At 57.1% G+C, this 68831-nt stretch overlaps 3 protein-coding genes across 7 annotated transcripts in view; all 3 read right to left on the bottom strand.

The window, feature by feature from the left end:
• Positions 1–27899: 27899 nt before the first annotated feature.
• KCNK17 (potassium two pore domain channel subfamily K member 17) lies at positions 27900–42059 on the bottom strand. Of its 5 annotated transcripts, none has more exons than XM_079781584.1 (5): positions 41659–42059; positions 38638–38773; positions 34450–34610; positions 33819–33993; positions 27900–28745 (listed from the first exon to the last, which is right to left on the bottom strand). In XM_079781584.1, the coding sequence occupies exons 1-5, from the start codon at positions 41929–41931 to the stop codon at positions 28435–28437; spliced, it is 1056 nt and encodes a 351-aa protein (XP_079637710.1). In that variant the 5' UTR covers positions 41932–42059; the 3' UTR covers positions 27900–28434. The 5 variants fall into 5 exon arrangements, with proteins under 5 accessions (XP_079637710.1, XP_079637711.1, XP_079637714.1 ...); XM_079781585.1 differs by having other exon boundaries at positions 38659–38773; XM_079781587.1 differs by lacking the exon at positions 27900–28745 and adding an exon at positions 32404–32839.
• Positions 42060–43713: 1654 nt separating this feature from the next.
• Positions 43714–49623, bottom strand: KCNK16 (potassium two pore domain channel subfamily K member 16; the record flags this gene model as incomplete). The annotated part of the gene is made up of 5 exons (XM_079781377.1): positions 43714–43937; positions 44254–44419; positions 45372–45538; positions 46587–46701; positions 49411–49623. 5 exons carry the CDS (start codon positions 49621–49623, stop codon positions 43714–43716), a joined length of 885 nt encoding a protein of 294 aa, XP_079637503.1.
• A 3848-nt stretch (positions 49624–53471) lies between these two features.
• The window catches only part of KIF6 (kinesin family member 6), a gene marked incomplete at its 3' end in the record, with an annotated part of 382214 nt that continues 366854 nt past the window's right edge, over positions 53472–68831 (bottom strand). The window contains exons 19-23 of the mRNA XM_079781145.1: positions 67500–67628; positions 66051–66157; positions 63287–63470; positions 60876–61053; positions 53472–53654 (exon numbers count right to left, since the gene is read on the bottom strand). Coding sequence (XP_079637271.1) covers positions 53472–53654; positions 60876–61053; positions 63287–63470; positions 66051–66157; positions 67500–67628 — 781 coding nt within the window. The remainder of the gene's footprint in view (positions 53655–60875; positions 61054–63286; positions 63471–66050; positions 66158–67499; positions 67629–68831) is intronic.

Here is a 68831-nt window from a genome sequence, read left to right as displayed (position 1 = left end):
GCTGAGGGGATGAAGGACTGAGTGAGTGAATGGCGTGCCCGGACTCTGCCAGAAGGGTGAGGAGCAGGTAGGCAACTCTCGGCTGCTTACCTGCCTCTGACCCTTCTCCGAGGACCCGGGGGCGAGAGCCACCCGTGCAGCCAGGAGCTGCTGGCTGCCTCCTCCTCCAGCCCAGCTCAGCAGCCACTTCCTCTTGGCTCCAGTTGGAGGTGCAGGTGCCCCTCGGTCACGGGGCGGGGTGGGTGGGGTGGGAGGCGGACCAGGGCCCGGTGTGTTTATTCCCCTGGGCCTGAGTGAGCAGGTGGTGTCCTTGAGTGAGAAGTGTTCTGAGGTCGGGTGTGTGTGTTGGGAGGAAATGTGGGGGATGGTGGATGTTTCTGAGAGGGAAGGAGACGGGAGCAGCGCCCCGCTGTCCACATACACACTCCACCTGCCTCCTCCCACACGCTCTCGGGTGGGGTTTCCCTTCTTCCCTTTCTGTCTGCCTCCCTGCCATCCAACCGGTCCCAACCAACCAGCTGGTCCAGATCCTCTCTGACGAGTGTGGCCCAGACCTCAGTTCTGTGTCCTGGGGTTCGTGGATGGGATTAGCCACTCCTGTGGCCCGTTCCTCATTCTCTCCAAGGCCCTGTAATTCCTGCTCCCACATCCTGCTGGGAGCACCTTCCTGGCGGGATGGTGCCTCCCCCCTCAGACTGGGAGCTCTCTGTTCTCGAACAGCTGCTGCCTTTTAGGAAAAAGCATCCATGCAGAGAGCAGACTGGCAGTGGCCAGAGGGGAGGCGGGTTGGGGGACTGGGCGAAAGGGGTGAAGGAATTCAGAAATGCAAATTGGTAGTTGCAAAATAGTCAGGTATATGTATGGTGCCAGGTGGGGACTGGAAATATTGAGGGGGAACATTGTCAAGTATCTGATTGTCTAACCACTAAGCTGTGGAGGCAGACCAGGGCCCTGTGTGTTTATTGCCCTGGGGGAATAAGATTGAAGGGAAATTGTAATTGAAAAAGAGAAAAAGAGAAGAGGGGTCGGGTGGAGCCTGTCACTCTCAGACAGGGAGCTGGGGTGAGTGGAAGCAGGGGGCTGTTACAAAGACCCCAGAAGGAGTCTGAATCAGCACATGGGTTTTTTTCTCCCCCTTCTTTTTTGTTTCATTGAATTTTTTTTGGGGGGGGGCGGGGGGAGAGAGAGACAGAGAGGGAGAGAGAGAGAAATATCAGTGTGAGAGTGATACATTGATCGGTTGCCTCCCACACTTGTCCTGAATGGGGATCAAACCTGTGACCTTCCCGTGCCTGGGACGATGCTTCAACCAGCTGAGCCACCCGGCCAGGCCCCCCCCCCCTTTTTAAAATGGATAAATTGTTACTAGGTTATACTTTAACATGCTTCAACATTCCAAAGGTGCAGGAGTGCTGAGTGAGATTTAAGTTCCCCAGCCTTGTCCCTCACCACGCGGGGCCCCTCCTTCCCGTGAGCATTCTCACTACCACCCCCTCAGCAGCCGCGCGTGACATGGGGCAGTGGATAGGTTCATGCAGGCTCAGACTTTCCTTTTTATTAGAAAAAAGTGGTGTGCAGCCACTGCAGGAAACCGCCCCATCGTTCACGCTGACAAACCGCATGCCTCCCCCATGACGCAGCGAGCCTTCTGGTCCAAGTTCCTTTCAGCGGCGGCGCACATGTTTGCTCATCCTGAGGCCGCTCGATGCTCAGCGCAGCCTCGAGTACCAGGGTCAACACCGGAAAGATCCAGAATGCCCTGGAAGGCAGGCGGGATGAATCAGTGGTTCACATTCGCACAGTGATGAGAGTGAACACGTGGCTGTGGCCACCGTGAACACAGCCCACACACGTGTCACTGCAGGAAGCCAGGGGAAAAGGGGCATATTTCGCCCCAGTTTTAGCACGGCAACGATGAGTCTACAGTGCTAGGTGTCAGCTAGTGGTTGCCGTTTGGGGGTGAGGAAGGGGCAACAAGGGGGGGAGGTATGCGAAGTGCTGCCGGTCCCCACCTGGGCTTGGACCCTGAAGTCCCCATGCCTGTCCAGGGACTACGCTACCCTAGAGTCGAGGACCCACCAAAAAATGGGGGTGACATCGTAGCAGAGGGAAAGCATCGTGTCTGAGAAGCAAGGTGAGCCCTACAGGGCTGAGGGGTTGGATGATCAGCCCCCAAATGGCCTTCCCAGCACATGGGCCTGAGCCGCGCCAGGGAATCGAAGGAGATGGTGAGTCACACCCAGGATTTGAGTCCACAGCTTTCTGTTCCGTTCAACAGATGCCAAGTGCCCACGGGGGCACGGGTCTCAGTTCTCTAGGGATCCAAGCGGAACAGGACTTGCCTCTGCTCTCAGGAAGCGCACAGCCTGGCGGGAGAAAGAGGTAGCATGTAGAAAAGCAGTCAGCACGCAACAGGATACATGCCAGCAGGGAGGTGCGTGCCCATGCACGGAAGCCCAGAGGAGGAGGCATCCGACGTGAGCTGGGAGATGGCACATGAGAGTCAAGGCCTGAAGGGCCACCAGGAACCACAGGTGAGCAGAGGGGTCCCCACCAGAGGGCCCAGGCCGGGGCCCAGCGTGTGCAGAGGCTCAGCGGGGGCGGGGAGGGGGGGCATGGTACTTCGGAACCGCATTTCCTCTGGAGCATCACACTTGTGCAGGACAGTGGGGAGGCGGAGGCGAGAAACATGGGCAGGGCGGGGCCCGCCCTAAAGAACTTGGTTTACCTCGCTCAGGAATTTAGGCAGCACCAGACTCTTCCTTCCTGCCTCCTTCTCCCCCTTTCTCCCTCCCTACCCTGCCTTCCCTTCCTCCCTTCCTCTTTTTCTCCCACTTTAAAACCTAAAATAACTTTGGAATATGCACAAACCAAGAGGGTAGAGCAGTGAAGACAGGAACTTTGCCGATCCCCATTTCCCCAGGGCTCATCGGGGGACCTGACATTCAGTAGATGCTCAGAACACGTTTGTTGATGACTTGGGTCCTGGGAGGCATGCATCCTGCAGGTACCCTATGGGCAAGGCAGACAGGGGATTGTCTCTCTCAGATTCTCTATAACTAACCACTCACAGTCACCAGGCAACTGTCATGGCCGGGAACTGGTGCAGAAATACCGAACCTTGGACTGAGGGTGAGAATTCAGGGAGGGCTGCCTGGAGTGAGCGGTGCAGCCCTAGACCTGAAAGTCACAGCAGGAATTAGTCCCAGGGAGGGTTTCAGATCAGGGGACAGGATTCAGTGAGGCCCAGAGGCAGGGGTGGGGTTGAATTTGAGGACCGAGAGCTGCAGGAGAGAGGAGGTGGCTGCAGAGCAGAGTAGGGGCATGTCCTGATGGCCGGAGTAAGAATATGGGGCTTTGGCCTGAGGACAGCGGATTTCAGCAAGAGAAAGTGTGCTGTGTTACATTTTGTAGCAAAGAGAATGAATCCAGGGAGGCAGGAAGATGGGAGACACGCAGGGGAGGGTCTGTCACCCCAAGAGACAGGAGGGAGAGGGGTCCAGGCAAGGGCAAAAGGAACAGGGCAAGGAGCAGGGTTCAGGGAGTCCTCAAAGGTAGACTGGTCTCGGGGGCTGCCCTGGCTCGCAGCTGGCTCGTCCCCTTGCCCTCTCCGCCAGCCTGCTCCCTCCCCTCTGCAGGGCTCGCCCCAGCCCTGGTTGCTGGTCTCTGGACTTCCCTCTTGGTCCCTTCTCCTCCCTCCTGGTCCCTTCTCCTCCCTCCACTCCCTAGTTCTTAAGGAAGCCGGCACTTTTCCTGCCTGGCCCTGGGCCCAGCTGCTGGCCCAGGAATGCGCAAGTCCTCCTCCCTGTCACCTGCTCCGGCCATTCCTGCCCGGAAATCCCCAGCAGACCCTGGATCGGCAGCTCGGACTCCATTCCCCTTTCTCTCACCTGGGTCTTCTGCCAAGGCCTGCCAGCCCTTTCCTTCCTCCTCGGTGCTCTCATCTTTCTTCTTATTTAAAAAAATATATATTTTTATTGATTTCAGAGAGGAAGGGAGAGGGAGAGAGAGACAGATACATCAATGATGAGAGAGAATCATTGATCAGCTGCCTCCTGCACGCCGCACACTGGGGATCTAGCCAGAAGCAACCCAGGCATGTGCCCTGACTGGGAATTGAACCATGACCTCCTGGTTCATAGGTCGATGCTCGACCACTGAGCCACACTGGCTGGGCTCATCTTTCTTCTGAAGCCGCAGCTTCTTTGAAAATCTTCCCACCCTTCCAGGCCCCCCTTGAGTGTGCACGAGTGTGTGCCTCCAGCGTGCATCATTCACATGGACACCCCTCAGCTCTGTGACCCAGGCAGGAGGTCCCCTGACCCTGACACGGATGCTGAGGCACACGTCCAGGTGAGTACAGAGCCTGGTCTGATTTGTTCACCCCCAACCCTGGCACCCAGGGCTGCCCAGTGGACATCTGTTGGGTGGAAGAAGGTGGCAGATGCAGGTGCTGCAAGGGCTCTGCAGGAAGGACTCGCTGCCCAGTGGCAAGGAGTGTGGTGAGCCCGTAGTCCCACTGGTTAGCTTCTTTGGGGGCCCCAGGCTGGGACGAGGGTGAGGAGGGTGAGGTGCCTGGCTCTCAGGATCGGGCAAGCACCTCCTTCCATTCTGTGCTCCGTGCATCACTCTCACTGCTCTCTGGCCTGGCCTTGCGGCTGGTGGCCGAGTACAGCAGTGGGTCCGGGGCCTTGCCATTTCGACTTGGCTCAGTCAGGGCTCCCTCCTGGGCAGCCTGTGCTCTGGAGTGCTCCGTTGGGCAGGTAGAGAACTGTCAGATCTGCCCGATCTTGCTCCTGCCTGTTTCCCTGCCGGGAAGTCACTTCCCAGTGGCCCTGTCCGTGCCTAGCCTCAGCTCAGCAGCGGCTTCCCAGGGAACCTGACCTGACAGGCAGGCGCAGCCAGATTACAAAGGAATCCACACCCCTGTGAGCTCCGACGCCCTGTCCTGAGCCCAGTGCAGGCACACAAGGTGCTCAAGAAATCCCCGAGGCCCTGGCTGGTTTGGCTCAGTGGATAGAGCCTCGGCCTGCGGACTGAAGGGTCCCGGGTTTAATTCCGGTCAAGGGCACATGCCCGGGTTGCAGGCTCCATCCCCAGTAGGGAGGCAGCCGATCAATGATTCTCTCGCATTGATGTTTCTCTCTCTCTCTCCCTCTCTGAAACCAATAAAAATATATTTAAAAAAAGGAAAAAGAAATCCCTGAGGATGACTGAGTCCCCGGATGTCTGAGCATCTGCCAGGAGGCCAGGGAGTATCTGTGCGGAACTTGCCAGACGCCCCCAGTTGGAGTTCCCATGGCGCCCTGGAAGGAATATGAGGCGGAAAGAGCTATTTCCACGGTTTAAACAGTCTCAGAGAGTTTATGCTTTTAGGTGAGACGAGGCCACGCAGGTTATTGAAATCCGAGCCTTTGCTTTTGGCAGGGACGATGTCAGAGCAGTGTGGAAACACTGGCTTATCTTGAGGTGAGCAATTGGCAGCTACACAGAAACATGTTTTCGCTGGGCAGAATGAGGCGGAGGAGAGGAGTGGGAAGGTCCATGGCGTTGGACTCTCACACCAGATGCCCTCAGGCAACTCCCCTACATCTCTGAGCCTCAGTTTCCCCAACTGAGGGATCTAGCATGTCCTGTCCTGGGGGCATTTATGAGACAGTAATGTAAAGAGTCCATTATAGATTCTAGCCCTGAGCGGAGTGGCAGCCACTGTTATCATCAACTAATGCCCGTCAAAACCTTTTAAAACATGGAGTCGCTGGGCCAGGAGGTGTCCTTGGTGGCAACTGGCCGATCGGCCTACATGGACCAGGTCGGACAGAGGCGGCTCATTTTGAGGATAAGCGAGGACTCCAATTCTGAGGCTGCAGCAAGCAGGGACGTGAGCTGGGCCAGCGTCCTGGGAGACAGGAACAAGCTGGCAGGGTCAAGGGCACTGAGCATCCTCGGGGTCTCAGCCCAGCAGAGCCTGGCGGGGAGTGTGAAAATCCATCTGCACTTCAGCATTAGGGTTTGGTCAGTGCTCCAGGATACTCGTGTCAGGCAGCCTTAGGGATGACGCATGCAAACGCTCTGCAACCTGGACCCCCCAGGAAGACCCACACACCTGCCTTCTTAAAAAGAAGACTGTTCCCTTCCAGGAGGCGGAGGTGGCATATACAGCCGGTGCACAGTCTCCTGTGCTGTGAAATTCACATCCATGGATGGAAAAAACACTAGAAGGAAACACACCGAAGTATTTCTCACCACCCTTTTGTTGGGGGGGGGGGGGGGCGGCGCAGGGAAGTGGGATAACGAGCAACTTACATTTTCTCGGTGGCTTGATGACATCGGCGGATGGAGGGTGGAGTGGAGGAAGTCGACAAAGATTTAAAAGTGTATTGTCCTCAGAGTCCGTTTAACTTGAGGATGAGGTTCTAGACTCAGCATTTTCCGATGAGCGAGAATCCACCACCAGCACATGATTTCTAGAACACAGTGAAAGGAACCCTTTCAGGTGGGGAGTGGGTGGCCCCGGAAGCCTGAAAGGTCATCTCAGACTCTCACTTATCCTTCTTTCCCACACAAGGAGGGACACATGGAGATGAGGGTCCCATTCCCCCCAGCGCCGTGCTCAGGCGAGTTGGAGGCTTGGAGACGGCCTCTGGAGAGAGGTCTCTGCCCTCTAACACCAGGCCCAGCTCCTCACTCTGGGGAGGAAGGGACTGGACACCAAGGCTTTTGATAATCTGCTAACGTTTGTGGGTGGCACTCTCGTCTCTTTTTTGAGCTTTCTCTCCACTTCCAGACAAACCTTGTTTACCCGTGTCCAGGTGACCTTTAATGACCTTACTGGTCCCAAGCCTTACATATCCCCAAATTGTCTTCTCTCACCTCCTTCCCCACTTGTATGTTTCCTTCACTGCACTGTTCTTTGCAAAGCATGCTGCCTTCTAATTCACACTACAGTGTAAAGGACCCCCGCTCTATATTACCGCTCATAAGAGCAGTTTTACAATGGAATTCACTCTCTGGAGGAGTCAGGGTAGCTAAGCCAGAACCCAGAACTGGAATCAGAAGGTCTGGCTTTAAGTTTTGTCCTTGCCTCTAAATCCCTGGCTAACTTTGGGCAAGCTGCTCTCTCTCTGAGCCTCAGATTCCTCACCTGTGGAAGCATAACAGGCCCTAAAAATTGCCTTTTTTTTTTTTTTTTCCCAAATCAGCTCACAAGATCTTCTTTTCTCTCTATTACCTGATTTTCACACAAATCCCATGGTTCCCTTGGCAGGAAACCCTATTATTCAGTCTGGCCTTTCAAAGCCCAGCTCAGATTATCCCTTCCCCAGGAAACCCCTCCCCCCCTCCCCCCCGCCCCGGGTTAATCAGTCCATCCTGGGGCTGCAGGCCTCTGCACCTGGCGCTGGCTCTTGCCACTCAACCCCCTGCCTGGCATCAAGGGCAGTGACCTCTCATTGTCCCTTTGGTTCCCCAGGGCCTGGCACACAGTAGGCCCCCAGTGGCTGTTCCAGTAACATTGAATGGCACCACCTCATCCGGATTCTGTCTTCCCCCGTGTTCCTTAGCTCCCCCTTGCAGGGCCTCTTCCGGAAACCCAGGAGGTGGGTGGTTGTGTCTTCACGGGTCTCTGATGACAGTGCTGGGCAGGAGAGACCTAAGGGGGAGACCGGGGCCCCCTCTGTAGAGGCTGTCACCCTTACACCCCACAAACACAGCTGGTTCAAACGCCAAAGAACTTTCAAGTGACTTGCCCTGCCCTGGGCCCAATATCATATTACAAATGCCCGGCCCAGGCCTGGCACCCAGGAGGCACGCCTCTGATGTCAAATGCTAGTTCCTTACCCCCTCCCCCCTTCCTTCGAAGGTGAAGGTAAGAAATGGGTTTCCAAGAAGCGCCTCTGTGAGGGCCGAGTGAGGGGTCCCGCCCCACCCAGTACCCCCAGGACCTAGGCCACTTTGCCATGTATCCCGGTCGGTTTCTGGCTCTCAGAGTCTGGGTGCCCTTCTCCTGGAGGAGTTGGAGAGGCTGGGGAGGGGGTGGCAGCAGCTGGGTCACTTGCAGTGCGGGGACAAAGAGCAAGGCCTCGAAGCCGGGCAGTCCCTGGGCCACCTCAGCAGAAGAGCCACCGGGCCTCTCAGGGCGCCCCGTCCTCATCCTGTAAAATGGGGATAATCAGAGTCCTCACGGGGTTGGTGAGCGGCTTAGGCGAGAAAGTATTTGTGAGGTGACAGGCAGAGCGACCTGGAACAGTAATCCCTGTGTTCATCTCCAAACACTGCTGCCATTGTGGGCCGTAGGAAAACCGGGCAGGACCCTCCAGAGCCGCTGGGCCAGGGCCGCCGGCCTGGAGTGAGCCGGGATCCGCCCTGGCAGCGGAAGGGCACCGGGGCAGCCATGCCCTTGTGCTGCCCGCGGCTGGAATGTCCTGGTGCTTGCATAAGGCCGGGATGAAGATCCAGGTGGCTGGGTGTTGTGCAAAGCACAGCTTTCCCCGGGCCTCAGAATTGCAAACCTCGGCCAGGCTTTCCTGGTGACGAATGTGCCCACCCTGGGTGGAGCCGGTCAGCCACAGCCACGGCCGGGGCCCCACCCTGTTCTCTGGAGTGAGAAGAGAACGGCGTGTCTCCTTTGGGTGTTAGCCTGGCCCGGAGCCCAGGGTCCAGGTACAAGGGTGCAGGGTCCAGCAGACCCTGGTGGGAGCCCTGGCTGTGCGCCCGGCGTGCTGTGTGGCCTTGGGCAGTCCCCTCCCCCTTGCGGGGCCTCAGTGTCAGCTCATTTCTAAGGCCCCTTTCAGCTCAGGCAGTGTCTGCTTCCCACCGTCCCAGGAAAGGGCAGTGCGGCTGGCTGACCTCTTGCTTCCACCGAGAAAACCCAGCTTGGGTTCTAGTTTCATCCATTCATTCACTCATTCATTCCCTCACTCGTGTGTGTTTTCCTGAGGGCTGGGCCCACCCATTCTGCTGCAGTTCCAACTCCTGTCCTGGGAGCTTGAGGGTCTAGGTGACAAGGAACAACACATGTCCTCACATACCCCCATCAGATGGTAGCACTTGCCCAGGGAAACCAAACCAGGCGGGGCTGAAGGAGGGCAGGCTGGGTACACTGAAGGGAGAGGGGGGCCTCCCGGGTGGGGGGACATGGTGTGTGCCTGAAAGGGCAAAAGTCAGAAGCCCTGGACGGTGAGTGACCCCCACAGACAGTCCTCCAGAGTTTTGCTTCTGTGCATGGGCTGGGGATCCAGGGTCTGGCTGGGCGGTGGGGGCTCCCCTGCCCCCCACCCCCACCCCGCCAGCTCCGTCAGCGGTTTCAGTGGCTGCGGTGACCTGACCGGCTGGGAGCAGCCACCCGTGTGGACGAGACTGGTCGGCCGCGGGCCTGTGTCAATAGCGGCCTTTCTCTCCGGCTGCTGTCAGCCGGCGCTCACTGGGGAGCAGTGATTTTCCTACGGCTGAGTCACTCGGGGAAGGCAATACAGGAGGCCGATTAGAAGTGTCTCAGTTCCTGAAACTTCCCATTCCGTTTACAGGAAGTGGCAGCACAGCGAGAGTCCTGTGGGGAGCTGGGCGGGAGCCTCGCAGGGCGCAGCAAGGTGCCCAGGCAGCCAGAGGTCTCAGGGCACAGCCACGGCCTCCCAGTCAGGCACGGGCTCCCCGAGGACAGGGTGTGTCTCCCCATCCTATCAGGAATTTCTCCTACTTTTGTGCCAAGCCCCCTGGTGTCAAGCAAGGCCTCTGGGGTAGTGTTCAGAGATGCTATTAAACCCACTGTCGGGCACAGACCAGGTGGCCCGGTGTCCCCTCCTGGGGTTTCTCTTCCATCAGAGGAAGATGGCAGGACATGGAGTCTGTCATTTCCCTGTGGTGCTCTTCGCTCCTCTCTCCCTTTCCTTTCTCCTGGTCAGATCACCAGGGGCTGCAGCCCTTGCTCACCTCGGGCCCTCATCCCTCAGCACGCCCTTCCCACCCAGCCCTGCGGGCCCTGCTTAACCCCGGGCCACTCCGGTACTCATTGACCAGGGAGCAAAGGTGGCAGGACTGGGCACTGTTGGCGAAACCAGAGACCAAACAGACGGAGTGGACGGCTGACCGAAGTCCAGCTGGGCCCGCGCGGCTCCGTCGTCCTCAGTGGGAGCCGAGGCAGGGCTGACAACAGGAAGGACCTGCTGGTAATCGGTCCGGGCTGGGGAAGCGGACATCAACCAGGGAGCGGTCGGCCACCCTTCCCGCCGTCCCTCACCTGTCGATGACTCTGAGGTCACTGCCCTCGGAGCAGCTCCGCAAGGTGACTCCGTGTGGCCCGCAGCCCCGCCCACACACAGCGGTTCCTGGCAGCAGCAGCAGCAGCAACTGTGTGCTGGGCCTGTCCTTCGGGCCTCGGGGTTTAGAGAACGTGGGTCTATCTCAGCCTTCCCCCCCAAGGCGTGCCCACAGGGGCCACACCGCATCCCCCTGAGGGCCTAGGCTCAAAACAGCCAACTAGCAGCCCTAGTAAAATCCATAGTCTTCCCTCTTTTCTTTTTTTAATCCTCACCTGAGGATATTTTTTTCCCCATTGATTTTTAGAGAGAGTGGAAGGGAGAAGGAGAGGCGGAGAGAAACGCCGATGTGAGAGAGACACGTCAATTGGTTGCCTCCCGCATGCCCCTGATCAGGGCCAGGAGCCTGCAACCGAGGCCTGTGCCCTTGACCAGAATTGAACCAGGAACCCTACCGTCCGCAGGCCGATGTTCTATCCACCGAGCAACTGGTTAGGGCTGCAGTCTTCTCTTTACCTAAAGCCCGAATATCAAGTTTGCATTCTAGTTCATCACATGTTTAATGCCGAAATAAGATCATTCCCCTCACATTCTTTGGGTCCAATGGATGTTGCAGGAAGATGGAGCCCATTTATCCTGTGGCTTTGTTGCCCCGGGCACAATGGTGCCAGTGATGGGAGCCCGGAGCAAGTGGCACAGGGGCCTCAGAATTAGTCCTAGTGCAGAATCACCCCCACCCCCAGCTGTACAAGAAGGCTCTCCTTCCTTCCTGTCCCCCCCTTCCCCAGGAATTCCAGGTGAGGGTCAGTGGTCACGGCCACCTGTGGGGTGGGAGAGGGGCCTCCTGTGTGCAGGGCGCTGGGCCTCTTCCTCCCTCGGGAGGGACCGGTGAGGAATCTCAGCCGGGGACCAGCTGGTTAATGAACCCGTGCACACTGGGGGTGTCTGCCACATTCGGTCTCAGCACACCTTGTCATAACCATGGGCCCAGCCATCTGACAGGCGTGTGCATGGAGCCCGATGGCTCTGGCCGAGGCTGCCAGGGTGCCACCCTGGCAGAAGCTGGGCAAACCCAGAGGAGGAGGTGCTGTGAGAGTCTGCGGGCTGCCTCTTCCCTCGTCCCCATGCCAACCAGCCCCAAGACCCAAATATTTCTGACTCCCAAATGCTTCTCAAATCCACTTTATTTCCCACAGTTTTATTGTGGTATAGTTGACACACAGCTCTGTGCACGTTAAAGGTATACCGCATAGCCCTAGCTGGTTTCGCTCAGTGGATAGAGTGTCGACCTGGGGACTGAAGGGTCCCGGGTTTGATTCTGGTCAAGGGCCCGTGCCCTGGTTGTGGGTTTGATCCCCAGTGGGGGGCATGCAGGAGGCAGCCAATCAGTGATTCTCTCTCATCATTGATGTTTCTATCACTCTCTCTCTTGCTCCCTTCCTCTCTGAAATTAATAAAAATATTTAGAAAAAAAAGGTATACAGCATAATGACCTGAATTTCACATACTGTGAAATGATCACCTATCATCTCATATAGATACAATTTTTTAAAGTGTTTTTTTCTTGTGATGAGAACTGTTAGGATCTACTTTTTTTTTTTTTTTAAATCCTCACCTGAGGATAATTTTTCCCATTGATTTTTAGAGAGAGTGGAAGGGAGGGAAGAGGAAGAGAGAGAGAGAGAAAGAGAGAGAAACATTGATGTGAGAGAGACACATTGATCGGTTGCCTCCTGCACACACCCTGATCTGGACAGGGATCAGGCCTGCAACCAGGTACATGCCCTTGATCGGGAATTGAACCTGGACCCTTCGGTCCACAAACTGATGGTCTAACCACTGAACACACTGGCCAGGCAGGATCTACATTCTTAACAACTTTCAAATATACCCCATAGCGGTGTTAGCTGTAGTTATCATGCTGCACATTACATCCCCCGTCTTTATTTAACTCACAACTGGAAGTTTGTACCTTGGATCACCTTTATCCAAACCTCCTGCCTCTGGTCACCACCAATCTGATCTCTTGTTCTATGCCCCCCCCCCCCAAAGATTCCACATATAAGTGGGATCACATAATCTTTGTACTTCTTTCTGACTTCTTCATTCAGCACAATGTTCTCCAGTTCCATTTACTTCTTTTTTATGGCTGGGTAATATTCCATTGCATATATATATATATATATATATATATATATATATATACACACAGTATATGAATATTTCTTTATCCATTTCACCCATTGATGGACACTTAGTTGCTTCCATATCTTAGCTATTGTAAGTAATGCTGCTAGGAAATGGGGTAAGCTTATCTGGTCAGCACAGTGTTTTTGTTTCCTTTGGATGTATTCCCAGAAGTGATTTTGCTGGATCATTTAGTTGTTTTTTTATCATTCTTTGAGGAACCTCCATAATGTTTTCCAGAGTGGCCGAACCATTTTACAACCCTACGGACAGTGCGCGAAGGTTCCCTTTTCTCCACACCCTCGCCAGCATACACCTCTCGTCTTTTGATGACAGCCACTCGAACAGGTGGGAGGTGGTATTTCCCTGTGGCTTTGATTTGCATTTCCCTGATCACTAGTGATGTTGAGCACCTTTTCAGTACCTGTTGGCCATTCACATATCTTGTTTGGAAAAATGTCTATTCAAGTCCTTTGCCCATTTTTAAGATTGGATTGTTTGTGTGGTTTTTTTTTTTTTTTTTTTTTTTTTTTTGCTATTGAGTTGCTTGAGTTTTTTAAAAAATATATTTTGGATAATAATCCCTTATCACATATATGATTTACAAATATATTTTCCTATTTTGTAGGTGGTATTTTTATTACGTTGACTCATTTTTCAAAGTAATCTTTGAATCTTATCTCAAAATCTTATCTTATTCTTTTGCTTAAAACCCTTGGCTGGAGCGTCATCCCATATACCAAAGGGTTATGGGCTCGGTTCCCAGTCAGGGTGAGTACCGGAGGCAACCAGTTGATGTTTCTCTCTTACATCGAGGCTTCTCTCTCTTCTCTTCTTCTCTCTGTAAAACACACACACACACACACAAAGAACACAAACAAACAAACAAAAAAACCCTTGGTGAGGATTAAAAAAGAAAAACTACAGAGAGATACCACTTCATACCCATTAAGAAGGCTACTATAAATAAAGAAACCCAGAAAACAACTATTGGAGAGGATGTGGATAAATTGGAACAATGATGCACCATTAGTGACCGTATAATTGGTACAGTGGTTGTGGAAAACAGTATGATGGTTCCTACAAAAATTTAAAAAAGAGCTACCATATGATCCAGCAATTCCATTCCTGGGTTTTGACCCAAAAGAATTGAAAGCAGGGCCTCGAAAAGGCATCTGTACACCTGTGTTCGTAGCTGCATTATTCACAACAGCTACAGCGTGGAAGCAGCCCAAGTGTCCCTGGAGGGAGAAGCCAACTGCGGCGCATACTCACAATGCAGTACTATTCAGCCTTAAAAAGGAAAGGATTCTGCAGTATGCTACAACAAAGACGAGCCTGGAGGACCTGGTGCTCAGTGAAGTATGCCAGTCACAAACAGACAGACACTGCATGATGCCACGTCTACGAAGTACTTCGCGTCGTCACATTACAGAGACAGAAAGTGGAATGGTGGCTGCCAGGGGCTGTAGGAGGGGTGCAATGGGGTTATTGTTTAGTGGGTACAGAGTTTCAGATCTACAAGGTGAAAAGAGTTATAGGGAGGAATGGTTGCACAGCATTGTAATGTATTTAATGCCACTGAGTTCTACACTTAAAATGATTAAGATGGTAACTTTTATGTTGTGTGTATTTTACCACAGTAAAAAAGTAGAAGCCCTAGCCTGTTTGGCTCAGTGGATAGAGCGTCAGCTTGCAGACAGAAGGGTCCCAGGTTCGATTCCTGCCAAGGGCACGTACCTTGGTTGTAAGTTCCTCCCCAGCCGGGGCCCTGGTTGGAGCGCGTGCAAGAGGCAACCAATCGATGTGTTTCTCTTACATCGATATTTCTCTCTGTCTTTCCCTCTCTCTTCCACTTTCTCTAAAAATCAATGGAAAAACATCCTCTGGTGAGGATTTAAAATAAATAAATAAGTAAAAATCAATAAAGACATATATTTTTTAAAAAGTGAAAAACAAAACAAAACAAAAACAGGACTCTCTCCACTTCCATGAATGGATTGTATTTTCAAAAAATGATCACAATCCTATTTCTTTCCCATACACTCTTCCAGAAGAGATGGGGTCTGTTTCCTCATCCCATTGGAACTGAGTGAGTCTGTGAGTATGGAGGCGTGTGTGTGTGGTGTGTGTCGGGGGGGGGGGGGGGGGGGCTGCATGGCTTCCCAGGCTGGGCTGCAGGGGCAGTACAGTTTCTCCCTCTCTGTGCTCTCCCTCGACAAGCAGCCAGCATGTTGTGAGAAAGCCGAGGCCACGTGAAGGCTTGCTAGGCCTCAGCCAACAGCAAACCTCGGATACTAGACATGAGTGAGTGAGTCTGCAAATGATCCACCCAGCCCTCAAGCCCAGCTGATGCCGTGGAGCAGAGCTGTCCCCACCGAGCCCTGCCTGAATCGTAGCTTTGCGAGCGACATAAATGGGCTCGTTTTAAGCCACTAAGTTTTTTGGAATGTTTTGTTACACAGCCGTAACAACTAGACTCCCAGCCCCCATCCCTTCCTTGACTTAAAAAGCAGGTTCTCTGGGTTAGAAGAAAGGAGGAGAGGTTGAGAGGAGGTAATAGAAGAAGACAGGTTAATGCATATATTATCCTTTCACCTCATTCAAGGAGACACTTAACATAGAGATTGAGTTATAAAGAAATAAGGAACTTTGCAATTCTTGCTGATACAAGATTGTAGGCGGAATCCTCTCCTTCTACACAAACCTAGGATGCCTGTTGACATGTTTGTGTCCTTGACCCCATGTCTGTCATTGTCTGGGTCCCATGTGACTCCTCAGACCCAGGGCCATCCTGTTACAGAACAGATGCCCAATAAATATGAGGCAATGAGTCAATGAATGATGGTGAACAAGTGAAACCTAAAGCCCATTGTGGGGTTTTTATAGAGGTCTTGGCCATTTATTCAGAGACTATTCATGTCAAGGCAGGCTGAGAGACGGACTCTTTTTATAAATGAGGATGCTGAAGTCCAGAGCGGGGCAGTGACTGCCCCGAGGCCTCGTGTCCAGCGGGTGGCAGAGATGATCCAGCACCCAGTCCCTAGGTGGCCAGCCTATGCTCTGCCCACCCATTCACTGGCCCTGACCACTGTCAGGCCATTCCCACCCGGGAAAGGATGGGCTTGGGTAGTGTTCACCCTCCCAGTTATGATCTGTCCCTGAGTTTACTGGCGGGGCTGGTCCTGGCCCCTCAAGGGCAAATGGCAGATGCAGAGGGACCACCAGAAAGGGAGCCCTTGTGGGCTGGTGACGGGGACCAGGAGGAGGTGCTGTGGAGGAGTATCTGACACATAGTAGGTGCTCCATCAACATTTGTTGAGTTGAACTGAATTGAAATAAACATCCACATAAATATATAATGTAGACAAAGAAGAGGCCAGGTAATAAATCTCACAAGTTCAGTGACTGAAAGTCAGGGTGACCCGATCATAAATTCCTAACCGAGGAGGTCATGGAATGGTGGGTGGTCATGCCCCAGGCTTATAAAAAGTTGATCTTTGCCTTAAGCAAGTGCTGTCCGTGTTCTTGTGCATCTAGGTTAGTACACCTTTGAAAAGCCAGGGTAATCCTCGTTCCAGACCCCTCCGAGGCATAACCACCCCAGGAGCACATAGTCATGTCCAAACGTATGGAAAGAACTGAGAAATCCTCAATCTCCAGGGCATCTGAGATCTTGCTTCCTGGCATGTCATCAGTTTGGATCCAATAAACTTTTTTTTAAAAAAAATATTTTTATTGATTTCAGAGAGGAAGGGAGAGGGAGAGAGAGATAGAAACACCAATGATGAGGGAGATTCATTGATCGGCTGCCTCCTGCATGCGCCCCCACTGGGGATTGAGCCCGTAACCCAGGCCTTGCCGAAATCAAACCGTGACCTCCTGGTTCATAGGTAAATGCTCTACCACTGAGCCACACTGGCCGGGCTGGCTCCAATAAGCTCTTATAAACATTCTCTACAGGTTTGGATGCTCTTATATCTACAATAATTACAAACTTGTAGGGTAAGTGCCGATAAAAGGTTTCGGGGAGATGTGAGGGCATTGGGAAGGGTCATGCCTTCCTTCTATGAGGCCTCTGAGGAGATGGCATTTGAGCTGAGCACTGCCAGGTGGGAGGAGTTGAGGTGAAGGGTGGAGTGAGAGAAAGCCTGCATGGTATTCTAGGCAGAGGAAATGGTGGCAGAGAACCAGGCTCAACTGAGGAACCAGGACAAGGTCAATATGGCTGTTGTGACAGAGGAAGGCAGTGGATGACAGTGACAGAGATGACAAGGCTAATGAGGTCAGCAGAGGCCAGACCAGTGTACCTGGCACTTTGCCATCCAGGTAAAAGACTACATTTCCCAGCTCCCCTTGAAGTGCGATGCTGTCATGTGACTAACTTTTAGCCAGTGAAATGTAAGCACGTGTGTTGCCTGCTCTTTAAAATAATCTCTTTACAAGGGCTGAGGAGTGTAGAGCTTTTTTTCTCCCCTAGTCCCTCCAGTGGAATGTAGACCACGTGGCTGGAGTTAGCGGGGCCATCTGGAACCACGAGATGATGCGAAGATGAGTTTTTGCGAAGATGCTTAGCTTTAGGAGCTCAAAGGAGAAATGTGGTTTGGGGATAAAAATTTGAGATAGGTCAAGCTGTCGTTGGCTGTTGAAATCTTGGCAGGCACTTGAGAGCCCCAGGGGAAATGTGGAATGAGAAAGAAGATGGCCTAGGAGGAAGCTCGGGGGAAAACCAGCATTTATAGGAATTGAGCTGCCGGGCGTCTAGGATATGAGTCCAGTCAAGGGCTCCAGTCTCCACTAGCCCTGTCAGAGGAGCTCCAGTATCTTCCCCTGGAACTCCCTTATCCGCAAACGACAGGACAGGACTCGTCGGCGGGGTGGTGGTGGTGGACACTCCAGAAGGGCTAACTGCTGAGGCTAAGCTCTGGCTGAGAGAACTGGAGCCTTTAGCCCCACAAACCTCATGGCCACAGCTCACCACGGTAGATGGTGCAGCACATTCCCCTGCCTGAATATCTCTAAGGATTTGTGCACATCCATCCACCCCCTCCCCAGCTGTCCTACGTTTGAGTAACTGTTCCTCAGAAGTGACCCTTTGCCTGACAAAGACGATCAATTGTCCTCCTCTGTTTCAGAAAGGAAGGAAGAAAAGAAAGAAGGAAGAGGGGAAGGAGGAAGAAAAGAAGGGAAAGAAAGAAGGAAGGAAGAAGGCCCTGGCTGGTGTGGCTCAGTTGGTTGTCCCAGGCACTGGAAGGTGATGGGCTGGATTCTGGACAGGGCACATACAGGAGGCAACCGATCTCTCTCTCTCCCTCTCTCTCTCTCTCTCTCTCTCTCTCTCTCTCTCTCTCTCTCTCTCTCTTTCTCGTCCCATTGCTGTCTCTCTCCCTTCCTCCTTATCTAAAACATCAATTTAAAAAGAAGAAAGGAAGAAGGAGGAAAGAAGGAAAGAAGGAAAAAATTAAAGACAGACAGGCTATCCTGGTACCTCTCAGAGGGCTGGCGAGGTGGGCAGGAAGAAGTCCAGGAGACAGCAGCCCCAGGGATGCCACGGTTCCAAGAGGGACACGAGGGGAGGCTGGGCATGTAGCTGGTGCTCTGATCTCACCATCTGTGTCCCCTCCAAAGCCATGTCCTTCCGCCACGTGATGGCAGTAGGAAGTGAGGGCTTGGGCGTTGGCTGGGCCATGAGGGGAGAGCCTGTGTGAGTGGGGGCCGCTCCCTTAGAGAAGAGGCCCCAGCCAGCTCCCTCCCCCTCCACCACGAGGACACAGCGAGACAACGGCCATCTGTGGCCCAGGAAGCGGGTCTCCCAGACAGCGGCAGCTGGGTGCCAGCCTCCCCGCCTCCAGGACTGAGGAATGAGGTCTGTGGAGTATAAGTCGCCCAGTGGATGGTGTTTGGTTACTGCAGCCCGAGCTAGGACACGTGGACTTCGCAACACGAAGGTCTGTCCTCACTAAGGGACACTTCGGGGTCAGATTGCACACTGGAGTGCATGGGGGCGTGCCCAGGGGAGGGGGCAGCCCCGGCGCGGCCACTCTTCCTCCCGAGGACAGGTGCCAGGGTCCTGGCATGCCTGAGGACAAGTGCTTAGAAGTAGGAAGACTGAGGCCCCAGAGGTTAAGTGACCTGGCCAGGGTCCCAGAGCTCCTAGGAACACAAGGTCTGTCCAGGCTCGTGTTCTGAAACCAGCGGTTCTCAGAGGGCGCTTCCTGGGCCGGCAGCTTCGGCAGAAGCACTTGCTAGAAAAGTAATTGTCCTGCCCGGCTGGTGTGGCTCCAGTGCTTGAGCGTCGGCCTATGAACTGGGACGAAGTCACGGTTTGATTCCTGGTCAGGGCACATGACCAGGTTTCGGGCTTGATCCCCAGTGGGACGAGGGGTGGGAGGGGGGGAAGGCGGGCGGCAGTGTGCAAGAGGCAGCCGATCAGTGAGTCTCTCATTATTGATGTTTCTATCTCTCTCTCCCTCTCCCTTCTTCTCTGAAATCTATATAAAAGTAATTGTCCTAAAATTCACACACTGGGGGTGAGGGGCAGCAATGGTGTCTGGACAAGCACTCTAGGGAATACTAAATGTACAGTCAAAACTGCTGCAAGCCCAACCTGAGAACAGCGCTCATTGGCCCTCACCTCCTCTCTCCTGGACAAGTGCAGCCTTGGAGAGGGATTTGACCCTGACCAGACTCAAGCTTCAGTCCCTCCTCCCCCACCTCCCCGCGCCCCTGGAACTTAGCTTCACTGGTGCAGACGGCTCTCCTTCGGGTGGGGGAAGTCTCTGCCTTCCCCCGGAGACTCCTCAAAGGGGTGGCGGAGAGCGGTGTAGCTGTGGCCTCAGCCTCTGGACGTAGTTTGGGGTGAGAAGCGGGGGAAGTTCACACCATCTTGGAATCAAGTCTTTTGGTCTCTTGACATTTTGTGTTGGATGCATGAGATCTCTCTCTCTTCCCCCCCTCTCTCCCACTTTCAATGCACGCTGGCTTTTTTTAAGAGGGAGTTGGGGGCTGGGAGTCTACGGCAGAGGCTTTGGGGAGTTTAGTCATTTCTGCTTCCCCCCATGGGCTGGGGGTGACGATGATAATGACAATAACTACTGTCACTCGGAGCCAGTCCATGTACTAAGCTCTTTGTATGCACTAGCCATTCAAGCCTCACAACCTTGTGAGGGAGGTACTATCTTTATCCTGTGTTAAATGGAGAACCCGAGGCACAGAGAGGGTGAGCAACTTGCCCACTGTCACACAGCCGGTCAGCAGGAGAGCTGAGCTCTGAACTCAGAAGAAGGGACCAGGTGTCCCTGCTCTTGGCTGCTGAGCTACTTCAGCCTCCAAATAGTAAGGAAGATGGCGGTGGGCTTTTTCTACTCCAGGCGCTGTTGACTGCTCCACGTAGAAAAACGTGGGATGTTCTTACCATTGCGACAAGCGAGCTATTTCCAGCTGACCCGTGACGTTGGTGGATTAAACAGTTGTGGTTTGGGTTATTTTTTATGACTGAGCTTGTGTGTGTGTGTGTGTGTGTGTGTGTGTGTGTGTGTGTATGCGTGCGTCTCACCAGGAGAAGTGGGAAAGGCGAGGCCAGAGATTGTTGCTCTTCCCATGTTCTAAAATGAACCTGCACATTGAACTTGTGGTTCTGGAGAAAAATAAACCAGTCCCCTACCAGTCAAAACAACAATATTTGCCCTGTTCCGGTAATAATCGCTGGGACCCGCCCTTTCTCTGGCTTGCTGGCAGCACCTTGCCCTCAGCTCACTCTCACTCCCAGGGCCCCCACAGCCTTCTGGGCATGAAGCTCATGTTCATGGGCTCGCACCAGTTCCTGGCTGGCTCAGGGCTTGCCTCCTCCGGGAAGCCTTCCCAGGTGGCTCGTGCCTCCACTCGGGGCACGACTCAGCACTTGAGCCCTCTGTGCGACCTCAGTGACGCAGGGCGCCATGGTTCTCTCTACTCCCGTGACCGAGCTTCCTGTCTCTTGTCCTCCTCTTCTGAGTTCAATTTTCCCTTCTCTTCTTCCTTCCTTTCCCTTATTTCTCATTCCTTTTCCTTTCTTTCTCCTTCCTTCTATCTTTTTTTTTTTTAAAAAAAATATATTTTATTGATTTTTTACCGAGAGGAAGGGAGAGGGATAGAGAGTCAGAAACATCGATCAGCTGCCTTCTGCATACCCCCCACTGGGGATGTGCCCGCAACCAAGGTACATGCCCTTGACCGGAATCGAACCTGGGACCTTTCAGTCCGCAGGCTGACGCTCTATCCACTGAGCCAAACCGGTTTCGGCTATCTTTTTTTTTTTTTTTTAATATTTTTATGGATTTCAGAGAGGAAGGGAGAGGGAGAGAGAGATAGAAACATCAATGATAAGAGATAATCATTTATGGGCTGCCTCCTGCATGCCCCACATTGGGGATCGAGCCCACAACCCAGGCATATGCCCTGACCAGGAATCGAACTGTGACCTCCTGGCTCACAGGTCGACGCCCAACCACAGAGCCACGCCAGCCGGGCACCTTCCTTCTCTCCCCTTCACACTCCTTTCTACCCCACCCATTCCTGCCTCTCTGCCTTAGCTCTGAGGTTCTTCCACCCGGTCTGCCCTCCCTCCTCCTCACCCGTCCACCAGGGACCAGCTCAGGTCCTCGGGCCTTGATCCAGCCTTTCCCGATGCCCACAGGTCTGACCGCAGCCCCCCCTCTGTCTGTCCACGGCTCTCCACCATCTAGCCAGCCCCACGAGCTCAAGCTTTTGAATCCCTCTCAATTTACCTGTCACTCACTTAAACATGTAGTGTGCACCCCCAGGTGCAAGGCCTGCCTCCCCATTGCCTGGAAGCTCTCACTCCTGCTTCAAAGCTCACCCAGACAGTATCTTCTCCTGCCTTGACCCCTCTCCCACAGCCAGGCAGGTGTTCCCTGTGTTCCCATGGCGCCTGCACACGGAAGCGAGGCTAGCATGAGGCGGATGCTGGCAGTGCCTGGCCGCTCAGCTCTCAGCATTCCCACTGCTCTGCAGGCTCCGTGCCCCCTGTGCTGGGGGTTAGCGCCTCCCTACTCAGCAAGCAGGCCCTGGGCAGTGAGGAATGGGATTTGGGGATCATATTCCCCAGCTCCTTGCCCCTCGGGGGGTGGGGGGAGCCAGAACTGGGAGGCATGGCCTCACCCCCAGGCTTCCAGAGTTCTGCGGTGAGATGGGGCCCGATTCCCCACAGCAGTCAGCTGTTCCTCACCCCTCTCCGCAGTAGTTGTCTTCCCTTTGCTGGTTTTCTTCTTATTTGGTGCTTCTTGGGGCCACTTTCTAAGTAAACGATGTATAGGCACGTCCCGTCCACGACCTGCTTCTGGGAAGGTGAACAGAGGCGAATGGTATAGGACTTAATCTGTCTCGGGTGCTTTCTCAGTTCTGAATTTTTAAAAAAAATATATATATTTTTATTGATTTCAGAGAGGAAGGGAGAGGGAGAGAGAGATAGAAACATCAATGATGAAAGAGAATCATTGACTGGCTGCTTCCTACACACCCTCCACTGGGGATGGAGCCCACAACCCGGGCATGTGCCCTGACTGGGAATCGAACCGTGACCTCCTGGTTCATAGGTCAGCGCTCAACAACCGAGCCACATCGGCCGGGCTCAGTTCTGAATTTGCAGGAGTTCGTTTCCTCGACACAGCAGCCTCCCTCACGGGGCAGAGATTGCCATGTCATTTCCATGTCTCCCCTGAGGAAACGGAGGCGCAGGAGGGTAAGCAGAGCGGACCGCTGTCCCACTTTCCTGGGACTGAGGGTTTCCTGGACGTGGGACCTGCCCAGGACAGCCTGGGGGACACTGGGACCGGCAGGGTGGGGAGGCGGGAGATGGATGGGCGGGTGCTTGGATCAGTCGGGTCCTCGCAGGGAGCAGATGGGACCTTCCAGGGCTTCATTGCAGAGAATATATGAAGGGCTCGTGTACAGAGTGTGGGCAGGTCTACGCCAGGGTGCCTCCCAGGGACCAGCCATAGTGGGGAGTCGGTACCACCCCGAGGCCTCAGGACAAGGGGGGGCTCTTGCTAAAATGCAGCCAACACTGCTCCCCTGGGAAAGAGGCCGAGGGGACAGGCACTGTGCGCTTAGGCCACTGCCCAAGCCAGGGCTGCAGGGCACGGGGGCGAGCACCCTGGCTTCTCCCCCAGCCTCTGTCCCATCACTTTCCCTCTTGGGCCCAATCAAGCCAGAAGCGAAAGACCCAAGGAGCCTGGGTGACTCAGTCCCTGTCCCCCTCCCGAGGGATCAGAGTAAGTCTGAAAGCGGAGGGAGCAGAGAGATGAATAATCATCGTGAGGCGAAGGCTCACACCCACTCCTCTGCCGCCTCCCCCAGGGCAGCGACCTGACCCCAGAGGCCTGGCCAGTGGGCGGGGGAGAGGCCCCTCCAGCACACACCCTGACCCTCTCCCTTCCCAGGCGGCCCTGGCTTCCCGGAGCTCAGGCACGTTTATTCCTCCCGTCTCCACCTCACTTCCTGTCCCCCCCCCCCACCCCCACCACAAGTCCACTGGAAGCCAAAGAGCAGGCGTGTCCAGGAGGTCTCCTCAGAGGAAGAGGTGCAAAAAGGAGGGAGTGGGGGAGAGCTCAATCCAAGAAGAAGGGTGGGGAACACATCTTTCTGAGCCCGATTTTGTGCCGGATACAACATGGGTGCTTTCTCATCCATTACTCACGCCCCCATATCCACCCAACATTCCTGAGGTTGACTTCAGGGTTTCCAATTTAGGGATGAGGAGACAGGCTCAGAGTGGTTTTGTGGCTTCTTAAATGTTGCACAGCAAGCAAGTGCTCGAGTCAGGAGACAGATGCATGTCTGCCTGAGTCCAGGGAAGAATAAATGAGGTAAAAGTTGGTCTGAGATGTGGAAAAGCTGGAATGTGGGCAGGCGGGGGCGAGGGGGGGTTGGGGGGGGGGGACCTCAGTGGCTGGTGGGAGCCAGTGTGTGCGGTTTCATTTTCCCATTTCTGAAGACTGTGCGGTGGGGTGGGGAGCATCCTTGGCTCCCCACAGGGCCATAACTGGGGTGGGGACACCCAGCTTCAGTTGCCCTTCCTGCCTCCAGGCCTTGGTCTCCCTTGGGTCCAGGAGGGATTGGAGAGATTGGTGATTGGAGTGGAGACGCTGAAGGCCCTAGGGAGGGGCCCAGAGGCCTCAGAGGAGGGAGACTATCTCCTTGGCCCCGGGAAACAATTCTAACGGGAGATGAGTTGCGGGGGCAAAGGGGGGTAGGAGACAGAGGCTCCAGCCCTGTGTATGGGGGGAGGGGAGAGGTCAGTGGGGTCAGGGCCAGGCCCGGCACTGTGTGTGGGGTGGGGTTGGGGGAGGCCCAGGGACCAGCAGAGGGGGTGGTTTAGGGAGGGCGGAGGGGGTGACTTCAGGGCAGTGCTCTCTGGGCCCAGGGCCCAGGGGTGGGGACACGGTGAGGTAAGGGTCCAAGGGAACTGGAGATGGGGTGTCTCAGCAATGCTGTTGCCCCAGACTGAGGAGCCCTCTGGCTCCCAGAGTTCAGTCCTCTGGTCTGGCGCCTAAAATAAATGGCCACCCCTCCCCCAGCTAGGCCTTCAGGATTGGAGGGGCCCTGGGGAAGTCTGCGTGCGTGTGTATGTGCGTGTCTGTGTGTGTGTGCGCGCGCGCGTGTGTGCGTGTATACAAGAGCGTCCTTGGATCCAAGTGCTTGAGGCAGCCCCCAGGAGAGGGGTGGGGCCGGGAACTGCCCTCCCTGAGATGTGGTCAGCAAGGACAATCCAGACGAAAGCCGAGGGAGTAGCAGTAAAGCGCAGACTCTCTGGAACTAGCCTCCTCCTCTGCAGACGAGGAGGCCTAGGACCGGGGAGGCTGGTCCAGGTCACACAGGGCTTAGAGGTGTCTCCTGCCCCCATCAGGGCGCTGGTCTTCCTCCAGAGGCCTGGTGGCAGCCCTTCCTGATGACCCGCAGGGACAGGTGACCTTTGGTCTGAATGCCCACCAAAAACCTCCTTTTCCTCACCTTAAAACAGCATTAAAAATAATGGCTGCTCTCTCACCGCGTTGAGGGGAGAAGTAACTTACTTAGTGGAAGTAAAGAGCTTAGAACAGTGCCTGATACATAACAAGCTCCCAATAAACGGTAGGAAGTGAAGGTGATGGTGGTGAAGATGGTAAAAGATGCCACTGTTTGAAAGGACACCCTCAGGGGACACGGGGTCTGATTTTGCCCTGGCTGCTCTGCAGCCACCGAGCTGGGCAGCCGGTTGGGAGGAGAGACAGAGGTGGCGCTGGTGTGGGGGGCTGCCCGCCCCTCGGTGCCGGTGCCATGGGGGCAGCAGTGGCCCTGGTTTGCCAACTCCACACACACCTCCGGTCTCTGCCGGGAGGGCTCCCTGTGACTCATGTCCGGACCCTCATCCAGTCCTGCATCACCGCTGGCTCAGCCCTATCTGCCAGGTCATCTCAGGCCCCAAGAGGGGCCGGCAGAGATACCGCCTGCCACAGAGCCGCCTGCCCTGCCTGCTCCTGCCTTGCCTGGGGTGGGTGTGAGTCTCCAGCAGCTGAAATGCACACTGCCTCCTCTGGGCTGAGGCCCACTCCTCCGGTACTTTACACACTCACTTCACACACTCGCTCAGTTAAGCCAGGGAGACCAGCCTGCTCCTAGCTCCATTTGGAGAGGAGAAAACGGACCCTAAGTGACTTGCCCAGGGTCACAGAGATGGGGAGCCAGGCAGGCTGGCTCCAAACTCCGCACCCCTAACAGCCACACCCGACTGCCCCGAGGGGACCTCTCTCCTTCCTCCTTAGGCCTTGGGGGCCTGGCCGAGGCTGTGTGAAGGAATGGAATGAACGCCTTGGTTCCTGGCTGCCTTGGTTCCTGGCCGCACCGCTGCAGGACAGCTTCTCAGGCTGCAGGACAGCTTATCATGTCATCATCACTCCCCCCCTTCCCCCCCCCCCCCCATCCCCTTGCCTTTGGGGGAAAGCGCTCACCGCCCACTTTGTTCTATGATTTCTGTCCAGAGGTCTGAGTCTCTGTTCTTGTGCCCTTTCCAAACATGGCTTCTTATGATCTCCCCAACTCCACACCCCTCACTATTCACCTATCCCTCCCCACTTTGTGGGGTTTTAAGACAGTTCCAGCGACTCTTCTCATTGGCTGTGGAGCAGACATCTGCATGGAACTGGCCAATCAGAATCCTTCCTCTGCCCCACCCCCAACACCACAGGTTGGTTCCCCCTGGGGCAGACCTTCTGAACTCGAGTAGGGGTGTGCATAGGGCGAAGGGTTTGATGGGGGAACAGGGACCCAGTCTAGAGAGGCCAGGCCCGAGGAGAGAGTGCTCAGGTGAGCTGGGACCACAGAGGCCAACCCAGCGCACAGGCCTCTCTCTGGCCCAGCCTTGCGTGACGAGGTCCTCTTTCTGGAGTGTGTTAGGTACAAAGGACACCACTCCATACCTTCAGCAATCTCTTCCTCACCCCCGTTTACCTCTGCGCAGCCTGTGGGCCTTAGGAAGTGGGCATGAGCCTTGTTCCTCACTGGTGTTTGTCCTCGGTTCTGGCCTCAGTCCCACTTTGTCCCTGGTTCTGGCCTCAGTCCCAGCTTTGCCCTCAGCCAAAAGGCTGCCCCTGGCCCAGGTCAGGAAGGCCCTGATGCTAAAGGGTCTGCCCACAGGGAGGGGCCACAGGAGCCCCCGGCCCCTGTGATGCTCTGCAGGAAGGTGGACGGGAGCAGAGACCAAGAACCCAGCTGCCCAGGGAACCCGCAGGTGCTGGCTGGGTTTGGGGACCCGGGTGTGGTGCGGAACACACCGTTATGTTCTGATTGGTAGCAATCCTGGGTGAGAGATAGAAGTGCTCCAGTAAGATGCTCTGCAAACAGAAGTGACCTCTGCAAACCCTACCTGGCTTTGCAATCTGTGGTCGGAGCCTTCCCAGGCAGTGGGGCGGGGGAGGCAGGAGGACCCACTGTCTGCCCGGCTTTTCTGTGGTGTGAGTGAACGACAGAGCTTGGAGTTCGCTTGCAGCCAAGCAGGGAGAGCTCTCAGCAAATCTTGAGCGAGTTCCTCTGGACGGTCTCAGGGTGTAGGGCCACACTCCAGCCCTCAGTCCGTTCCCTCCCCCAGTCCTGGGCAGGCTCACCTGGGAGGAGGTGGCTTCCTGTGTATGCTCCCGTCTCAGATGCCGCCTTATCTCTGGGTATGTGTGTGACAATTGAATTAGTTCTGTTTGTGTCAGAGAAACCCCAAATAACAGTGTTTCAAATAAGATAGACATTTATTTCTCTAGCCCGTGGGTGAAGTCTGGTGGTATTTGGTCCAGGCTTGTTATGGTGTCTCTGTAACCATCAGGAACCAGGCTCTTCCTATTCTCTTGGGCCGCCAATATCAAACATGGCCTCCACCTGCTGGTGCAGCAGGCTGCCAGAGCTCCAGCCGCTATATCAGCATGCAGCCAGCTAAAAAAATGAAGTGGGGCCCTGGCCGGTTTGGCTTAGCGGAGAGAGCGTTGGCCCTTGGACTGAAAGGTCTCGGGTTCGATTCCAGTCAAGGGCACATTGCAGGCTCAACTGGCAGGCAACCAATCCCTGTTTCTCCCCACCCCCCCGCCCCCTTTTCACTCTCTCTAAAATATCATTGGAAAAATATCCTTAGGTGAGGATTAACAAACAAAAACAAAACAAAAAACACACAAAGTGGGGCCTTGGCTAGGTGGCTCAGTTGGTTGGAGCATCGTCCATACACCATGAAGATGGTGGGTTTGATTCCTGGTCAGGGCACATACCTAGGTTTTGGATTCAATCCCTGGTCAGGGGACGTGCAGGAGGCAACCAATCAAGGTTTCTCTCTCTCTCTCTCTCTCTCTCTCTCTCTCTCTCTCTCTCTCTCTCTCTCTCCTCAATAAAAACGTATCCTCAGGTGAGGATTAAGATAAAAAAAGGCATATGAAAACATGCTCAAGTCACTAATCATCCGAGAGATGCAAATCAAAATGACAATGAGGAACCATCTCACACCTGTCAGAATGGCTGTCATCAACAAATCAAAAACGACAAGTGCTGATGAGGATGGTGAGAAAAAGAAACCCTCGTGCACTGCTGGTGGGAATGCAGACTGGTGCAGCCACTGTGGAAGACAGTATGGAGTTTCCTCAAAAAACTGAAAATGGAACTCCCATTTGACCCAATCATCCCACTTCTAGGAATATATCCCAAGAAATCAAAAACACCAAATCAGAAAGGATATATGCACCCCTATGTTCATAGCAGCACAATTTACAATAGCTAAGATTTGGAAACATCCTAAGTGCCCATCAGCAGATGAGTGAATTAAAAAAATGTGGTAAATCTACACAATAGAATACTACGCTGCTATAAAAAAGAAGGAACTTTTACCATTTGCAACAGCATGGATAGACATGGAGAGCTTTATGCTAAGTGAAATAAGCCACTCGGAGAAAGATACATATCACATGATCTCACTCATTTGTGGAATATAATGAACATAAACTGATGAACAAAAACAGATCCAGAGACCGAGAAGCATCGAACAGACCGCCAAACCTCAGAGGGAAGGCAGGGGTGGGGGTGGCGGGGGCGGGGCGGAGATCAACCAAAGGACTTGTATGCATGCATATGGGCATGGCCCATGGACACAGACAGTAGGGGTGTGATGGCATGTGCTGGGGGGTGGGAACGGCCGGGGAGAGATCAATGGGGGGAAAGGAGACACATGTAACACTTTAAACAATAAAGAATTTTTTTAAAAAAAGGAACTGGGGAAGAAGAATCCACATTGCACCCCTCCCTCCCCTCAGCACTGAAGCCACACAGGATACTTCTTTATGGACCCTAGTGGGCAGAATATGGTCACAAAGCTGCACCTAGTCTCAAAATGAGACATAAAAAATGTAATCTTTCGTCTGGGTGGCCCTGTATCAAGATGAAAATAAGGGGTCTTGCTACTGAGAAAGAAGGGGGAACAAACCCTGGAGTACAACTAGCTCTGCTTTCCATAGCGTGAGACCTGAGTCGAGGCTTCCGAATGCTGCCTGGCTCCCACAGGCCCCTCCGGATAGCAGCCTGGCCGTGGGGAGTGGGGCTCGGCCTCTCCCTCTGGGCCCTGCCTCCAGCTTCGGGGCTTGAAGTCTCCCCTGGAGCTGTGGTGGCAGCAGGAATATGATCTCCCCCGGGTCTCCATCAGGGAGAGGATCAGTTTGATGATCAGGGCCAGCCACGCCATCCCAAAGAGGATCCACAGGGACACTGTGTTCTTGTACCACAGTGGGTACTGCCGGGAGGGGTCCATCCCTAGGGGAGAGGCAAGGTCAGAGGCTGGAGTCCTGGGAAAGTCAGGGCCACGTTCCCCAAACAGAAATGGGCAGACACGGCTTGACACGGACGAGCAGAATATGGGAAGTCCAAACCGGTCCGAGACCGCTGGCCTGGTGGTCGCCTCTGAGAGCATGCAGGACGCCCCCCTGGGTTGGCACCGTGGGTGTGGGAGCGAGAGTTCCTCTTTGTCTAAGGTGCTCTGTGCTCTATTCCAGCGGCTCTCAGAGCAGCAGCACCACCCGAGAGCTTGTGAGGAATGCAAATGATTGGGCGCCACTCCGGACCCACCGAATCAGGAACGTCTGGGGTGGGCCCGGCATCTGTATTTTCACAAAGCCCTCCAAGAGATCCTGATGCCTGATGGGCTGTTTGCGTGTCTCTGTGTGTGGTTTTCTCATATCTGAAGGGAGGCAGTTTGCCAGGACCTTTAGGAAGAACAGATGGAACCGCTGGAGTTTGTTTCCTGCCTCCGTTCTTACTGGCTGTGTGACCTTCATCTGTCTGACGGCCCCTCACCTGGGACATGGGGAAACATTCTCTCTCCCTGGGCTTTAGGATGAAGTGCTGTTATCCCAAGGCCACTATTTACTTCCCCAGCCTCGATTTGCACACTTCTCCCCTTGGAGTATTGTGCTCCAGTCACTCTGGTCTTCTTCCCAAGTCTTCATCTATCGTCTCTCCTGCCCCAGGACCTTTGCACTTACTTCCCCCTAGGCTCAGAGTGTTCTTCATTTCAAATTCTTCTTGGCCCTAGCTGGTTTGGCTCAGTGGATAGATTGCCGGCCTGCAGACTAAAGTGTCCTGGATTAGATTCCTATCAAGGGCACATGCCTGGGTTGTGGGCTTGATCCCCAGTAGGGGGCATACAGGAGGCGGCCAATCAATGATTCTCTCTCATCATTGATTTTTAAAAAAATATATTTTTATTGATTTCAGAGAGAAAGGGAGAGGGAGAGGGAGATAGAAACATCAATGATGAGAGAGAACCATTGATTGGCCACCTCCTGCACGCCCCCTACTGGGGATCGAGCCCAAAACCCAGGCATGTGCCCTTGACTGGAATCGAACCTGGAACCCTTCAGTCTGCAGGGCAATGTTCTACCCGCCGAGCCAGACCAGCTAGGGCTGATGTTTTTACCTCTTTCCCTCTCTTGTCCTCTCTGAAATCAATAAAAGTATGTTAAAAGAAATTCTTCCCCTCCTCCTTCAGAGAGCAGTTCAGATGTCACTCCCGAAAGACTAGACTGGGCCCCTCTGCTAAGATCTCTCCGTGCTTGTGCTTTTGTCGGGGAAGTTACTTATTACCTCTGGGCCTCAGCTCCTCATCTATAAAGCAGAGGCAATGAGGGTGTCCACCTTCTAAGACCCTTGTGACTACCACCAGATGGGTTCAGGCATCTGAATGCTCAGACGGTGCCTGCAACAGGGTGGCGCATCATTCCCTGTAGCTGGGTGATGGTTTCACTCGCACTGGGTCCCCACCCTGGTGTCCCCAACACAGTCAGGACTGGATACGTAACAGCTGAGGGAGGGGGTGAGTGGGGGCTGCTGTGAGGCTTAGGTAAGTCTTGCCGAGGGTTTGCTCTATAAGGCAGTTCTTCCCGCTGTCTGTTTCCTGGGGTCCGCCGTGCCTCCCTCAATGGACGGGGATCATGCAAAAGATGACCGGTCCTCCTCCTTCCTGGATATCCTTCTGTCTTAGCTCCTGTACCAGCCCTCTGACCCCACCCCGTCCTGTCCTGTTGGCCCAAGACAACCTCTCCGTCCCGTCCCCTCACAGCCAAGCCCCTGGCCCAGGCCCCGCCCGGGGAAGAGCCTGCAGCCCGGGACCGGGACCGAGCTCGCTGCCTGGCAGGAGCCGGGATTGGATTAGGCTGATTGGGTTATGGGCCACGATTCCGCCGGCGGTCCCAAACGAGATCAGCAGTGAGCCAGCTCCGTGCCCCTGCCACCCGCCAGCTCAGCGTGCTCCTGGCAACCGAGGGGAGGAGGTGTTCCTCTCCAGTTTATTTCATTTTTTTTTTTTTTAGCTGAAATCATAAGTGGCAGGACACCTGGCAGCTGGCAAGGCGCTCAACTGAGCTGCAAATGCAATTGTGGGGGCTGCGGGTCCAGAGAGGAGCAGGCAGCTGGGACCGGGGGCCCATCCCACCACAGCCTTCAGAGGAGCAGCTGGGACAGCGCCCCCATGGCTGTGACGCAGGGACCACGGACACCCACAGCCCAGGCGGTGGGCCTCAGCATTCCCACCCGGGACGAGGGTTTGGCCTTGTCCCTGGAGGATAAGGAAGGCTGCGAGGCAGGGGAAAGGGACAGTGGGGTTTGTTCCTTCCCAGCTGTGGAAGATTCTGGAACACATGCATGTGAGGAGCCCTCCTTGGGTGTCTACCCTAGACCTGCCCGAGGCTTGCCTGCTCTATGACCTTAGTCAAGGTCTTTCCCATCTCAGCCTCAGTTTCCCCTTGCAGGCGGGCAGCAAGGGCTCAGTGTGGTCACTCGCCACAGGCACTGAAACGGCTACAGGAGCAAATCTCAGGGGAGGAGGCGAAGGGACGGCTCTGCCCGCCGCCCCTCTAAGCCAGGGTGGCAGCGGCTCTGGGAGGTCTGTGCCCACACCCTGCCCGGCACTCCCCACAGGGGGGCTCACAGGGTAGCAGAAACCCCAGCCCTTCTCAGCCCTGTAGAGGCCGCTGTGCAGATGCCCCTGCCCCTCCCTCGATGGGGGTGAGGCCTTGTCTTCCATTGCCAGGGCGCCCAAGTCTAGAGGGGGCTGCCCCTCCTCCCCACCTGCCTCAGGGGTCTCTGGACTTCCTCAGGGGTTCCCCGCAACCTCACATAGGCTTTCCCTGTTAGCTCCTCCCACAAGGCACCCTAGTTGGGCTCCTCTTCCCACCTTTCTGCCCTCCCCTTGCACTGGGCTCTCTCAGAGGACCAGCCTTCTGGGCTTAGGACAGTGATGGCGAACTATGACACTCGTGTCAGCACTGACACGCGTAGCCATTTCTGATGACATGCGGCTGTTCCTGAGGATGAAACATTTGCTGTTCCTGAGGATGAAACATTTGCGAAATAATGTTTTTTCCTCAAAGTGACACACTACCCGAGTTATGCTCAGTTTTTTGGCGAAGTTTGACACACCAAGCTCAAAAGGTTGCCCATCACTGGCTTAGGACAATCTGGGGACAAATCCTGTTCCATCCTCTGAGCCCTGAGGGGCGGGGCTGCTGCAGGGCCGTCAGGCCACACAGCCCTGGGCTGAGGCTGCTCCTGCCGCTGTCAGAAGAGTGTGTCAGGGAGGCCCAGGGGCAGCGTGAGGGAGAGGCTCAGCGTGGAGAGGGAGGGGAGGGCAGGGCCAGGCCCCGAGAGGCTCCCACAGGCCTGCTCATGGATTCCGTACTCCAGCCTGACTATGGGGAAAAGCGGAGGTTTTCAGAGGAGCTGGGCAGGTGACAGGATAGCACTTGTCGTTTTTATTTTTTCCCTTTTATTTTTAGAAAGCGTGGAAGGGAGGGAGGGGGAGAGAAAGAGCGATACGTCAATGTGAGATAGACACACTGATTGGTTGCCTCCCGCACGAGCCTCGAACAGGGCCGGGGATTGAACCTACAACCCAGATACGTGCCCTTGAACGGGAATCAAACCCATGACCCTTCGGTCTGAGGGCCGATGCTCTAACCACTGAGCACACCACCCAGGGCGCCACTTGTCATTTTTAGAAATCATAAGGGCCAAGCCGGGGGGGGGGGGGGGCAAGACAGAGACGTTCGAGTCCACCTGCCATAGTCACTGTGCTCTGTGCGGGCAACACCTTAGGAGCACCGAGGCCCAGAGGGGCTGTGTGAGGTGGTCTGGACAGAGTCTGAGTTCTGGAGTTAAACAGATCAGAACTGGTATCTCACTAGCTGTGCAACCTCAGGCAAGTGGCTTGGTCTCTCTGAGCTTCAGCTTCCTCCTTAGTAAAGTGGGTGCTATGTCCTGGCCGGTGTTGCTCAGTTGATTGGAGCGTTGCCCCATACACCAAAAGGTGGAGGGTTCGATTCCGGTCGGGGCGCATACCCAGGTTGTGGCACCTGCAGGAGTCCACTGATTGATGTCTCCTCTCTCTCTCTCTCTCTCTCTCTCTCTCTCTCTCTCTCTCTCTGTCAAATCAATAAAAAAATCAATAGATAAAATGGTGGCACTCATGGCTCTGGACTGCCTGATGAACTGTTACTCGGTAAAACCTCATTTCAGTGTTCCAGGCTGGGTTCTGTCTCCAAAGGAGTGACGAGGGCAGGGCCTCCTCCCCAGTTTAGGTCCAGGGATCCGAGCGGGTACACAGAGCCCCCGAGCCCAGTGTGCTGGTGGTGCCAGTGGCCACTGCTCAGCGGGTGAACCTTCAGCTGCGAGAGCCACTCAGCCCGCCTGCCCCACAGGCTGTCCTCTACTGCCACCTGCTGGGCGTCTGCCTCAGCTTTATTAGGCAAGGCTTTCCGGGACCCACGTGGGGCTAAATCACAGATTGAACCCCACCTTGGGCCCTTGGGACCACGCAGCCCACCCTTGCTGGCGCTCAGAGTGCGGCTGCCAATTGTTTTCCTGTGGGGGCCAGGGCTTTCCGAGTCTCCCGACTCTTCAGCCTGACCCTCCCGGGCCCACCCCAGGGGACTATGGGAAGCCTGGCGTCTCAGAGGGTGGGTGCGGTGGGGAGGAGAGACCTGGGACAAGGACAGATGGGGAGCGGTTCAGGGACTCCCCTATCTGGTGAGCTCCAAGAATGAGAGTGGGTCCCGAGGACACACGAAGCCCTCCCAGTGCTTATCAGATGGCCAGGAGGGCGCCCCACAGCCTGAGGCTAGTTCAGACTCCAGTTGTCACCTGCTGGCTGGGTGACCTTGGCCTCCTCACACAGCGAAGGTGGGTTTAACCTGCCAAGGTCTTGGGGCGTCAGGCCCCCACCGGGCCTGGTATGCGGCAGGTACCCAGGGGAGGCGGCCAAGGGGGCAGGCGAGGGGAGGGCCAGGCCGCGGAGTCTCAGCCCCCTCTCCCGCTGGCCGCTGGGGCTCTCACCGATCACGTAGTCGCCGAAGCCCACGGTGCTGAGGGTGATGAAGGCGAAGTAGAAGCCTTCCACGTAGCTCCAGCCCTCCATGTGGGAGAAGAGCAGGGGCGGCAGCAGCAGGAAGAGCAGGAGGCCCGAGAGGAGGGCGCCCGAGCCCGTCAGCCAGCGGGCCTTGGCCGGGTCCTGGGGATGCACACAGCGCTCAGCCCCCACGTGGCTCAGCCCCCCCCATGCTGTCCAGCCGGGAGCAGACAGCCTGGGGCCCCTGAGCTGCAGGCAGTGAGAGGGGGCTGCCCTCGGGGCCGCCCCACCTGGCTGTGTTCCCCAGGTTTCCAGCCAGGGCCTTGGTCCTGGGACCTTCCTGTCTACCAGGTCCCACCATGTCTCCCCCACTGAGCTCCTTTATTACTAAAAATCCCCTTCTGGACCGTGACCCCCCCCTCCATCCACCACATCCCCACGGTAACCCTGACTCCCAGTTCTCCCAACGTCGGCCCCTCCAGAGCCCCCATTCCCACCAGAGACGCTCACCGGGGCAGTGACTGCCCTGGCTATCAGTGGCCACGGTTGCCAGCACACCCCTCATTCCACAAGGGACCCTCCCCTCCCCTCCCCTCCCCCGCTGCCCTGGGCCCTCACCTGCCAGGCGCCCCCCAGCCTGCGGGCACAGCGGTGCACACCCTGCTGCATGAGGTGCCCCAGGTGGTTGAGCACCACGAGGTTGAGCGGGATCCCCACCAGAGCAAAGAAGATGCAGAAGAGGCGGGCGGCCATCGTGTGGGGGCTCAGGTTGCCATAGCCTGAGGGGAGACGGGCACATCAGGGGACCCTTCCGTCGCTGGGGTCCCTGTTCCTAACCCACTTCAGACATGGCAGCTGGTGTGTATCCGCCCTGTGCAGGGGGCCGAGGCACCCGTTCCCTCCTTCCCAACGGGGTTATGCCCACGTGGTACAGATTGGGAAGCTGAAGCTCCCGGAGGCTCGGCAGAGCGCATGAGCTCAAACCCATGAGTGTCAGAGCCCCGTCTTCCGTCCCTTCACCTCCTCCCTCTCTGTGGGCAGGGGAATGGGGCACAGGCACATGGGAGGCCTTGGAGCCGCCAGCCCCTGCGCCTCTGGGATCTACTGCACCGTTGAAGCTGCTGTCCCCAGGTGGCTCCTGGCACTCAAGCTGGCGGCCCCTGCCCGACGCAGGCCTCCTCCCACAGGCCATCTTGCTCGGGATCCCCCTGGCCTGGCCAAGCCTCTCAGAGCCCCACTGCAGTCTTCCGCTCATCCCCCTCAAGCCCTTCCTTCCTTCTCTCCTGTCACAGGCCTCAGACCTGCTTTGCAGCCTGAGGCTCTCACCATCTCTCCTGCTCCTCTCTGTCTTTCAAAGCCAGCCTCCCCGCCTCATCCCCCCATACATCTCTTGCACACTTGATTCGGTCTTGATATCTGATTTCCAGAGGGCACTAACTAACGCACCTGGGTTCCTTCTCAAACCCCTCGGGAGTGAAGGGCAGAGGATGCACATCAGGGGACCTGCGGGAGGGGGAGGTTGGGGCCTCTGTCATGAAGGTCAGGGAAGGGGAGGCTAGGGGAGACTGAGGTGTTCCTAAAAGGGTTCTGTCAGCCCGCACATTCTTTTCTCCTCCGTTCCCCTCCACCTCTGTCTCCCCCATTCTTGGTCACCACTGTCTTGTCTTTCTAAAACACAAACCTGATGCTATCACCCCCAGGTTACCATTCTATATTACTCCTCATGTCTGCTGGGGAAAGTCCAAACTCTCACCTAGCCCACCTCTGGCTGTACTCCTGCCCGCTGAACTCCCAAACCCCTCCTCCCCCTGTGCCTTTGAACATGATACCCCCTACCAAGAGTGCTTCCTGCCCTCCATGCCCACCTGTAAATGGTCTGGCAGAGAAGTGGCTTCCTCCTCCTCCCCCTCCCCGCCCCCCTTCCCCCGCCTGCACACACACACTCTGCAGGCTTTGAGGATAACCCACTCACCGCCTGAGAATGATTTATTCCCGTGTCTGCTGCTCCTGAGGGTCGTGAGCCCCTTCGGGGCAGGGGCTGGGTCATAATCATCTTTATATTCTCAATAATTGGCACAGGATTGACACTCAATAGGAGCCCACCATATGTGAGTTGAAAGAGTATAAGAATGAATGAATGAATGAGTGAGTGAATTGGAAATATGGGAATGAATGTGTAAATAGATGAACAGATGCCTTGCACCCTGCCCCACATCACTGCTTAAAGTGTCCCCACCCCCCGCACACTCATTTGCACTGAAACTGGTGGTTTACACTCTTCTGCCTCACTTAGGGGTCTCAGAGGCACGGTCCCGAGAGAGGCGGGCGGAACACTAGTCTAGAGCATGGGTTTTGGAGTCAGAGGCACTTCCTGGGTTTGACCTTTTCATCCCGACCTGTGGGATGGCAGCACTGAGATTCCGGATCTGGGAGGAGCTCCATGGATGCCTTTGCCTTCCCGAGGCTGATACGAAAGGGGGCTTTCTCCTCCCCATCCTCCTCAGTCAGCCCTCAGGGAGCAGAATTGATGGATATCAGTGAAGCCCTCACCTGCCCGTTGAATGCTTGGTGGCCATGGCCCCATCTACACCACCTGTCACTTCGGCATTCCTCCCACCTGTCCCCTCTTGCACACTGATAGTCCAGCCCTAAGACACTTTGCTAGGGCATTGCACGGTATTCTGTGGTTGGGCTCCCCTATCCCTTCTCCAAAGTCAGTCCTCAGTTCCAACCCTCTGCTGCTCACCAAACACACCGGCCACGCTCTACCCCAGGGCCTTTGCACGTGCTGGTGGAAGGTTCTGTCCCCGGTTACCTGCATGACTTGCTCTCGTATTTTGTTTATGTTTCTGCTTCAACGGCCACCCCATGTACAGTATTCCCCGCCCCCCATCACTATCGAACCCCCTTACCTGGCTTTATTTTTCTCTAAGCACCTCTTATAACCCGAATATTGTCTATGCATTTGTTAGTTTGTTTGTGTTCCCTCGCAGTAGAATGTCAGCACCCCCAAGGGAAAGGACTTGCCAGTTCTGCTCGCCATTGTATCGCCGGCACCTAGAACTATCAGGCCCGCACTAGGAACGCGGTCTTTTTGTTACATGAATGGATGGATAGATGAGTGGACCAATGAGCGAGCTGGGGACGGACTTCACAGACGATGAACGATTTCAGGGCTCAGGCCTGCCCTGCTGGCCCAGAAGGGTCGTGTGCCTGTCACACCCCGTTTCATCCTAGGGCTTGGAAAGGACAGCCCTTACGCTGGTCCCAAGGCACTGGAAAGAGCAATGCAGTCCTTCCGCTGGGTTTCAAATTCCAACTCTGCTGCTTACCAGCCACGTGACCTTGGGATAGTGTGCTTCTCCGTGCCCCAGTCTCCTCATCCGTAACGCGAAAATGAAAGCGCTGTCCTTGGAGGTTGGACCGTATGCACAAAATCTCAAATGTTAAAGTAGACCATAAGGGTAGGGTGGGGCGCGGCCCCCGTTCCTCTGCCCTCTGCCCATCAGAGCAGGCGCAGACAGTGGAACTGAGCGGAGAGAAATGGACAGGGACATAGGCCAGGCTAAGCACCGCAGGGCTGGGAAGAGACAGGCTGCAAATTCCGGAGTCCAGGGGCCAAGGTCACAGGCCTGGGGCAGAGGGTGGGGAGGTGTGGGGTTCAGAGACTTAAGACCCCTACACATGTGACTGTGCCTCCATATCCCCTGCCCTGGAACTCCATTCGTGCTGGTGGAATGGGCACTTTGGAATGAGTGTGTCAGTGCCTGCTGAGTGTCCACTGAGTGCTGGGCCTGTGCTAGATCCTGGGGGCACAGAGATGAATATTCATCGTCCCCCCAGGCACAGGGTCCATGGAGCCTGAGGGCCCCAGGCATGCTTGCCTCAAGGTGGAGGGCTGTCCAAGCTCCAGTAGCCCTGAGACCTGCTTCCAAGAAGTATTGGCTGATTTAAAACTAGATGGAGAGTCCTCTGGGTGCTGCAGCCTGGCTCTTGTTGGCCTGGCTTCTGTCTGGCTTTCCTGAGAGGATCCTGGCTGGTGGAGGTAGCCCGAGCCACTGGCGGTATCAGCCTGCCACCTGGTGGTGACTCCTGTGACATGCAGGGGCTGGGCCTGGCACCAGGGCAGGAGGATGGGGCTCTTTACTTACTTCCTGGGTCTAGAGCTGGGGATCTAAGCGGCTCTTCACCTTCAGCTCACAACAGTCCCCAGGTGCCCTCCTGGGACAGGTTCCACCTCTGCTCTTCTGAGGGCAGGGCTAGGGAAACTGGGTGGAGGCAGGGATCCGTCCCAGTGTCCCCGGTGAGGGAGGCAGGGGGCTTGGAGTGGAGAGTGATGGGTTGAAGGGGTACCTTCGTGAGCTGAGGAGTGGCCTCCAGGAGTGGCCACCTCTCACAAAAGGCAAGAACAGGTCGCAAGGCTGTTTTGGATTCCTGTTCCCCCTTCCTCACCTCCCACCCCCACCCTCGCCCCACCCCCAACTACCCCTGGGCTCAGTGTTGGGTGGTTTTGGCCCAGAGCGTCTTTACTCCTGTCCAGGGGAGACCCCCCTGCTTCCCGAGGGGTTCTGTGAGGCAGAAGCCCCCTAGAGCGATGCTTCTCAACCTTGAGCTTGACGCCAACTCCTGGGGACTCTGGGAATGCAGAGCTGGTACAGCAGATCTGCTGAGAGCCAGGGACTCTGCTCCCAGGTAGTGCCCACAGTGCCGGACCACCCACCCTGGGAGTCCCGAGGCCCTGATACCCCTCCCAAAGGCCCTGTCCCCTGTCCCTCATGGGGAGGCCACCGCGCCGGCCATGCTCACCTGGCCGCACCCCGCGCTTACCAATGGTGGTGATGGTGGACACGGAAAAGAAGAAGGAGCCCATGATCTCCCAGCGCCCCATGCTGGTGGTGTTGCCCAGGACGATGTCCCCAGTTTGGTACGCGTGGATGATGCCCTGGGGGAGAGGCTGCAGTGACCACCAGGCTCTGAGGTGACTGGGCTCCTGCACCCAGCCCCACACACATGCACACGTGTACACACACACACACACACACACACACACACACGTGCGCATGGACAATCCTCACAACCACTCTGAGCCCAGTCTGGCCCGGGCCAGGAGGCTCTCTCCCTCCAACCAGGGCTCCCCTGGGACAGCTCCCTCCCTTCCCTTGCCCCCGGGGCCCAGGCCAGCCCAGGCCATCTCACTGGTTGGGAGAACACCCCTCATTTTCTTTTCTGCTCACCCACATTCTTGCAACAAGCACTGGCCAGACATGACCTGTGGTGTTTTGGGGGATGAAAGAGACAGGACCTCTGTCCTCAGTGGGATGGAGACAATGCGGTGCAGTCAATGCAGCTTTAAGGCAGTGCAGCGGCATGATCCTGGGAAAGACACTCAGCTCTGTGCCTCAGCTTCCCTGTCTGCAAAATGGGAGCACTAACAGCACCCACTTCATAGAATTGTGGTGAGGGTTAAATGAGGCTCTGGGTGTAAAGATGCAGAGCAGTACCCGGACCTGGTACATGTTAGTGACGGCTGTCATCCTTATTGCTACGAATATAGTGCCAGAGGAGCACAGAAAGAAAGGGTGCCCATTGTGATGGGGGGAAGGGCGGAGGCTTCATGGAGGGGTGATGTTGTCGCTGGGCCTTCCTTGAGGGTCAGATGGGATTGCTCCCAGTGGAAGGACCTTCCGGTAGCTGGCAGGCAGGACTGCACCTGGGATCTCAAATAGGGAGGCAAAAAGGTTGTTGGGAGCCAGGCCATACTTGGCTCTGCCCGACAGAGAGAGCGTGACAGGCCTCTCCCAAGGCTGCTGAGCAAAGGCGAGGAAGGATCAGGGTGTGCCTGGCTGGCGTGGCTCAGTGGCTGAGCGTCGACCTATGAACCAGGAGGTCATGGTTTGATTCCTGGTCAGGGCACATGCCTAGGTTGTGGGCTCCATCCCCAGTGTGGGATGGGCAGGAGGCAGCCGATCAATGATTCTCTCTCATCATTGATGTTTCTCTCTCTCTCTCTCTCTCTCTCTCTCTCTTCCCTTTTTTAAAAAGAAAGATCAGGTTGTGCGCTCTATGGCAGTGGGCAGTATAGAAGATGCTGTCAGACCGGAAGCAGAAAGCCTGCTGCAGGGCTGAGTGATCCAGCGGCCTGGCCTGCATCCTGGCACAGAGTGGTCCAGGGGGGACAGAGCGGAGCTAGTCAGAAGCCCCAGCCTCTGGCCCTATTTGGTGTGGGCATGCGGGAAGCATCTAAGGCCCCCGTGAGCTGTGTGGATGTGAGGCCAGCGGGGGAGGAGGCCTGGGAGGAGGGCCGCCTGCTCTTGACCTTGGAGGAACTTCAGGCCTGCTAGGAAGCTGCATGTACAGGTCTGCACACAGCGGGGATCTGGGTTGGGGACATCCTATCCTTGTTCCTGGGGATGAAGCCAGAGGAGGGTTGGGTGGAGGTGTGAAGGGGGGTGCACAGAGAGGGAAGCCCTGCGGGAACCTCAGGAACACCCACACCCACAGACCACACTGGGCACAGCCCGGTGGTGCAGAGCCCAACCTCCTGGCTCCGTGGCGTGCGTGTGTGCTAGCCTCCCGGAGCCTCTGCTTCCTCAGCTCTGAAATGGGGTGATAATAACGGTACCTGCCTGTGAGGTAGGTGAGGACGAGACAAGGTACCACAGAGGGACAGTGCTGGGCGCGCAGGGAGTGCTGCACAGGGGCATTAGCGTCATTGCCATCTCATCACTGTCCCTGGCCCTGGGCCAGGGACGCTCACCTCCCCTGCCAGGGGAGTGCGGCCGCCTCCGGGACCAGGCAGAGGGCTGTGCTCATAGGGGTTTAGAGGTGGGGGTGGAGGTGCTACATTAGGTCCTTAGCAGAGAAGGTCCTTCCCCCGCCCAGCTCCAGGCCCCGCTGAGGCCCAGGCCAAGGGCTCAGGACCCCCCCTTGCCCCCCAGGATGCAGGCTGCCCTCCCAGAGGGGATTGAGGGCTAGGTGTGCAGCTGTCTGTGCATGGCATCAAGCTAGGGCTTGGGATGTTAATGCATCCATCAAATCCCAGCAACTCCCGGTCCAGGCCGCCTGCCCTGAGGTGGAGAAGACCAGGGTCCATCCTCCATGTCCCGCCCCAAGAACCCTCCCCTGCTCCCCCTTGGCAAGCCCCGCTGGGCCCCCATCCTCTGAGCAGTTTCCGGCTTCAGGAACCCCTGCGTCCCCGCCCACCGACCCCCTTAGGCTCTTCCAGGTCTCTGGGCTGGGGAGGCTGCCCAGCCCCTGTCCAAAAACTCAGCCAGCTAAAGAGCGCCCTGAACCCGCCCCTCCTTCTCTAGGACCCTGCCGCTGGCGAGCGCGCCCTGAGCCCCTTCCCCCGCAGGCCCTGTCGGGTCTCAGCGCCGCCCGGTCCCAGCTCCCCCTTCCCGCCACCTCCCAAGCCGGCTGAGAGCACCCTGGCCCCGTTCTGATTCGACCTGGTCGGCCCTGGCAGCTCCTGACCCAGGTAGGGGCGCCCCCTGTCGTCCTCATCCCCAAGTTGGATGTTTGCGCCGCGAAGCCCTCTCTCCACAGGGCGGGTCACGCCCTCTGGCCCCTACAGTGCGCACTGCGCGGCGCGTTCCTCTCGCTGGAGCGGGGGACTTTCCTGTCTGTCTGTCCGTCCAACACTCTCCCCCCACCCCGCCACGTGCGGCCGCGTGGTCCCCGCCTCTATCGCCTCCACCCTTCTGGAGAAATGCTCCCTGCGTGTTCCTGGCCGGGGCCAGGGGATGGCCTGTCGCCCTCTGCCCGCCACCCGCGCTCCCCTGCCCGGGTCTCCCCGCCGCACCCCGGCCGGCCCCGCTCTTCCCTGACCCGGATCAGCGAGTCCAGCGCCGGGCTGTCCAGGCACGTGAAGTTCCGCAGCAGCGCCCACTTGTCGCGCTTGAACCTCGCCTTGGAGGCCTGCGCCGCGGGGCTCTCCAGCATCCAGAACACGCCGGTGCCCAGGGCCAGGTAGGCGAGGTAGGCGAGGAGCAGGAGCACGGTGCCCGGCAGGGCGCAGCGCCGGGCCCTGCCCTGGGACGCTGCCCGGGCTCGCGGGCCGCACATGGGAGGACAGACAGGGCGGCCGGCCTGGGGAGCCATGGACCGGGACCCAGGTGGAGAGGAAGGGCCGCCCTCTGCTGGTCCCTTCTCGGGCCAACCGCTGCCGTGCCCGGTTTTCTCAGCAGAGGAGGCGTGCTGGACAGCGTGCCCCACCCTGCCCCGGGATCCAGTCCCAGGGACAAAAAGAGGCCTGAGCTGTGGCATCTGGCCCCGCCTCGAACGTGTAGGGAGTGCCCACCCCCCAGCCCAGCTCAGGGAGAGGGGGAGGGCTGCTGGGTGGTGCGGGCCCTCAGAAGGAAGGGCCCAGAGCCCTCAGCTGTCCTGCAGCAAACAGCGGGAGGGACTGCGGGAGACCAGACGCAGGGGAAAGAGAAGGTAGAAGCCAAGTTTATTTTCTTAGGGCTTCTGCCTAAGCCCCTGGCTCCGGGGACCATCTCCACGGACTGCTGCTGTCAGTCCTCCCTGGCTCTCTCACACCCTCATCCTTCCCTCTGTGCATCCAAAGATGAGGGCCGGCTGGTCAGCACTGTCCATGAGCCTGGGAGGCAGAGGGGCCTGGTCAGTGTGTGGGTTGTCCACTCCCTGCTTCTGAGGAGGCCCCGTACTCCCTCCTCTAGCCAGAATGGAGGGAGGGTCCTGGTGGTAAGGGGTCCCCAGGGGTCCTCAGCTTCTACAGGAAGTCCTGGGATGTAATCTGGGTCGCGCTGCTGTAGATGCTGCCCTGGGTGGCCCACCTGGGGCCTCCTCTGCTCCACAGCCTCGCCTCAGGTCCGTCCCGAGGGCCGGCCACTGAGGGCCTGCCTGGCGGCGGGGTCCTGGGGCTGAGGTTTGCAGTCCTCGGTGAGCGGGGCCTGGGCAGGACTGGTCTCAGTCTCTCCTCTCCTCTGGCCGGAGGTGTGGCCGTCCGTCCGGCAGGAGAAAGGCCAGGCAGCAGAGCTGGTTCCCAGGGGAGGCCGTGCCTCCACGGAGCTCATTTCGTGGAAGTCTCCTGGGATCTGCTGACTCTGCGCGTTCCCAGGGAAATATGTTTGGAAATGCTCTTAAGAAGACAGGAGCCCAGAGTGGGGGATGGGGTCAAGGGGTGCCCTGGGGGAGGGTCAGGGGAGACCATTCCCAGGAAAATGGGCGGGACACCCCGACCTCCTAAGCCTTGCTCACGGACAGCTCTGGACTTCCAGGCCAGGGGCCCTGGCGCTTGCCGGCCCCTCAGCGCAGCTCCCTGAGGGCAGATCCTGTCTGCGCTGAGATGCCCCAAGGCCCCTGCCCTCTCCCTCCCCCTCCCCCTCCCTGCCAGCTGTTCCCGCGGGCTCTCGTTTGCCCTCGTCATAGCATTTTAGGTCCTGGGTTGGGGTTGCCCCTCTACTTAGCTAGTCCTTCCACTCGACTAAGTGCAACTTCCCAGAGCCTGACACAGTGCCTGCACATCACGGGGCCAGACCAGTGAACACTGTGCAGGTCTCCAATGAGGCAAAAGCACAGCCACCCTTTGCTTGCTGTCCTGCAGGCGTCTCTGGGGAGGGGCTGGGAGGAGGGCAGTGGGGATCTGGCCACAGTGATCCATGTCTGGTCCCCTTTGAGGGGAAAAGGGCAGGGGCTCTGGGACAATGGCCAACCTCTCGCTTCACACCCATCCGTCATTGATCCTGTCTCCCCATCTCCATTCTGGTACTTTCGGGGACACTCCCCCCTCCTTTCTCTCTCCAGTGAGCTCCTGAGATCAGCCCTGGCTGGGAGAGGAGGAGGTGGGGTGGGAAATCCAGAGAACACATGCACAGGGTGGGGGAAGCTGAGAGGGGCTCTTCGGGCCACTGGGGGGGGGGGTCATGCAGAGGTGGGGATCTTCTGAGGTCTGGGGAGCCCGTTGGCCTCAGGAACTTCCCCTTCCTTGAGGCGGAGGCCCCTGCTGAGCAGCCAGAGCTGTGAGCACCTGTGCAGAAGCAGGGGGCCCAATGGGAGGACCAGCGCCAGCCACGCCAGGCCCAGGAGGATCCAGACGGCCGCCAGGCTCCGGTACATCGAGATGTAATGCTTGCTGGGGTCCGTGCCTGGCCGGGAAGGGAATGTGATAAATGCCAGGGATCTGAGGGCACAGCCACTCCCCACTCCCCCCCGCCACCCAGGGTCCATTGGGGCCCTGCCAGTCTCCCCATAACAAGGATCAGCAATGGAGGTCTCTGGGGAAAGGATATGGATTCCAGACCAGCAGCTTCTGAGGATGTGAGAATGCGCAGCAGCCTCAGAAATCATTCATCTCCACAAAACTGGGGGCCATCTGGTCCTCAGTGGCCACCCCCGCTGACATCTCCCCAACCCCCAATCCGGTGTCCCTGACCCTGAGATATGTGAAGGCCTTCTTCTCACCGACAACATAGTCCCCGAAGCCGATGGTGCTGAGAGTGATGAAGGCAAAGTAGAAACCCTCGCTGAAGCTCCAGCCCTCCACGTGGCTGAAGACCATGGGCGGGAAGACGAGAATGACCAGCGTCCCCAGGGTCAGGAACAGAGCCAGGCCCAGGACCTGCAGGACCTGGAGGGAGGGAGGCAGTCCATCTCCTAGTCCACGTGGGAGACCCCAGGACTGTATGGGGGGAGAGTCTGGGGAAAATTTGGGAGTGGGAGTGGTCCCTTTTTTGCCCTGCAGACCTTTGGGGTGGGGCCTGGATCTCCGTGTCAGGGGAGGATCTGGTCAGAGGGGCTGCATCGGTGGGTCAATTGGAATTCGGAGATTCCTTTGGGCTAGTACAGGTCCTCCAGGACTCAGATCTGGGACAGAGCTTCCTCCACACCCTGGTCCTGCTAGTGTGCCTGGCTTTGCAAAGGACTGGCCAATGGGGTGGGCACTGGGGCATGCTGGGTGGCCTGGAGTTTGTTGGAGTTCTGTGATGACCATGGAGGTGTGCCATGTTGGCCAGCTGTCAGCAGGTGGCATCCAGCTGTCATCTCCTTCAGGATGTGTGGCAGCTACAGGAAAGCTGCCCGGTGCCTAATAGAGGCAGGGGTGTAAAGTCCTGGTCATGCCCGGCCAGCGAGGCTCAGGGGTTGAACATCCACCTATGAACCAGGAGGTCGTGGTTTAATTCCCGGTCAGGGCACATGCCTGGGTGGCGGGCTCGATCCCCAGTGTGGGGCGTGCAGGAGGCAGCCAGTCAATCATTCCCTCTCATCATTGATGTTTCTCTCTCTCTCTCCGTCTCTCTTCCTCTCTGAAATCAATAAACATATATTTAAAAAAAAGTCCCGATCATTTCAGCCTGCTGTGGGACACCTCCGATGGCCTGTACATGCTGCAGAGCTCTGTGAGGGATTGGCCAAGTCTGCCCAGCCACGTGGCATTCAACCTCTCCCCCTGCCCAATCCTTTCCTTCCACCAGTACCTGCCTAATACCTGCTGGCCACACTCAGTCAGTCAGTGTTGGCTTCTATGGGATTAACCTGAACCGGATCTGTCACAGCAGGGCTGTAGGGAGGGTGGGGCCTACCTGGGAGCGTCTGGGCTGGTCCTCCCACCTCTCCAGTGTGGTCAGGTGGCCACGCAGCCCTGTGCCCAGGTGGTTGAGGAAGATCACGTTGAGGGGGATGCCCACCAGGGCGTAGAAGACACAGAAGACCTGGCCTGCCTCGGTGCTGGGTGCCAGGTTCCCATATCCTGCAGGGGAGGAGGAGTGAAGTGTGGGGAAGAGAGCTCAGAACTGCCTCCCCCACAGACTCCAGCAGAGGTGGGTGGTCTTCCGTGGCCGCTGGGGGACGAGGAGAAGTCCCCTGGTCGCATGGACACTCGCCTCATTCTCTGCTAGGACGATCCCTATTAACTAGTGTAAGACTCCTGCTTGTCTGTCAAGGCCCATCTTAATGACCCTTCCTCTAGGAAGCCCTCCTGACGACCACCCTTCACCTTCCTAGTAGGTCTGATTTCCCACAGTGCTTTGTGTCATTCCTATCGACTTACCTACTCTGCCTGGCACTGTTATTTTTGGTGTTTATCTTATCCCTTCCATTGGATTGGAAGCTCCTTGAGGGCTGAGTCTGGGTCTGATCCAAGTTTGTATGAATCTCCCTCCCCCTCACTCCTTCCTCTGTCTCCCATGGCACCAGAGCTCAAAGAAGGCGTTGGACCTAATTGGTCTTAATTGAATAGATGGGGTGAGTGAGGGTCTGGGGTTTCCTTGCAGCATCGGAGCGGGGTTTCTGTCTGAGGGGTGTAGCAGACACGCCCAGTGTCCTGGCCCCTCGGAGCCCCTGGCACAGCCTGTAGCCTGTAGACAGGTCCTGTGCACACAGATGGCTTCCCTCCAAGTCCCTGCATCTTGTCCCTGAGAGATTTTTCGGCGGCAAGAGTTCCCTTGGTCCGTGGGCAGGTCCAAGTGCTGGAGAGTTAACACATCCAGGATTCGCTCTCAACCAGCCAGGGCAGGAGTGAGGAGACACATTGCCCTGCTTTCTCGCCCCTCGCAGGGGCTGCTCGGAGGATGGGCTCCACCTAGCCTCTCAGAGGGTCTGCAGTGAGCCCAGCTGCCCTGCCCGGTAACCTGCTCACTGATGCAAACTTTATTGCCTTTTCTCCTTGTTTCACTTTCCCACGTCTCCGCTGGTGCTTCCTGAAATCACATCCCAGATGAACCACATCCTTGCCTCAGCATCTGCTTTTGGGGGACCCAAACCTGGACAGGGGGAGCCCTTCTTCACCCGGCCCTTACCTATGGTAGTGACGACCGTGCCTGCAAAGAAGAAACTGCTGCCGAAGTCCCAGTTGCTGGGGTTGGTGGAGTTGCCTTTGGGGTTCACGCCCTTCACCCAGGCTTCCATGATGACCTGTGGGATGGCAGGGAGAGGGAGCTGATGGCGCCAGCTGGTGCCCAGAACTCAGCAGGTGCTTTAGTGTCACCTCACGTAATGAGGTTGTCAGATAGTCTTGTTTCCTTTGCACGGAAAAGGAAACGCAGGCTCAGAGTGGCCACACTGCCCAGCGCTGTGAGTGTGGGCTGGTGGAGGGGCATGGGCCCAGGAGGCAGAAGGTGCTTAAGGAACGGACCAGGTGGGAGATGCTGCGTGTGGCTGAGGGGGTGAGATGCCAATGGGTTGTTAGGCCAGTGTGAAGATTTCAGGTTGGATGTTCCTGGAAGCGTTTACTTGGGAACACAGGGTATGAGGTCCATTGGGAAGGTCGGGGGGCGGGGGGGATGGTTGGAGAGGGGGAGCCTGCCCTTCCAGCGGGGCTGATGGTCCTTTGTGCATCCAGGTGAGCTGGTAGTCTTGCTCTTTGCTGCCCCCTAGTGAGTGCCAGCCCAGGCCTACAGGAGAAATTCCATCAGAGGAGGGCAAAGGTCTCCTGTGTGTGTGTGTGTGTGTGTGTGTGTGTGTGTGTTTACAGAACCTGAACCCCTCCCTGCAGGTCAGGCCTGAGCCCCTCTGTCTGGGATCTAGCTTTCTCGGATAGGGCGGGGCTCCCTCCCCCCTCTCCCTTCCCCTGTAGCTGTGGATTGTGCTGGGGCAGCAGCACAGCATTGCCACTTGGTAGAGCCCCAAAGACAGGCGGGAGGAGGTGGGGGAGGGGCGGCTCTGGCCTCCAGTTCCTGTGGGAACGTTTCCCTGCTGGCTGGGTGAGCGAGCTCCGGCCAGGGTGAGGTGGTCCCATGAGCCAGGCCGTTAGGCGCCCTGACACAGGCTGTCTGCTTCTTCTCACTTTGGCAGAACTGGCCTCGTTGCATGTGGACTTTGGCCTCCCTGTCTTTCCCACACACCCAGACAGGCCAAGATGGAATATTCTGGAACGCACCCTCTCCCTGGAGACCCTCCCTCTTGGGAACAGCACTTGCCCCGGACTCAGCTGCCCCCCACACTGACGTTCTCCATCCCGTTGAGGAGGGCCTTGAAGTCAGCGAGGGTGCTGAGTGGGGCCCTTCTGTCCTCTCAGAACCCGTGGTGGAGACGTCAGACAGAGTCCTGTGACCCGGCCAGGGCCTCCTTCCCTGGACACTGCCTGCGGTACTGTTGCAGCTTTCCCTTGTGATCAGAACGGTCATGTGCGCTCCGGAACCTCATCCCAGATCTCTGCTTTTCAGCTAGACACCCCCTGGCAAGTGAGGTCCCCCCTGAGGAGGCTGAGGACGGGAAGGATGTCCTGGCTCCCTCAGAGCTGCAGCCAAACCTGTGGCTTCCCCCACCTTTTGCAGAGCTACCAACCCTTCCCACACCCTCTGGCTCCTGGGTTTCGCCTCGAACCCAGGGCTGAGGGAGCAGGAGGCTCTAGGGCCTCTCTCGTAGCCCCCTTCTCCTCCCTCACACCTCCCGGACTCTTGAGAGGCTCCCAAACCCTTTCCAGTCCTGATGTGGGTGCTGTGGCCCAGCCCTCGCTGGTAGGCAGCAGGGATGTGAAGAACGGGCCTGGGCAGGTGTCTCACAGCCCACCCACCTCAGAGCCAGCTGCTCTCCATCCTGCATGGGCATCGGCATGGCCGCCTGACTCTGTGGGTCTGGGGTGGTGTGATCCTTGGTGTTTCTAACAAGCTCCCAGGTGCTGTCCCAGGTGGTGCTGATGCAGCTGGTTGGGGCCACACTTGAGAATTGCTGCACCCCTGTGTCCTGCCCCGGCGCTTATGCTAATTTGTGTGGTGAAGAGCAGCCGGCCTGAGTGCCAGCTCTGTCTCTACCACTAACTGTGCAACCTTGGCCAACATACGCCACCTCTCTGGGCCGCACTTCCCGCCTACAGACTGGAGATGGTGATGGTGCAAGTGATGATGAGGAAACACCTGTAAAACACCGGGCCCCGCACGGTGACCCTGCTCCCCCTGTTTAAGGCACATTGTAAATGCTCAGTGAATGCCACCGATCATGGTGCTGACCAGCCTGTGTCGTTGTGGTCATGTACGCTGCCTCTTAGTCTCCAATGCATTTTGCCTTGTTTCTTGGAGAGAGCATGTTGGGACCCCAGAGTTTGTGCAGGGGAGCAGAAGGGAGTCAGGCAGGGGGTGACCCCCTCCACCATCAGAGATTGCCTCCCATGGGCACGGGGCGGGTGGGGCTCAGTCGCCCTGGCCACTGCTCACCAAGCCCAGCGCCAGGGTCCAGGCCGGGGCGGGCCAGCGTGGCGGCTGCTCCTGACCTTTCTCTGTGCCCCCCACCTGCCGCAGCCCGAGTGCGGTCAGCACAGTGGCCACGGGGTTGGGGTGGGGAAGCGCAGAGTGCGGGAGGAGGACATTTGCACAGCACCGGTAGCACCACGTCCGCTTTTAAGCAGCAAGGGGCAGCTTAGGCAGTGCTTCTAGCCTGCTGCTGCATGTCCGCAGCGCAGATGTGGTTTTCCTCCTCACCTTCTGGATGAGGAAATGTGGGGCCAGAGAGGTTAAGGGACTTGCCCCATGTCACAGCGATCCAGTTTTAGACCTGGACCTAGGTCTCCCCTGGCTCTGTTCCCACACCCTCTGCTTCCAAACAGGGCATCGGTCGCCAGGTTGTGGCCCTGGACCTACCACCTGAACCCCCATCTGCCCCCCCTCCCCGGCAGCGTCTCCCCTTCACCTGCACGAACTGCTCCAGGGCCCGCTGGTCCAGGCAGGTGTAGTTCTCCAGGAAGCGCAGCTTCTCAAACTGGAACTGGTCCCGGGACTGAGCCTCCGCCTGCTTCTCCAGCAGCTGGAAGATGGTGGCGCCGAGCAGCAGGTAGCAGACATAGACCAGCAGCAGGGGCAGCAGCCGGCCGCCCCAGCAGCTGCAGAGCCCAGCGTGGGGCATGGCGTGGCCAGGACTCTGCCAGGGCCGCGGGGCTGGCTTGGGGAGGAGCTGCGGGAAGGGCTGGGGGACCTGCACTCGGCCTCCTGCCGGCCTCGCCCTCCCAGGCACAGGTGTCTGGAGGCTGGGAGTCTGTTTGAACAGCGCGGCTCAGCTTGGATGCACTAAGTGCCATGAGTGCAAACAGGCCTGCCTCCCCCCGCCCGGCCTCTTTTTCCATGGAGAGCAGCAAGTGGCACGGACCCCTCAGATAGACCTACCGGGTCCTGCTGAGGTCATCTGCCTCGCCCTCTGCCTGCCAGCTGGACGGGTGTTTCTGGGCCAGATCTGAGGCTCTCCTCACTCTGCCCAGGCCCACGTGGCCCCCTCGGCAGCCCCCAGCTTCTCACCCACGACGGATTCAAGTCCCCAAGCTTAGGAGTGGGGAAGAAATCAGATTGGGTGTGAATAAACCTTGTACTCAGTCGCCTTGGCTACCAAATGGGGCAGAATTGACCTGCCTATTGGGGGAACCGGGGATGAGTGAACTGGTGACAAATCAGGGCAAAGCAAATAGACAGCGACAGTCCCATCAGGGGCAGCACGGGCCGGTGCTCCTGACACACGGGAGCCTTTGCCGACAGTTGTCCTTGCTTGAAGTCCTTTAGCTGGCTGCCTTCAGAGGACACCGCGTCGGTGAGACACGCGTGTGAATAAGACGAGGCTGGAGTGTGTCCTGGCTGTGGGTGGGCAGAAGCGGGGTGTCTTCTTGCTTATGTATGCGTGTATTTGTAATAGTTTTAGCGACATATGATTTACATACCATGCCATTCACAAACGTAAAGTACGCAATCGAACGCTTTTTAACAACCAACTTGAGAACAGTTTCACCACCTCGAAGAGAAACCCTGGACCTTATAGCCATTAGTTCCCCTCCCTAAAGCTGCGCCCTCAGCCTCTGGCAACTGTTACTCTATTTTCTCTATGGACTCGCCCACTCCGGACATTTCATACAAACGCAGCCATACAGTATGTGGCCTTCTGTGTCTGCCTTCTTCTGTTAGCTTAACGTTGTAACGTTCATCCACACGGCAGCCTGTCAGTACTTTATTCCTCTTTATGGCTGCATGATGTTGCATTGTCTGGCTAGACCAACATTTTATTTATCCATTTTTCAGTTGAGAGCTATTTGGGTTGTGTCTACGTGTGGCCATTATGAGTCATGCTGCTATGAATATTCACGTACACGTTTTTGTGTGTGCACATGTTTTCAATTCCTTTGGATATATTCCTAGGAATGGGATTGCTGGGCCATATGGTCACTCCATGTGACATTTTTTGAGGACCCGCCAGACCGTTTTCCAGCGCGGCTGCACCATTTTGCCTTCCCACGGCAGTGCGCGAGGGTCTGGCGTCTCCGCTCGTGGTTTCTGTAATGAGCTGCGTCAGCAGACGCCCTGCGTTGCCTGCCCAGCAGCTTTTCCTTCCTTCCCGGCCCACAGAACCCCACGTTAGGACATGCCAGGCAGTGGAGCGTGGCAGGTCTCGCCATCACAATTATCATGCTCCCTGCTGGCAGACCGGGGTCCCCTGGAGCAGCCCCGAGGGGGTTTGTGTATGAGCAGGGCGGTAAGTCAAGGCTACCTCCACCTGGTGCCTGGGGAGCCCTGGCGGGTCATGCACCTCCCAGTCAGTCCCAAGTGGGGCAGGGAGCTGGGCTCTCCTAATCCCACTCTGGCCAGCCCTTCGGGCACCTCTGGCTCCCACCTGCAGGCGACATGGCCCCAGTAGCCCGTGGACAGTCCACTGAGGAGCCCCAGGTGCAGGCAAGGCCACTGGAAGCAAAAACACATTAAAGTGGGGAGAGAGGCTCAGAAACAGGGAGGGGCTCAGAGAATTGACAGTGTCCCTTGCACCCACTTTCCAGGCTCCCTCGCAGCTGGGTGGCCATGTGGCCCAGCTCTGACCAATTAGGTCTGGGCAGCGTCGGCCAAGGAGGTGGGGGCAGAGGGCTCGGCCTCCCCTGGCCCCTCCTGTCTCTCCTGAATGCTCGGGTGACTGCACCCGATGCGCGAACCCGTGTCCTTGAGGGAGAGGCCGGGAGCGATGCGCAGACGCTGATCCCTGCACACACCTGTCTCCAGCTCTTTTCATGTCAGAAACAGAACGCCTTGTGTTTAGGCCACTGTTAGGTTTTCCGGAACATCCCAGTGGCTCCGTGAGGCTTGGTTTTCTAAGTTGTTCAAGGCTCATTTTCGTGGGAAGGAATGGGAACACGCTCCAGGTAGCTCAAGTAACTGGAATAATTTGTGGTGGGAAGCCAGGAGCAGCCCGGGTTCCGGAACAACCCGGCCTGCACCCTCACTTCTCTCCTCCACCGCTAACGTGCCTGCCCACTCTCCTCAGCGGGGCCCCTTCCCTCATCCCAGCAGGCGGGCCTCTGGGGGTGTCAGCTCCCAGGCGCCCCTTCTCTTGGCATCTCTTGGCTCAAATCCTCTAGGGGGCAGTGTGTCCGGGAGCACCTTGCCTGTGGGCCACCTCAGGCTGAGCGTGGCTGTCCCCCGTCAGTCCCCACCTCAGCTGCTTGGCCCTAGCCAGTTGGCACATAGTGTCATGTGAAGGGCTATGGGGAGGCAGACACTGGCGCAGGCATGTCCAGGACAAGCACCTACGGATCTGTAACGGGAGGGGGGAGGAGGCGGGGGAGGAAGAAGGGGGGCGGGGGTGAGGGGGTGAGAGGGGGAGGTGTGACTTACAGAAAATCAAAACAAGGAGGAGACGTTTGCTATTTTCACGCACACGGACGATGGAGAGAATGGTAGTGGCACAGGGCTCTTCATCGGCTCCCAGGCCAAACCAGAAGGACAACCAGTCCAGGCAGAGCTGGAGGCTGCCCCTTAGGAACAGCCCAAGGCTGTGACGAGGGCCGAAGGCAGGCCCCCCCGCCCCTCCCGCAGCACCCCACCCATCCTGTGGTCCAGGTGGGGCCGTGGCTGGGGTGGCAGCCACCTTCTCTGCAATCCTGTGGGTTCAGGGTCCCCCGAGGCCCCCTGGGATCTAAGCCGCCCTGTGCAAGGTCCCCTCACCCCCAGAGCTTCCGGGCAGCACCGTGCGGGGTGTGGGCTTCTCTTGGAGGCAGATGCCACAGCTCACCCTGGACTGGGACTCCTCGTTCTGGGGAAATGGGACGACAGTGCTGGCTGTCATCCCGTCACTACAGACTCGCTAGTTCCTGGTTTGAGCTCGGGCTGTCGTTAGACCTGCAGGGCCGTGTGATAATCAGATCCTATTTTATTGCCCCGGAGACGCTCCCTATGTGAGGAGTTCTCCGTGTGCCATTCAGGAAGCGTAGCCACTGATGCCCGGGGATCTCGGGAAGGTCTTAGCAGCCTCTGTAGCCCTAGAGTCCCCCACAGCGCCGGGCACTGTCCACAGGCCATGGTGGCTGTCCTTAGGCGGGAGGAAATGAAGGGCGAGAGAATGCACTCCCCGCATGGGAGCGTGCGTGGGCGAGAACAGCGGTGTCACCTCGGGGTGGAGGGAGGGCGGGTCAGCCACCAGAAGCCCTGCCTCCCTCAGGCCCCGGGCACGGAGTGCACCAGGTTCCCTGTGGGCAAAGCACACCACTCATTATAGACTCCAGTAGCCCCCCTTACCCGCGGCTTCACTTTCCACGGTGTTAGTTACCCATGGTCACCTGCGGTCTAAAAATATTAAATGGAAAATTCCAGAAATAAACAATTCATACGTTTTAAATTGGGCGCCGTTCTGAGTAGCGTGATGAAATCTGTCACCGTCCCCCTCCGTCCCACCGGGACGTGAATCCTCCCTTGGTCCCGCGTCTCCAGGCCGCGTAGCCTCCCGGCCGCCTGTTAGTCACTTAGCGGCCTGGCCGTCTGGGTTATCAGATCGGCTGTCACAGTACTGCAGCGCTTGTGTGCAAATAGTCCTTCTTTTACTTCATAATGGCTCCAAAGGGCGAGAGTGTGGTGCTGGCAGTTTGGACGGGCCAGAGAGAGCCGTGAAGTGCTTCCTTTAAGTGGAACGGCGAGAACCTACAGGAAACAACGTGTATACGGAGGATTCGGCACCATCGTGGTTTCAGGCACCCACCGACGTATCCCCGTCAGATAAGGGGGGCACGCTGTCCCTACTGAGAACCTGCCACGTGCCGGCAACATCGGCCAGACTGTGGCCGCCTCCCCTTTCCTGGCTACTCTCTCTCCCCCGCTCCTTCCTCTCTGCTCTCTCCTCTCCCACTCAGGTTTTCAAAGACCAGCAGGGACAGAGTCTTTCTCAGGAGCACTGCTAGCCGGGGGAGGGGGGGGTTCTGCAAACCCGAGGCCACAGAGCCGAAGGACGGTAACATAATGTGGACTTGGTGTGTGGGGTCCATGCGAGGTTACCAAAACACTCTGCCCCCTAGAGGGAGCCCCCCTCCCTCCCTCCCTTTACTCATTCAGTACGCAGGGATGGAGGCCCTCTGTGCTGGGACCTGCCTTAGCTGCTCCTGGTTGGCTGTGGCCTCAGGTGCTTGGGTTTAGGGTTTAGGAGTGAGCCCGCAGGACTGCAGGGCCTCCTCTCCCTTCCACCGGCCCAGCTCCCTGCCTGACACCCCAACGTGGGCACCCCTCCGCTGTGAGCGGCCGATGGACATAGGTCATGATTTATAATCCCTTTCAGGGAATTATTGCTGCTAATGGGCCACGCTGATTTGTGCTTCCAAGGAGGGGAGGGCAAAATCAATTAATGGACAGTCTGCCGCGGCCGGGCTGATGGCAGAGCGTGCCTGACATCTGCAGCGATAAGGGGCTTTCTGAGGCTGAACTAATAAGGAGATTGGAGGGAAAAGAGGAAAAACAACCCCCGATCAATTTCATGTACAATGGGCAGAGAAGGCAGAGTAAACAGAGCTGCTGGGCCCGGGCCTCGTTCCATCTGGATGAGCCCCGAGATAAGGGAGGGACAGGCCGCCCCCGCCCCCCATCCGACATCGGCATTCACTTACGGAGTCACTCAGTGTGCACATATCCGCGCAAATGAAAAAGGCACGTTCCAGCCGGAACCAGGGGGAAGATAAGGCCCACCTGGCCCCGTGCGTCCCCGCAGGGAAAGGCCAGGGGAGAGGAGCCGGGCTTCAGGCCCTGCCGCCCTGACCGAGGGCCCCGCGGATGGCAGCACGGGCCTCAGCCACGACTCTGCACGTGGTGGTCTGGGCTCGGGGCCTCCCCACAGGGCGGGGGGTGGAGGGCGTCCTGTGTGGAGGCAGGGGTGGTGCACGTCTGCGTGGGTCTTTGACTGTCCTCATGACCAGAGAGTACGATGTCGGGGGATGTCCAGCCCAACTGTGCGACCGCAGAGAGGACGGGGAAGCTGAGGCGCGACTGCAAGGAAAGGCTCAAAACCAGCCGACCGGCCTTTATTGATCTTGTTCAGAAATGGTTTGGGAGCAGCAAGAGTCCTCCCCACATGAAATCTCCCCTGAGCCCAGCGTGTGGCACAGCCGGGGGCTCTGCTTGAAGGCGGCGGACTCGCTCTCACCCGCGCAGAGAGCTTGGTGGCAGGAGCCCACCCCGGGTTCTGAAACAGATGCCCTGGCCTGACCGGGCTTAGAGCAGATCCCCAGGCAAAGTTTGGGCACGAGCAGTTCATCGGGAGCAGATCCCAGACAAAGAACCCAAGGGAGTGGGAGGAGAGGCAGGAGAGGAAGGCAGCCACGCAGGGTGTGCCGAGCAGGTGACCGCTGTGGGCTCCTGGGGCCTGACCCCCCTGAGGACCTCTGGGTTCCCCACGGGCAGCAAGGAAGCCGGGCTGCTTGCCCCCCAACTCCTGTCTCTCATGGTGGAGGGCTGCTCCAGGGAGGTTAACCCCTGCACATGGGCTGCAGGGACCCCGTGGCCAGAGCGAACCTCCAGGTGGAGACCGACAGGTACTGGAGACGGGACGCTGCTGGTCTGGGTGGGGCTGTCCACAGAAGCTGTGCGTGCACTCCAGTGGGCTGGGGACATGGGCAGGGCCCCGCCAGTGTCTGTCACAGACTCTGAGTCCTCGACTCCCTCTCCTGAGCGGTGTGGGTGTAACTCCTGTGGGAAAAGAGCGCCTGTGGACCCAGTGAGGGAGTGGCCCCCTTGGGAGCGCTACATTTGAAGAGGGACTCTGTGGACACCCGTATTAAAGAAGCCCCTATGTCTCCTTGGCTCTGCACCCTCAGGGAAACCCAAGGTTCAGAGGATTTGGAGCTAAAGCAGCAGTAAGCCCGAGAAGGCGTGGACCGGGATGCAGATGGGGATACGGACCAAGGCAGACTTCCTGGGGTCCTGGCACGTATCTTTTGTCTAAATAAGCAATTTGATTAAAAAACGTACCAAGTTCATGAGTCCAGGTGAAATATAGGGATTTACTCAGAATAGGGTGGAGAAGAGGCACTTTCCGACTTGTTCGTCTAATCCAGTGGTCGGCAAACTGCGGCTCGCGAGCCACATGCGCCTCTTTGGCCCCTTGAGTGTGGCTCTTCCACAAAATACCACGTGCAGGCGCGCACGTACAGTGCGATTGAAACTTCGTGGCCCATGCGCAGAAGTCGGTTTTCGGCTCTCCAAAGAAATTTCAATCGTTGTACTGTTGATCTTTGGCTCTGTACTGTTGATCTTTGGCTCTGCCGACCACTGCCCTAATCAATGCATGAGCAGACGCTGTCCTGCATCTACCCGTGAGCCACTCAGAGCAGCACATCGGCGCCACCCTGGTGGCCCAGCCTCTAGCAGTGCCGCCGAAGGACAGCCGCACCCGTCAGCAGGAGTGACCGGCTGGCCAGGCTGGCCCCCTGGAGCCTGGACGGGCCAAGGAGCTCAGCAGAGATATCGCCAGCTCTGCCCCAGCAGGGCAGCTCCAGGGCACGAGTCCTGGAGCACCTTGGAGCCTCTGGTCACCCCTGTGCGTGAGTTGAAGAGCACCCTGAGGGGAGAAAAGAAAACTGAGGCCCACGGGGGGCTGGTCTGAGCAGGGGTGGCCCTCATGGATGACATTGCTGGCCATGATAGCCTCAGAGGGAGGGGCCCGCTGAGGCATGGTGGAGGGGACCTCCTTGCCTGGCTTTGATACGGGATTTTGGACTGGAACACGCGGTGTTCCCCTGGGCAGGATGGTTCCCCGGATTCTTTGTCCGTCGGGGTCGAAGAATGAATCCATGGACGGAAGGTGGTATAGCAAAGGTGGAGATTTATTGAAGAGCAAGTGCAGACTCCACGTGGGGAAGGGGAAAGGGGTCCCCTTGCCTGGCTTTGGAAAAGGCAAACCCAAAAGATATTTCAGAGAAGAGGAGATGATAATAGCATCTCACACCTGGGACCAGAGGGGAAGGAAGCTGGTCTGGGGCAGAGCTGCTTCCTGAGACAAGGAGTTCACTGAACGGAGACGGGGGAAGACCTGACCAGCTTTCTGCCTGCTCTTGGCCCCGAGCTCCTGTTCAATGAGCATAAGATTGGCTCAGCCCTGCTGGCTGGCACTTGGCCAGAGAAACCCCAAATAAAGGAGCTAGCCCTGGAGAGCGTTGCCGCCTCCCCTCTTGCTGGGAGAGAAGCACCAGGGCCATATCCAGAGGCCGCGTTTCACACGGGAAACAGCCATTCCCTCCCTCCCACGTTTTACATATACATTGTCAACTTCCGACGTTCACAGCCAGTCTTTCCACACCTCCTCTGTCTTAAAGCCCTGGTGGCCCTGGAACACGTCATAGAATAAATACTCTCTTCCCCGTATCCTTAGATGACTCCAGTCCCCACAGATCCCTCTTTGCCGCGCTCGGGGTTCCTCTTCCACCGCTCATCCCCAGGCCCCCTGCCATCACGGAACCCCCCAACTGCCATCCTATTCCTGAGCCTCTCTCTTTTGCCTTCCTCACCCGCCCTGGCCCTCACCCCCTGACCTGGGACAGTGAGCTCAGGCCCATCCTACCCCACCCCCACTCCTGAGCGCAGACTCTCTTATTTGTTGCTTGATTAGCTCCCTAATTAGAGTCTAAGACACAAGAGGGCTGGCACTTTGTCTTGTTACCTCCGACTCATCAGAACTTAGCACGGGGTCGCACATCCTGTTGAAAGAATGGCCAGATGAGTGGCTCCTGTTCACAGCTGAGGAATTACAACCGGCATCCTTCTGCCTATGTTTTAAACACACGCCCAGTGCATTAAAAAAGTGCCTATGTACTTATCTGTTATCTGTGTCTTTTCTGGGTCTGTTTTCTCCTCATTATGAACCATGTTTTCCTATGTCTTTGCATGCTGGTAATTTTTTTTATTTTTATTATTGGATGCCAGACATTGTGAATTCTACATTGTTGGGTGCTGAGTATTTTGCATTCTTTGAACTATTTTTGAGTTTTGCTTTGAGACTCAGGGAAATTGCTGGAAGCTTACTGGAAAGGCGGGACTCTTCCGAGGCTTGCTCATCCTTAGGCAGCCAGAGCCCTCACCGAGGGCCGGTGTGGCCCCGTCTGTATTTTGTATTCAATGGCCCTTTAGTGAGGAGGTTCCTCCACTTGGGCTGTTGGGGGCATAAACTATTCCCAGCTCTGTGTTCTGCCTCCTCCTTTCTGGGGCTCCGTCCCCAGTCTTGGGTGATTTTCTCACATGTATGCATTGGATAGCAGTTGGCTAAAGACTCAAGAGTACCCTCCTCAGATCTCCAGAGAGAGAGAGAGAGAGAGAGAGAGAGAGAGAGAGCTCTCTGTTATCTCTCTCTATATCTACATCTATTATCTATCCTCTCTCTCTCTCTTAAATATATTTTTATTGGTCTCAGAGAGGAAAGGAGAGGGAGAGAGAAACATCAATGATGAGAGAGAATCATTGATCGGCTACCTCCTGCATGCCCCCCACTGGGAATCGAGCCTGCAACCTGGGCATATGCCCTTGACTGGGATTGAACCTGGGACCCTTCAGTCCACAGGCCGATACTCTATCCACTTTGCCAAACCAGCCAGGGCGCTCTAGCTCTAGCTCTAGCTCTAGCTCTAGCTCTAGCTCTATTATCACCTCCCTCTCCCTTTCCCTCTCTCTTCCTTTCCCCTCTCCCTCCCCTCCCCTCCCCCTCTCTCTTCCTTCTCTCTCTCTCTCTCTCCTCTGGTACACTCTTGCAAATTTAAGCTCCCTTGGCCTCCCTGGTCTGCAGCTCCATTTCCTCAACCACGAGGCACCACCTGGCTCCCCTCCTGAACTGCAGCCTGGACTCTGCAGGTAGTGAGTTGGGGCCGTCATAGTCACAGGGCCTCCTCATTTGATTCTCTTCTTTTGGGTATCAATGTCCTCTCCTGCCTTTTCCCAACATCTGAAAGCCATGGTTTTATATATGTGTTGTCTAGTTCTCAGTTGGTACTATGCGCCATTGAACTGGGAGCCAGAGTGAGCAGGGAGACTGCACCAAGCCGTGAGGCGACACCAGCTGAGAAGCCAGGGCTCTGGGCTCTGACCCCCACTCACCCACCGAAGAGGGGTCACTGAGTACTGACTCCTGCTGGGGATCCGTGAACACAAGGCAGACAGGTCCCTGTTGTCAGGGAGCTTTTAGCCCTGTGGGTGGGGGCTGCAGGCCATAGAATATAAGCAAATAAAGATGATACATCAGACAGTGGTAAAGAAAGTAAAACAGAGTCGTGGGTTAGAGGGTAACTAGGGGTACCTCTAGTTGGGGTGATCAGGGAAAGCCCCCCAAGGAGGGGACTTTTGTCACTAACTGGCCACATATCAACAAGCCAGGGCCTCCCCTTTGCTTCAGTTCCCTGAGTATGTAAATGAGGGTGTGGGTTAGAGGAGCCCATGGGGCCTGCCCAGCTTTGAAATTCGGGGACCCCTCTTCTCCTGCATGACCCTTTCAGCCGGTCCCGAGAAGAGGGAAATAAGCCCCTGGGAAGGAGAGAACAGGAGCAGCAGACAAGCACTTTTATTCTGTGAGCTTCATTTCCAGGCGCCATTCCTCTCCCCGTCTATTCATGCTTCCTGCCCGCAGCCCCCACCCGCCGCTGCCCAAGGGTCGGCCCACCCTCCGCAGGCTCCGCACCAGGACAAGACAAGACCCACTGAGACAAGATCCCGGCAGCTGTTTCCCAGGGGGGAGTGGGAGTTGCGGCTCAAATCCTGCAGCGCCCCAGGGCACCCACACTATGGAGCTCCTGAGCTGTCCACGGCTCTGGGTGCTGCCATGTCCTTAGACGGCAGGGTAGGTGGCTCCCTGGGGACACAGCTCATGCAGATGCTGCCTACGGGTCAGCCGGGTATCAGGGTGATGGCCGAGAGACTGGAACTGGCCATCCCGATGCCCTGCATTCCACTGCCCTGCCTTTGGCTCCAGCCTACTGCCTGGCCTGTTCCTGTGCCAGGGGGTAGGCTGGTAAATAGCTGGAAATGACTATTATTCCCTCGTTCCACCCATGTGAGCCCTTGCACTGCCTGGTGCTACTTCGTGTCTGTGAGTGAGCAGCAGCCCTGGCCCGGCCCCAGCTCCCTGGCCCCGCACGGCCTGCCAGCAGCTCCAGCGCACACAGCAAAGTGGCCCCAGCCTCCCGGCAGCCTCCCGGACACCAGCCCTAAAGAAACAGTCTCCTCCATTGAAATCAAAGTCACTAGCTGCTCCCAGCAGGTCACTTCTGAAGCCGGGTGAGTGAGGCGGCCGTCATCTGTCTTTCGTTCTTACTGGACGCTCACCGGACACTCACCGGAAACCTGAAAGCAGACAGGTGCTCTTGGTTAGGCTGTGCAGGGGCACCGACTTCTCTGGGATTGGAGGGCGAGGGGGTCTCGGGCAGTGCCCCTCTCAGTGCCCGGCTCCCGGGGCTTCAGTTACTCCCCAAGCTCGGAAGGAAGAAGCCATCTTTGCCCTGGGCCAGAGCCAACACTTGACCCCAGGGCTCTCACAGACTCTCCTACTTCATTCAAGGGCCTCTCCTTGCTCTTTGTGCCAGGTATTCAGTAGGCTCCGGCCGGCTCCTCTGACCACGCGGCCCCCCCTGTCACCCCCCACGGCTGGGCGCGGAGAAGGCGTCTCTGGATTAAGAACCAGAGCTCCTGGGTTCTAGCCAGGATGGTGCCCTATCTGTGACGCCCGTGACTTGGGGAAAACCGTGTTAGTTCTCTGGCCCTCACTTTCCTCCTCTCCTAATACCTGGAAAAGCAAGGGACGGGCGTGGCTCCTGGCTCCTCGAGGTGTGGTCCAGGGACCAGCAGCCTGGGCCTCCCCAGGAGCTCGCCAAGAAGCGCAGAACCTTGGGCCCCACCCAGACTCACTCTACCAGAATCCGTTTCAATGGGAGCCCCTAGACTCAGTGGCACATTCAAGTGCGAGGAGAACTGGTACGAGCGACATGCAGCTAGTTTATCTGCTCGAAGTTTTGCTCTCATGATAGGAGCAGAAGGGAGTTTCTGAAGATTCTTGGGTGGAGTAATGGCACAGTGTTTAGAGAACCTGCAGCAGGCAGAGCGATTGAGGGGTGAGGCAGCGGCAGTGGGGACCTGCAGTGTGTGGGGAGTGGGGTGTGGCCTGCTTGACGCCGCTGTGGAAGAATCCGCAGTTCTCCGTGACACACGAACTGTGGGGGAAGCTGGGAGGGCGAGGTTGGGAACAATTCAAGGTGCTGAGCCCTCGGTCCCTCAGGTCTAATTCTGTGTGCTGCACCCGGCCAGCCTCACTGCTCACTCAGCTGGTCTCTATCTTTAAAGCAGCCCGGCTGTCCTAAGTGAAGGAACGAGGACTGGCAGGCACAGCCGAGCACACGCAGGTGCGTGTCCCAGTCGCTCTGCCCCTGGTTCCCAGCTCGGCTGCATGTTGGGAACCGATGCCCAGGCCACCCCTGGGGCAGCTTAAATCAGAGTGTCCGGGTGGGCCAGGTGACTCCGATGGGCAGCCAGTGCCGAGACCCACTGCTTTCCTCTGTTCCAAGGACTGGCGGGGGCGGGTACGGGGCCGGGTCGCCGGACTGATACTTCCTCTCCACACTGACAAGCTGGGGGCCAGGAGCGGAGGCTGAGCCAGCTCCCACCCAGGACCGTGACTGCCCCACAGACTGGGCCGTGATGACTGGGCCGTGGAGAAGAAACGCCACAGGCTGGCTCAGAGGGCATGTCCTCCAAGACGGTTCCTCACAAAGACAGACCACAGCCCCAGGTAAAGGCGCCGTGTGCAGGGCATGCTTTACTGTGTGAGCCCAGTAAGGGATGGAGCTGTCCCTCTGTTAGATTTTGTGGCTGTGGGTTCCCGGAATGGAGGGCGCTGCTACAGATAAACCCCTAAAAAAGCTGCTCCACCCGAGCTGGTTTGGCTCAGTGGATAGAGCATCCGCCTGCGGATGAAGGGTCCTGGGTTCGATTCCGGTCAAAGGCACATGCCCGGGTTGCTGGCTCGATCCCCAGTGGGGGTGTGCAGGAGGCAGCTGATCAATGATTCTGTCTCATCATTGATGTTTCTATCTCTCTCTCCCTCTCCCTTCCTCTCTGAAATCAATAATAATAATTAAAAAAAGCTGCACCTCGCCGTGTGGACCAGGTCTCAGCACACAGGCCACCCCAGCTCAGCTCCCCACGACTACGAACATTATTCAGGAGACGCTGCCCACGGGGCAAAGGTGGAATCTGACCCTGACAGGTGAGAGGGAGGCTGCTGAGGTCACATGGGCGGCGATGGCCTTTGTATTTCAGTCTCTTCCCTCTCAGTTCCATGTTCTTGCTTTTCCATGGGGAAGGTTCCAGAGCAAAGGAGAGAGGGAGCTGGAGGTTCCCCAGGGTGGAGACGGTGGGGCGGGCGGTGGGGACACTGAGGCACTCAGACCGAGCCCTTCCAGGCACCAGCGGGGTCACACCGTGGTTCCTGTCCAGAGGGAAACACTTCCAAACTCAGGGGTTAAGGCAGATGGGAAAGAATCACACTCTAGAAAGGATTTAACCTCATCTCCTCAGGTTTTAAAGCCGTCCTTGGTAGTTGGAAGCAGCAGATCTGACACCACGGGTGACTAACGCCTCCTCCGGGGAATGTGCACCTGTCCGCAGGTGCCCCCGGCAGGGATTGAAACGTTCCACAGCTTCCCGTGAATCCTAAATCAAATTGATTCGCCGGCCCTGGCTGAGGTCTGAGAGCCCGCGGGAGACTTATGTTAAATCACCCTCCCTGGGCTCCTGCTCCCGGCCCACAGTCACAAATCCCCCATAATGAGCACTCCGGAGAAGCCCAGACAGACGGGCCCCTAAACTGAGGGCAGAGGGAGCCGGCGAGAGGGACGTGTTTGCTTTGGCCGGGAGGGTGCCTGGCCTGGCCTGCGTGTTTGCCTGACAGGGAGGCTGATGAGTGGGCTGCGTAGAAAGTGCTGTGCGGTGGGACCTGGGCCATCGGCCGCGTCCGCGGAGGCGGCACCTGCTGGCCTGTCGGCCGACCTGGCCGGAGAGGGACCTTTGTCATCCTGTCTCAGCTTCCTTCAGCCCCATGGTCACTAAGAATCCAGGGTTGTTTTTCTTCCCTTAAGAATGAAAATTGAACCTTCGAACTTGTTTGTTTTGATGAATGACTTCCAGGCTGCTGTTTGCTGGAGAACAAAGCTCCCAGCTGCAGGGCGGCTTTGCAGGATGGCAGGCCCAGGGGAGGGTAGAAAACCACTGCTCGCTGGGCAAGTGTTCGGCATCTGAGTGCCTCAGTTTCCTGTCTGCCTTACAGGAGTGTTGAAAGCCTCGGATGGAAGAATGTACATGGAATGCGTAACTGGTAACGTGCCGCACACATTTTAGCCCGTGTTTCGCCCAGCAGCCCAGCTTCCGCGCTGCTTGGGCATTGATTGGGCTCCAGGGAGACGCCATCCTGACCCCGGCCGTGGGCTCGGCTCTTCTCTTCCGAGAGGGCTGGAGGAAGAGTCTCTGTCATGTGTACCAACGCCGAGTAAACGTGACTTAAAACATGGCTCCTCACTCCAGGACTGCTTGACCAGAGAAACGACAGCTGGATTTTATGAATTGTTCTGGGGAGGGACCTCCCTGTCCCCAAACCCAGTCCTTTCTCCACTTATGGCCCAGACTCCGCATCCTGCACCTCCTCAGAGAATTTCCCCTGCAGCCTGGCCCTCTGGTCCATGTTGTCCTTCGTAACCACTTCATTCACTGTCTCTGCTTTCTGCCCTCCTCCCTCCTCCACCACTGCCACCACCTGGGCTTTCACTCTCCCAGCCCCGCCCAGAAGGGCGCTGGGCCAGGACACCGAGGCCAGGGCCACCTGGACACGCCCCGGGCAGTGGTCCCCATGCTGCACCTGCTGACTCACAGCAGCTCTGGGCTCCACGGCCCGTCCCCCTGGGAGCCCGCTCTCCTGCGACCTGCCTGAGGCGTCGCTCACTCAGCCACTGCCCTGAGCCTTCTCAGTGTCTCTGGCTGCATCTCTCAATGTCATCTCGCCTGGGGTCTGTTGTCAGCAAGGAGGAATTTTACGCAGTGCAGTGCCCCGCTTTCCACACCTCCCAGACCTTCCGCCGGGCTCCAGCCCCAAGTGCAGCTGGCTGCTCAGATCAGAAGCCTGGGACCCCCAGGCTCCCCTCCCTCCCTCCCACCCACATCCAGTCCGCTGTGAGTCCAGGTTGCCCTCACCCTGGCCTGGACAATCGCTCCTCCTGGCCCTCTAACCCAGGCTCCGCACGACAGCCAGAGTGACTTTCCAAAGCAGCAGTCACGTCCCCGCGGCGGGCACACCCTCAGAGACCTCCCCCTGCACTGGCGATAGAAGCAGGCCCCCACACGGACCCTGGATCTGGCTCTGCTGCCTTGCTCACCTCCAGCCACCCGTGGCCAAGCCAAGCTCCTTCCCTTCGGCGCTCTTCATTTCTGCTTCTCTGCTGGGACGGCTCACTCGAGAGCACCTCACTACTCCCTTCTCATTGTTCAGCTGTCAGGGTAAAGCTCTTTCTGCAGGGAGCCTCCCCACCCCCCCACCCCCCCCAGTGAAGAGCAGCCTCCCCGTTACTCTCTGCAACAATGTGCATTTGGCTGGTTCGTAGCACTCGTCTGCACCTCACAGGATCTAGGTGCTAGTTGGTGTGTTCATCAGCCTCCTCTCTCTTCCTGGAATGTCAAGAGCATTCTGTCTTTTTCTTTTTATAACATATTTTTATTGATTTCAGAGAGGAAGGGAGAGGGAGAGAGACCTAGAAATATCAATGATGAGAGAGAATCATTAATTGGCTGCCTCCTGCACGCCCCCTACTGGGGATGGAGCCTGCAACCCGGGCATGTGCCCTTGACCAGAATCGAACCCAGGACCCTTCAGTCCACAGGCCAATGCTCTATCCACTGAGCTAAGTCAGTTAGGGCGAGGGCACTGTCTTGTTCACTGCCAGGGCCCAGCCCTGGTACAGTGCCTGGCACACAGGAGATGCCCAATAACTACCGTGTTCATTCACCGACTGGCTGTGCAAACTATTCAGTGTCCGATATGTGTCGTTAGAGTATATGAAGAATAGATGGGGCCTCGGAGATCACCGAACCCAAATTCAATTTTTCCCTTCTTCTCTTTAGACAAGGAAACTGAGGCTGAGAGGAAGCCAGTGGGGAGGTCACGGTGCCCCAGCAGGTTGCTGGCAGAGCGGACTCTGAGGTCTCAGACAGGACCTGGCCAGGTGCCCATGGTGCTGACCCTACCAGTGAAGATGGGACGTAGGTGGGCACAACACGGCAAAGGCCACCCTTTCCTTGGGGTGCTGCACCCATGTGCCAACCTCCTACTGTCCAAACGTCCAAGAGTCAGGAAGCTGAGTGCAGGCCCTCAGGGCCGGGGTCAGTCATGACGGCCCAGGTCTGCCTCATCCACCAAGGAGGCCGCTGACGTGGGAGTGACGCTAAGCCTGCCGGGTGTGGTCTCAGGGAGAGGCAGGCGGGAGGAGAGGCCTGTCCACAGCGGCTCCGTGAGGGAGGCGGGAAGGGCCTGCTCTTTCCCTCCCTGTTGTCTGACCGGCCATGTTTCTCCATAACTCCCATGTTCCCAGGCCTGGGCCTCCCAGTGCTGTTTACACCGACACCTCATTGGCGAGGCCACACCTGCAGGAGAACTGGGTTTCCAGCCAGGGACTCCCCAGGGGCCAGGCTGCCACTCAGCCCTCCTCTGTGGTGAGGACCGAGCCAGGGAGCGCTGGCTTTGGGGACAGGGGACAAAGGGAGTTGACCACCTGGAAGAGGAGAGAGGCTCTGCCAAGCCGGGCAGGAGCAGCCAGGCTGCCCACCCTCTGGCCTGTCTGGGGGCTCCTGATGCTGCCGCGTGGGGCTTTCTCCAGGAGGATGCAGAGGCCGGGCACGTGGAGGTGAGCGCCAGGCCAGTCCCGTGGCCTCAGGACCGTGCAGGGCGTTTCCTGCTTCCCTGCGGCCTCGCTGCTGGCTCCAGCCTTCCCCGGGCGAGCAGAGCGGGGTGGGGAGCACTGTGGGTCTGGAGGAAGGGGCACTTACATTTCTTCTGCAGAACGTTCTGTCTGGCCTTGATGAATGCCAGGATGTCGGAATCCGTCTGGCTGTCTCCGGTGAGAGGGACGGACGAGGCGCGCCTCTCAGGGATGCTGGGGACAACCACATGCCACACTTTACTGCTCCTTGTGTTTGAACTTGGCGCTTACCTTTCCCAAGTGCTTTTCTGTTTTCAATGACTCGATGTCACCCAGGAGGCCATGAGGACAAATCGCCTCCTCCTCCTCCCCGCCCTTATCTGTGCAGCAGCCACAGCAAACCTTTGCATGCAAATGTGTCATGTCCTCACCACCTTCTCCACCCTTCTTCACAGCCCCTCTTGCCTCGTTCCCCAGCTTACCCCAACAAAGCCCATTTGACCTGGGACCTAGCTCCTTCAGCAGGATGTCATATGCCTTGGGATGTCTCCCCAGTGTGTCCCCATCCCCACCACGGCTTAGCCAGTTGTTCCTGAGGCAGAGATAACTATTCTCCCCTCTCTCCTTAAAAACAGAGCCATAATATTTAGCTAAGTAAGCTGCACAGCTAAAAACTACATCTCCCAGGTTCCTTTGCAGCTATGTGGCCAGGTGGCCAGGTCCTGGCCAATGAGATTTGTAAGAAGTACTGGAAATCCCCTTAGGAAAGAAGGGAGGGATGTATGTGGGCCTTCTCCTCCTCTTTCTCCATCCAACTTCTCCACATAAAACCTCCCTTAAGAAAATTCAGAGCAACGTGCTCTCCTGGCTTCGCCAAGCTTCCACCCGCACTCCTGTCTCTCCACAGCAGGTGACAGTCCCCACTCCCTCCTGTGTGTAATAAGGTGTCCATGATCACAAGCAGTCAGTCGTTTGTCAGCATTCCAGCTGCAACTCAGCCAGAAGTGCTAAGGCAGAGTCACAGCAGGGGGGCAGTGAGCTGGGGGGGTGGGGGGCTGTCTGTCCTCTCTGGGGACAGGGAGGACCCCGGTGGAGTTCACCCTGGGACACTTTGGGCGAAGAGTGGCACCTGCCAGATGAAGAAGGGCGTGGGGGCCTTCTAGTCAGAGGGCACAGAGCGGGCGCTGGGAGAGGCCTGGCCTGATCCACTGTGTTCAGGCGCCAGGGAAAGGCCTCGAATGAATGGCTCACAGGACGGAGGCCAGGCGTACCAACTCTGTCCTCCCTGCATGGGGACTCTGCGGGGGCTCGCGGCCCATGTTGGGATGGTCCCTGGGCTGGCTCTTCTTTCCTTTAATGGCCCCATGTGCATCTATTCGCAGGAGACAGGAAGCATCCATACAGGGCCCCAGCGACCCTGGGAGGAAACCCCGGCGCCGGGTGGCATCTGTGAGCGGTCCTGGGGATTTGGGTGCCAGAGCGGAGGCCAGCCCTGGGCTCTGTGTGTGGCCACTGGACAAGGGGCTCCTCAGGCTGTGGGGGAGGCAGACTGACGATTTCCACCCAATTGGCCTACAGTTGGGGCAGTCCCAGGCGTGAGAGGGCGATCACAGACCTGTCGTCCCGGGAGGTACGAGCATCCGTCTGCTCTGGGCTGGGCAGGATGGGGCGAGGCGAGGGCAGGATTTTCCTGGCATTCACGCCGCTGTAAAACCAAACCCACAAAGGAGAAGGTAGGGGAAGAGGTTTACCAGAGAGAAACAAACTCTGGGTCTGTAGTTATGAGCTGTATGGACCGAATCTTTGTGTCCCCTCGACACTCATATATTGAAGCTCTAACCCTCAATATTGTGATGTTTGCAATGGGGTCTTGGGGAGGTTTGGATGACATTATGAGGGTGGGTCCCCAACATGCGATGGGTGTCCTTATAAGAAGACAGAGAGACCAGAGCTCTTGCTACCATGTGAAGACACAGCAAGGAACCGGGCTCTCCGCAGACTCTGATTCAGCTTCCAGACTGAGAAATAATGCATTTCTGTAGGGTGTTTGGTTAGGGCAGCCCGAGGGGACTAGGCCAGGAGCCAAGAACCCTCTGTAGTGAATGTCCTAGTTATTCAGAACAGAAAACCACAGCCTGGGGGGTGGGCGGAGGGGAGGGACTTAAGCAACAGGAAGTTACTTCTCAGTTCTGGAGGCGGGGAGTGTGAGTTCAGGGTGCCAGCAAGGTCCGGTTTCTGTGAGAGTCTTCACTGTGTCCTCACATGGGGGAAAGAGAGTGAGCTAGCTTTCTGGCCTCTTATCAGGGCACTGATCTCATTCACGAGGCCTGAACCCTCAGGGCCTAATCACCCCCCAAAGGCCCCGCCTCCAAGTACCATCACATTGGAGATTAGGTTTCAACATACACAGTTTGGGAGGCACATTCGTCTGTAACATCCCACCCCTGGTGCCCCCGAATTCATGTCCTCATTCCATCCCACCAGCCCACCCCCTCCCCCAATCTTAGCTTGTTCCAGCATCAATACTAAGCCTAAAGTCCAAAGTCTCATCGGAATCGCATTTAATCAGCTCTGGGTGAGACACGAGGTATTCTTGATTCATCCAGAGGCAAAGCTGCCCTCCAGCTGTGAACCTGCAAATCCAGACCACATGCCTCTAAGACACAGTGCGGGGCCAGGCCCAGCATAGATGTTCCCCTTCCAACAGGGAGAACAGGAAACAAGGAAGGTGATGGGTCCCAAGGGAGGCTAAATCCTCGCCAGGCCAACACCAGGAGATCTTAAGGTTCAACCATAACCCTCTTCGGCTTTATGATCTGCCCTTCGGTCCCACTGGGGTGATCAGCCAGGCTCTGCTGGGCAGGGGTCCTGCCCTCAAGGTTCTGCTGGGTGTCCCCCCTCTTCCCCC

This window comes from Cnephaeus nilssonii, assembly GCF_951640355.1.
Source record: "Cnephaeus nilssonii genome assembly, chromosome: 9".
NCBI classification, from domain to species: domain Eukaryota; kingdom Metazoa; phylum Chordata; class Mammalia; order Chiroptera; family Vespertilionidae; genus Cnephaeus; species Cnephaeus nilssonii.
This window is presented reverse-complemented; position numbering and strand designations above follow the sequence as displayed.

Coding starts and splice junctions, on each gene's coding strand:
- KCNK17 (XM_079781584.1), bottom strand. CDS start 41,931: ATGGCTCCCCAGGCCGGCCGCCCTGTCTGTCCTCCCATGTGCGGCCCG. Junction 34,611..38,637: donor TAAGCGCGGGGTGCGGCCAG/GTGAGCATGGCC, acceptor GTCTCCCCTCAG/GCTATGGCAACCTGAGCCCC. Junction 28,746..33,818: donor CTTCGGCGACTACGTGATCG/GTGAGAGCCCCA, acceptor CCTCTCCCCTAG/GGATGGACCCCTCCCGGCAG.